This window comes from Platichthys flesus, chromosome 14 (genome assembly GCF_949316205.1).
Source record: "Platichthys flesus chromosome 14, fPlaFle2.1, whole genome shotgun sequence".
Lineage (NCBI taxonomy): Eukaryota > Metazoa > Chordata > Actinopteri > Pleuronectiformes > Pleuronectidae > Platichthys > Platichthys flesus.
The window spans coordinates 2283792-2355880 of NC_084958.1; the positions used below are offsets into that span (position 1 = coordinate 2283792).

The following is a 72089-nucleotide window of genomic DNA, read 5'->3' on the forward strand; positions in this document are numbered from 1 at the left end:
ACTCACACTGGCTGACAGATCTATCTGACCTCCCTAACTTATGGGTTAGGGTTAGGGTTTCTTTATTTGACCAACAAACACATGGATTGAAGTCTCACAGAGAGGATGTGCTGATGATCTCTGATCTTCTTCTAAGACATTTCATTTAAAAATGAATGAATCAGGGTGATACTCATTGTGCATGGATAACACAACAATTACATTATCTTACATCATTCTCTTCCAAATGAATTTCCTCACAAGCTGCTGTTACTCTGTTAAGGTCGGCCGCGGCTTTTCATGCAGCTGTGTCGCAGGACTCTTTGTCATTCATGCTTCCCCAAGCGTTGTGCGTCTTACAAAGCAAATCCCCGCCAGAACACTAGGGGGAGTAATGTTTTTGTCGTAGACGACCTTAGAGACGCCTGCTTCGATTATTTATTTACATGGCCACTGCGGCTCCTCGTAGCCTTTTTCTGGCGGACAAATCCGCCAGTCAGTGACGGGTTATACAAGTGATCATACTTTCGGATCTCTTCTGCCAAACACTCTTCTATTTGGTCCATATTCGTTCTTCTAAATCTACCGTTGTTTCTGCCGGTATTATGTGGCATGAATCCGGAAATGCGACTCCGGAAAGGATGTAGTTAGCGGACCTATCACAGCCTTGCGGGCTGCGTAAGGCTTGCGGAGCTTTGCCGTATAGTTAGAAAAATGGGGCGACGCACGTAAGCACGTAAGAAGAGATACATAAGCACGTAAGTGGCCCGGAAGGTCTCTTGAGCCTGCAGGCCCGTGAAAACGCAAAAGCATGCTTCGGCCTTTAAAGGCTGAATTATAGTCCTGCGACTGCAACCGTGGAAGGCCACGCAGTTGCATCTACGGATTGTTTTGGTTTACGCTTCTTGAACATGTGGCGCGTGTTGCAACGCAATTCACCAATCACAACCCTTAGGGCTGTGTGAGGCTCAAGGCCGAATTATAGTTGTCCGAGTCCGTTGCGGACGAACGCACAGACGGATCGGACGGACACTATTTGATATATAGTTCTACGAGCCTTTTTGTTCTGAAAACATTTCACCGCCAGAACAGTAGTTCTGGCGGCAACGGAAGTCGAGCTTAGAGAAGCCTACCTCATGAGTCCGTGCTGACTGTGTGTGGAAGCTGGGGGGAAAGACAGCTTCCTCTGTGTAGCTTCAAGCTGTTGCAGCTGTTGAATAAGCAACGCAGTTTGGAAACAAGACCGGGGTACCGCTGCGCTAAGACACGATAACATAAGCATTATGACCTGCTGGGTGTCGATTTATTTCAGCAAAAACTGTCGCGTCATCAACAGCCTTTTTCTGTTAGTTGTCATCGTTGACTGTGTGTGAGGAGCTGGGGGGACGTTAATAAACCAGCGTGGATTTCTTCTATATACCTCATGAGGTAGGCTTCTCTAAGCTCGACTTCCGTTGCGCCAACTACTGTTCTGGCGGTGAATTGTTTTCGGAACTAAAAGGCTCGTAGAACTATAAATCAAATAGTGTCCGTCCGATCCGTCCGTGCGTACCTCCGCAACGGACTCGGAGAAGCATACAGAGGTCTTTAGAAAAATCAGAGCTCTCAGAGGAGCCCCAGAGTGGGCGTTCCACGGCAAAGAAGGCGGTCCGATCTGTCCGTGTCCGTCAAAACGGAGAAGCATACATTGGCCTTCACTATACGACAAAGCGACGTGAGCCTCACGCAGCCCGCAAGGCTTGTGATTGGTCTGCTTACTACATCCCGTCCGGAGTCTAGTTTCCGGTTTCATGCCCCACAATACGCGGAAATCATGTAAGATTTAGAAGAACGAATATGGAACAAATAGATGAGCACTTGGCAGAAGAGATCCGAAAGTATGACCACTTGTATAACCCGTCACTGACTGGCCGATTTGTCCGCCAGAAATAGGCTATGAGGAGCCGGAGTGGCGATGTAAATAAACAGTCGACGAAGAAAAAACTTTGAAAAAATGTTTTACTCCGCCTAGTGTTCTGGCGGTGAATTGCGTTGCAACACGCGCAGCACGTTAGAGAAGTATAAACCAAAACGAGTCCGTCGATGCAACTGCGTGGCCTTCCGCGGTTGCAGTCGCAGGACTATAATTCAGCCTTTAGTCCTCTCGAATGGGAAAATGACACGCACCCTGAATCCAATCCTAAAACAAACACGTTATATAAATTAATTTAATCTTTTAATATAATAAAGAAAAGGATCATTAAGGGAGATATATAGTCCTGCATTTTAATCGTGCCTGGGCCTGTCCAAGAAGACAGTTTCAAAGAAAACTGGCCTATATGATTAAACCTGTTCCTCCTTTTCACTCACATAAAAATCGTATGTTCAAAAATTCCAGATGTCACCCAATAGATGATGTATCCACAGACATGACATGCAGCGCACAAGTGTCAGCCACTTTTCTTGTCCATCACACAGTCCCCTCGCGGAGATGACTTCCCAGCCACATTCATTCTGCCGCAGGACAATGAGCCCAAACACAGAGCCAGAGTCATAAAGAAGATGGAGCCGTGCAGCAGATGGTCTGGTCCCCACAGAGCCCTGATCTCAACATCAAGGAGTCCGTCTGCGATCACATTAAGAGACAGAGGCACTCTGTAACCCTGCTTTTTGAAAAATTTGTACTTGCTTATTTAGTTAGTACCTGGTGTAAACTGGGCCATATGGTCTATTATTCAGGATATCACGGTTCTTTGTGACCCCTCTGCAGCAGCCTGCTTTGACCGTGATGTGTCCCAGTCCTCCTGGACTAAATCTTTCCTTCTTCTTCCTCCTACTCATTCCTGGCCCACTGTCCCAGTGAAAAGGTCAAAAGTTATAAATCCCTATTGGTTTCTGTTGTAATCCTCCAACTTTAATTTTTTTTTTCGATTGGAGGCTGACAATACAGACATGTCCCAGTGTTACTTGGTTTTTAGAGGATCTGACTCCCCAGGTGTGTGTTGTGCCTTGAGGTGGAGTGAAGCCCAGTCCTGCAGTCCACACACATGGCTCAACATCCCAGTGAACAAGCTCGGCCCTGTATTCACTCCCAGCCTCAAGAATGAATGGTCGCATTTTTGTGAAAATCTGTATGGGGTATATGAAAAAGAGAGCGAGAGAGAGAGAGAGAGAGAGAGAGAGAGAGAGAGAGTACTCTTCTTGCAGGGTTAGTGAGTTTGACAGTCACTTTCTATCTCCTTGCATGACATTCCCATCAAAGATTAAGATTGAGAAAATGTATGAAGCACTAATGGAGGCCCGCTTGTGTACTCATGGCATGGTAAAGTTACAGCTGTCATCACTAACGCTTGCCACTGGGTAACCACCCACGCAGGCACACAGTCACACACAAACACACACACACACACACACACACACACACACACACACACACTAACGCACACACAGGCTCTCCTCTCAGTCTACTGTCCATTGGCTGAATACAGACGGTACACAGTGAGTAGAACAGGGATAAAGGTTTAAAATCTGGCCATTGAAAAAAAAGTTGACATCATTTATATTATGTATATAAATTCAAATTGACCCCGACCTCAACCACCTAGCCCCATGTCTTGTCAAACCTCTTGGCAGTTTCACGACATGTATTTTTTTTCAGAATAAAAATTGTGAATTTGATTCTGTTTTATCCAACCATGTTGGTTATTTATTAATCTCTCAGTTTCATTTACTGAGAAAAACATGCTCATGTGGAGTTTTGTATGTATTTTTAAGAATGTAAGTACTAAGTCTTGTCTTTAAAGGTGATACCGTTAGAAGAAAAATATATGAAACAACACTGTCCAAGCAGCTCACTATCAGACTGATTCATTTCAGATTTAAACTGTTGCTATGTTTTCACCTGGTGTCCACTCTTCTCAGGTTTTCCATCTGCTAACAGGAAGACCTTCAGAAACCCTGCTGCCTCTGTTTTGCTTTCAATTCTATTTGAGTTGAATTCTGTTTGAGTCTGGATGAACAGAAACAGTGACAACATCTACTTTCTGTTTAAACCAGACTATACTTGCTCAGTATAGTCAAAGGATATGGGTTTCCAGGTGTGTTGGGTTAACAGAGATTGTAGCTGTGTCCTATTTCAGGGGCCCAGCCTTCAGATGCTGCATTTGACGACCAATTGCGTCACAGGGGGATTACTAGGCCCAAGTACAATGTGGCAGAAAAAATTGTGTTGTTCTGTTTTAAATGATCCAATGTGTGGATCCTCCTCGAGCCGATCTATCTCAGGATAAACTGCGTGGAGGCAACGGAGCAAAAAAGTTAGCAATGCATCCGGCTGAGCTGCAGGAAGTGGAGCTGGTTAAAGTAGGTAACTCTGCAACAATAAGGACGTGGTTAAAGAAATATAAAAGACTTGTATGTAGACCAGGCCGTCTACAAAGTCATTCTGGCATTATTGTGAGAGTGTTGTCCGAGGTTGTCTGAGGTGAGAGCCCACAAGGTCCTTTGATGGAATGATAAATATCCAGCGGAATAAAAGTGGCGCAGTTGGACATGGCTGTAGGTTTGAACTGGATGCGGCGATGACTGCCTCTACCTGATTGTCAGATGGGGGAGGGGGGGGGGGTAGAAGCCACAAGAGTATATGACAGCACTAATTAATTAAGCACGAGTCTTGTGGAACTCCTTTAGTTAGGCTGCATGGCTACTTCTCATGTCACAGAGTCAGAGAGACTTGTCAGGTGGGATGCAAACAGAGAGAGACTGAGACAGTCATTCCTCTGAGGGTGGAGAGGAAGATCTGGTTCACTGTGTCACAGACAGCTTGAGGAGTGTTTGGACTGAGGAGAGAGAGTTTCCTCCAGGAGCATGAGGTAAAAAAAACAACAGAACATTCTAGTGTCTTGGAAAAAATTGATGAAGAGATACAAGTATGTGCACAAATCACTCAGTGGACAAAATAAGCTGCTAAAGTTGCTAATAAACTATTTCCAATCTGTTTCCACTGCTCTCTGTGAGTTGTGTATGTAATCTCTCACAAATGGCCTAACTGGATAAAATTGAGCCAAGGGACACAGGAAACATTGAGTTCCACCTGGTGGAAACCAGAAATTCTCTTCCAGTTTTCCTGGCCATTACATAGTGCACTTTAAAGCGTTAAGAAGATGCATGGGCAATCTTACATAAAGCTTCAGAGCAGTTTGCTTCTGTTGCTGGATGTGGAAGAAATAACTGGAATGGCAGCAGAAAGGGATATTTTTTCTTCTCAGTGGAGATTTAATTTCTCTTTTTATAAACAGACTATTTTAATGAGCAAGGTGAGCAGGAGACAGATGTAAGAAGGATGAAAATGGTTTCCAGCGGCTGTTACTCATCCCCCCAAAAAATCTAACATTTTAACTGTAAAAGTTTATTTTGATAAAATTAAACAACTTGATAATACATCATCATATACAGACAGTAGACTGCCTACAGCAAGTTTTACACCTCCAAAATACATGAAAAAACAGTGAAGCTGAAGGTTGTTTCGATTTTTTCCCTTCAGGAATGTCATTATTGTGTCCTATAAATATTTGGTACAAAAAAGAATGAATTACAATAAAAGAAAAATATGTGGACATTTTTGTATTAAGCCTTCAGAGCAGACCACAGTCACAAAACACAACTGGAGCAAACTGCAGCTTTTACTGGAACAGCCAAAACACAATACAAACGCCTGCTATGACATGAAATGATCCTGACTACATGGTTTCATCCCTCAATGGGAAACTAATGTTTTTCTTAACATGGCACTGAGGTTGACTGTTGTGAATTTTAACCTTTTTCTTCAATAGCAACAAAGCAAATGATGACTGCCTTACAGTGTTGGTTAATTACAACATTACAACAAAACCCCACAAGTATGGAATGAGACACAAGGTTGGGCTGAATGAAGCTAACAAAACAAAACAAAAACAAAATAATAAGGTAAGCAAAGTTTCTTTTCTCTTTTCTCAAACAAGAGCAGCGAATGAAATCTGTGCCAGAATACCCCTGGGAACAAACATTTGAATCACATCCTCAAACTGCGGGCGCGTGCCAGAAAAACAGGTGTGGGCAGGAAATAATACGAGCTGAAAATGAGGTTACCAGTGACTGAAAGACATTCAAGATGCAGCTGTGAAGTAGGTCTGTCACTTTTCAGTAAGTCAACTTTGAACCAATACGGAAAGGGGATTGATTAGCGTCTGTCTGTGGGCTGTCTGTTGTGTTTGTTTATTTATTTCATTCATCTGAACACAACCAACACATTCTAGTCCCAGAGTGATGTTACCCTGTAACACTGATACTGGTCTGATCGTCTGCAGTGTCTCATCACAAACAGACTACATCCAAAAATATACAAGTACTGATTGAACACTGACATAAGATTATTATGTTATTGTTGTTGTGCCTAACGTGGCTTATGTTGTTGCAGATAGGGGGCAACAGTAACATCCAATTGGGGTTAAGTGTGTGCATCCCATGAATGCATTAAGTGTCACTCTGTTTTTAGCTCTGGTTTGGTCTCCACTTACTCTTAAGAGGTGGTCACTAGTTGTGTCTGCCTGCTGTTTGGTGCTGGAGAGGTCAGGTACACTGAGTTTGATAGAAAACTGCTGCCTGCTGCTGGAGATAAGCCTGATAAGAGTTGATTAAGCTAAACCAGAACAGAGCAATCGTTGGCATGAAAACCAAACAATGAGCTAAAAGACCCAAAAACTTGAGATAGGAAGAGTTGGTGTTCATCGCCCCGCTTCATATTACCTGTAATCTTTTGATCTATTGTTGTATACAAATAATGATTAGTGCAGCTTTATATTTGTGCAGCCTGAAAAATCGCTAGATTCCCTGGTCATTGTTGAGAAGTCATGCTCAAACAGTCATCTGAATTTTCTAAATAAAAGTGAGAGCCTTACTGTGAAGACAAGGTTTCTCTGTGTCCTTCATTTAAATGTGAAGCATTTTCCCAATTGACATGTTTTTACCCGTATTGAGCATCTGTCTGTATGACAACTGGATTGAATTCTTGTTTTACCTCCAGTAAAATCACAGATAAAAAAACTTTGTTTTCTTCCAGTATGATGAGGTTCAACCACAGTTCTGACACAATATACACTTAATCAAGAAGCAAAAAATCTAGGAATGATGTTGTTAACATATATCTTCTTTTTGTGTGCAACACAAAGAAAAACAAATCTAAAAACCTGCGTTTACATAAAGAAATCAGTGCATTTATTCATACGAGTTGTCTTTTACTCTGTGTCCCGAAGAAGGCGACTTTCAAGGAGCGAGGATTCCTTCAGAAAAGCTCCTCTGGAATGGTCATTTTGTACAAGACAGCAAAAAAAAAAGCAATCATGTAAAAGTTGTTGCAGCCCCCTCCAGTGTCAGCCAGCGTACAGGCGTTTATAGTTCAGCTCGAAGGGCAGCAGAAAGGGCACTTAGTCAGAAAGAAAAAAAAAGTGTCTTCCCCACACTCTTCACTTCATATCTGCAGCGGTGAGTGTGGTCCAGTCCTGAAATAACTACATTTATATATGTTTTTTTTGAGCGACCTGGTTCCGCACACTCGATTCAGTCCATCTTCAATCCTGCATTAAAAGCCACAAGAAACACTCTGTAGAACAGTTATTCAGTAATCCAGGAGATATTAAAGCAAAAGCTTAATTTCCAATTCTCTGTACAAAATACTGTGCCATTTTGATTTTCAACTCCATTCAGGCCTGAAATGAATCACTGAAGAGGTCCACTCTGGTGAAATTGAAGATCTTTGGATCCACCCCTGCACTGGTTGATTTACCTCACAGTTCCAAAATATAGATATTTAGGGACTTTTGTCTCCTTTGGAAAATGACTTGGTGAGTTCCATGTGCAGTGAAGTCAGGTCAGAGATCAGGTGTGGCTCTGGATTACCGTATTCCATTAAATGGAATAAACATCTGCCAGCACATCAGTTGTTTTTTTCATGTTTTTGTATTTTCATGAGTAACAGTTACAATCTCTTTTACTGAGTTTCTAGTGAGACACAGCTGTCCTCAGGCCTGCACTGATCAAAATGTTACTGAAACTGTATGTGTGTGTGTGTGTGTTTATGTGTGTGTGTGTATGTGAGAGAGAGAGTGTGTGTGGTTCCATGGTATCTTCGTTAGGAGAAGTCACTGTCCTCGGCCCCATACAGGTCAGCTAGTTTCCTGAACCTAGGCCCCCAGTCACTAAGGTAGTGGTAGTCCTGCTCAGCCTCAGAGGACAAAGAGCCCAGTGAGCTCAGCGACTCAGCCACCGAGCCGGCGCCCTCGTAGGCGTAGGTGGCCAGCGAGTCGTACGGTGGTGCTGTTGGGTTGCAGTCGTTCTCCAGAACTCTCTGGTTGATGAACTCGCGTACGTCCCCGTTGTCCTGTGACGCCGAGCTGACCGGTGGCATGATGAGGCCAGGAGCAGCGGGAGCGTGTCGGCGGTGTGGTGGGTAGAGCAGGGTGTCAGTGGGGATGATGTCACGCCTCTGCTTGGCAGCCTCCTCTAAGGCAGCGGCAGCATCTGGGTGTCGCAGTGCTCCGATATCAAAAGCTTGGGTGTCCTCCTCGCCACCGCCTTCATCATTATAGCTCACCACGTTGTCCCGGACATCCTCCTTGGAGATGATGAGGGGTTCCTGCTTTCTTTGGCGTTTTAAGGCTGTGAATAGAACCACGATCACTGCAAGAGACAACAGATAGGCAGATAGGTCCAGGATTAGAGAAGTTCACAGGAAACTGATCCTATAGCAGAATCTACAGCCACACCAAATTATTTCGGCAGCTTCTTTTTTATTGGATATGAAAACATGTACTCAACAAGTTAATTGCTGAGGAACAATGAGCTGCAGTGATGTCAGGTCGTGAAGCAGACAACTGAAAATGAGCCAACATTCTATTAAAAACCCTTAATTGCATCAGTGGCACTGCTGGGTGGAGTGAATGATGTTGTGGCCAACAAACCAAACAGGCAGCTGAATACACAGAAGCATGACAGAGGTATTAGAAAATATAAGTAGATACCTAACTATGCAAGCTCTTCAAACGGACAAGTCTTGGTATTTCTTAATCCTTGCGTCTGGTCTGACTGCCTCTTGCCTTTCACAAATTTGAGCCCTGTTTGTTTCCAGGTATTTTTTATACTCTCCTGTTGCAAGTACACAACTAAATGGTTATTTTCCTAAACCTGAGGGGTTTTGTGATTGTAGAATATGCACAAATGTGATATTTGATGGTAGCAGCAAGTTTAGCACACCAGGGAGCGTGGAGTGACGATAATAAGACTTATAGCCTACAGGTGAATGCTGGGGTGGAGATGGAGCTTTGAAATGCTACACGAGCAGAACTGACAGCTTGAGAACATTAAAAGGGTGCGTTGGATTTATGCCATGGGAGCAGCAGCACACTGGAGTTGGCTGCCTGGAGGAGCTCAGCAGCCTCGCATCACTTTGTAATAAACCGTAACAATCTTTTAATCTCAAACTAGTCACAGGAAACACAATAGTGTAAAGATGATAAAATAAAAGAGTAGGGTTTAGTGGGAAGATGTGTATCATAGCTAATCTGGATACAGACCAACACGTGGGTCTCTAAACAAGGTGCAGACACATAAAGCCCTAAAATGAAAAACACCAGGGCTGCTAAGGCCTGCTACAGGCAGACACAAAGGACAGCAGCCTTTGATTTCAGAGAGGGCTCAGCCATAAATAATCATGCAGAACATTTGAATGGCTAAGCTGTGAATCAAGTGCGAGCAAGAGTGGCAACAAGAAAGTGCAGAGGCGTAGCTAAGGTCAGGGAAGAGAAGTAAGCAACAATGCATACAGAGCAGCACCACAAATCAATGCATGGACCATCTACAAAGGAGTAGACAGGCTGTGATTTGTGTGAGCGTATTAAGAGAATTAACAAGAAGTAAACACAGAACAAGAAAGATTTGTATGGATAAAGAAGGTTTTACAGTACATGATGTACAGGGGGGGGGGGATATGATGGCTGAGGTGATGATCAATACACTATTAAAGTACTCCAGCTTAAGGCTATGTTTTGACTAACATGTTAAATATAATTTCACTTCTCACACTATGTGATTTCTCTGAGGAACTGGACTGAAGTGAATTATTTGCTCTGGTATCAACACCTGACTTCTGCACAAGTTTGAGCAACATGTCCTGTCACATGTTCTCAGAGGAGGACGATTAGGTGTAGAGCTGATGTACTTGTGTCCACACACTGAGTGTTATAGCTCTGCACTCTGCTGTAATGTCTCTTCAGACCAGATGAGATAACTAAAAGGGCCGTCACTGAATGAAAGTACCAATTCTTCAATCATGTAGTTGGCCCTCAACTCTCCATGGAACTGTTGGCTATTATTCTACGTCCACATTTGTGTCCTTATATGAAAACTTTGTTTTATGGGACACTTGTGTGAATTATGTTGTTATAAGCAGTTCTGGCAGACGTGTAGTGTCAGGGAGGTGATTTATTGTCACCTCATTTTGGTTGGTACTGTACTTTTTTGTTTCTAGCGAGCTACAGCTGAGTTGAGGTGATGTCTTAAAATGTGACTCTATTGTATTGTTCTGCATGATATTGTATGGCATTGATGTTTTATCATGATTTATCATTCAGTGTCATATCATAATGTATTCCTTTATGCAATAGTGTTGTATCATATTGACTTGTTTGCTGTGGTACCATTGTTACACTCTATTATATGTTCTTTATGGTAGTATCATTTAACATTGTACAGTTTGTATAATTGTAGGGTATACTGATGCATGTTGTAAATATTATTTTGTTGATGTGCTCTATACACAAATTTATTGCACTTCTGTCCATCCTGGGAGAGGGATCCATCTAGTTGAGTGTTAACCTTGTACAGATTGTTAAATGAGGTAAATAGTGATTTAAGAATTTGGGCTATAAAAATACAATTTGATTGATTAACTGATTGATTTGTAGTGCAGTACTGTGTTGTATCATTTTTATTGTGTCCTGAAGTGTTGTATAGTGTTGTATCCCATGGTGTCATATTGTATCATTATCTCTCAATTTACAGGTGAATTCCGGGAACCCTCATACTCATTATAACATCGCTTATTCTGCTGACGAATATTTGTTTGACTAAAATAACCATTTAGTATTGCCTTAGCCAGGTTGCCATGAGTGTGTTGAAGTGGGACAGTGGAGCCAGTTGATGGCCGGCTGCTCTCATCTCTCTGCACTCATGTAAGGGGAGTGTGGACACTGCATTTCAGCACTGCCTACCTCCCTTGTCTGTGTGTCTTCATACATCCCTGTGCTGTGTGTGTGTGTGTGTGTTTATGAGCAGTCATTGTAAGTCTGCAATGACTGCACCTTCAGAGGCATAAATATGTATTCATTTTCCCAGCAGCCCACTGGACCGTGACCACTGCATGAATAAGAGGATAAGTGGGGATGTGGTGGCAGATGAGATGCACTCATTTCCATAGAAGGTTTGATTGTGACGAACAGCAGCCGCCTGCAGCTCGAAACTGACATTGTTTTCCATTACAGCAAATGAGAAAGGCTTCAATGCTCGTTTCAACAATGCTATACAAATGGAACCACTGCACTGGGCTGGTGCGAGCATGATCAAACATGTTGCACGCTGTGTGTGCACGTTTCATTTCATATCTGTCATTCAAGTTTTTTCTGCTATTTGCTAGTTGTGCAGAAAAATATTTTCCTTTTCTTTTAAATTTCCTGGCATTTACATTTTGTTTTAATCAATGTTTGAAAAGAAGCCATTTTGGCTTTACATTTCATTCTTTCTGTTAACAATTGCACCTGAAAATGGAGGACATTTTGGCCACATTGAGATTTGAATTAGTTTTGTAGAATTGTGTGAGTACCATTGTTGGGAACTCAGGTGTACAAACAAATTCTATTGCCAGTCTGATTTGTGTGGCTCAATAGAAAATAACTGAGGGTCCAGGAGGTCTGGTTTCCACAACACACTGTATGCTAACCTGTATTGTCTATCTCCGTGTTTATATTTCCTGACTTTGCCAGTTTAAGAAGGACATCTTGCAAACTAAATAACAGCAAGTTGGGGCAGATACTGAATCTGGAGAGGATGTCCTCAAGAATCTGGAAACAGGTGGCAACCATTCATTTTACATTTGCAATGGAATGACATGCTGAGATGAGCTGTTCAGATTGGAGGACTCTAATAGGACTCAGGAAGAAGGGGCGATGGCAGAGAAACCTTCAGCGTCTTTTATTTTGTAAGTGTATGACTATATGTCACTGACATGAGGTTGTCTATAAGGGAAACAATACTTTTATTTTTGAGTTACATTCATATTTTGTGTAATACTGACCTGTCGTGCACGATAAAGACTTTCCTTTATTTTTTACTTAAAAAATTACAGAATAGCTGAATCATATCTTGTCTTTCTGAGATAGATAGGTGCAATGCTGACCTTATTTGGGCAAATCAGTTATTGGCTGATCCACATTAATAGCAGTTTCTCTGCCAATGTGGTTCTGCTGCTGTATCACTTACATTTATTCTGTCACAGTGGGCAGCCAACTCTCTTGCCTTGTTACTTTACTTTCTGCATATTTTAACTTTACTTACACAAATACAGTCCATCTTTTATAGTTCAATCATTTCAACAAAGATGTATTTGCTGAAGTGAACACAGTGGGAGACAAGGACGAACACAAACATACACACACACACATTTTCCCATACTCACTCAGCAGTATGATGGCACACAGGAGGATGGCGATGAGTGCACCAGTGCTGAGGCCTGGAGAGCTGCTGAGAGCCTCAGGATTACACAGCTCCATGTTGCCATCGCGGTCGCAGGTGCACACCCTCACAGTGAGGGTCCCGGTGCTGCTCTGCATGGGGTACTCGCCGTCAGTGATCACCACAGGAACCAGGTAGATGCTCTGGTGAAGGCGGCTATAACTGGCTCGACGTGTCAGGATGCTGGCAGTGTTATCTGAGCAAGAAAAAGTCCTGTTAGAAGATCACTCCAGCACACCTGCTGCGCACAGTGTGTTAGACACTGTCACACAACAGAGGTTTGAATAAAAATCACTTTATTACCATGTTGCAAAGGGAAATGTGTAACAAGGCATAAGTGAAAGAATCAGGAGAAATCTGTTGTGTGAGTTGGGAGAAAGGAGTGACCGCAACAATATATTAATTTATCTCAGTACAAATAAAAAGGCTCACAATAAAAAATCATATATCATAAATATATATTTGGCTAAACACCAAAAGCTAATCACATAACAGAAAAAAAGCTGTCTTAAAGATACTGTAATAAAGAGCAACTTTGTGTAACTATGCTTCTCTGTTGCCAGAGACAGTATGTCATTCTGGGATTTCCAGTATCTTTGATGATCAGCAAGAATTTACTCTCCCCAGCGTTGAGCGTTAATTGAGAAAAACTAAACGCTATTCCATGGCTGAAGATGTTGATATTTAGTAAATTCCCTTGTATCATGTCCTCTTCTTCTGTAAAATGTGTAATTTGATCTATTGCAGTAATAAGGTGTGACCTACCTCCATTGTCTCGAACAGTGAAGTTGCTGCGGTGCATCACCTCAGGAGCCAAACTGAAGAAAAACTTGTGTCCTGTCAACGGCTCGTCAGCATCCACCGCGCTCACCGTCTGGATCCGCTGTAGGAGACAACAACATACATTGACATGAACACCCCGGTGGAGTTAAGTGAATTAAGAGCAGTCAATGAGTGAAAAAGACTGGCGGGATAGAGATTCCTTTCACAGTGCCAGTAAACACTGCTGTGATGTAAAGCTGCAAACAGAGAAGCTGGGATCTTATCAGCATCACATGTCTGTGCCAAATCAACCATGAATATCTCTGTCATCAGCTCAGCTCATAAAAAGATATATTACACTGATATAGAATTAAAAGATTGCATATTGTGACAGATGTCGTAAATGACAACAACCAATTCAACTAAGTCAATGTTCAGTTTAATATTCATAAAGATCTTCTCATTCTTCTAAATTAGATGCTCTCCAAAATAATTTCCTTTAGTTAAAATGGGACTAAACACCTTGGCAGTGGGTTATGCTAATGCAGTAGGGAAGTGTTAACGTGTCACCAGTGGGACCAATTGTAGATGACTAAATTCCAGCTGAGCACAGCTGCTGTTCTCTGTGAAGAAGTATGCTACAAGCTTTGAACAGCTACACAGGGTGAGAGTGTCATACTCCAAAGGTAAGTTTTGTATAAGCCTTCATTTCGAGGCAACAATCCTGACAGCAGTGAAATCCTCAGTGGATTTCTGGGTGTTGCTGGATTCAAATTTAGAAAGCATGGGTACATGGGTAAAATGAGCTTCAATTATGAAATTAACACTAGGGCTTTCAACTATATTTTTTATGCCTCCTCATAGATGCTGAATTCACTAATTGTAAGTCACTTTCGATAAAAGATGTGATTGATGGCTTTAAAGGTCTTCAACAAACTAGAACAGTTTGTCAAACTCTAAATTTAAATCCAAAGACAAGCAAAGAATGGTTTCAATCTATAACCGGAGTTCAGTATATACAATAAATAATCGTAATATTTGACTAACTACTCAACTACTTGATTTTATACTAGTGCATTTCCATACTGCCTGTTCAGAATTAACTGGAGGTGGATCAGCGAGGGGAAGAACAGCTACAGCAGGAAGATGGAGGAGCAGCTGCAGCAGAACAACATCTGCGGTGTCTGGAGAGGCCTCAGAACCATCTCTGGCCACAAGAAAGATGAGTCCCAGTCTGCAGGGGACCGGAAGTGCCAACCCAGCTGCCACCCCCCTCGTCTGCTCCCCCAGTACACTAAACCACCTCCTCTTCCAAACCCCTTCCCACAGCACTCAGCTCTAAGTCGCCCATCACCAGCATCCCAGCCCCCCCTGACACAGTCCATCCAGCACCCCACCTCTTCTCCAGTCTGTCTCTCACAACAAACCAGGTGAGAAAAGAGCTCAGGGAGATGAAGATAAGAAATGTGGCAGGTCCCAACGGCATCGGCTCCTCAAATCCTGCGCTGACCAGCTGTGTGGGATTATGGAGAGGGTCTTCAACTTGGGCCTGGTGCTGGGGAGAATACCACAGTTATCGAGGACCTCCTTCATGGTGCTGGTGCCATAGACCCTAGCGTCGGGGTGGATGACGCCTTCATCTACCCAGAACACAGAGCTCTTTCTCATCTGGAGAAGCCTGGGAGCACTGTGAGGATCTTGTTCTTTGATTTCTTCAGCGCTTTCAACACCATTCAACCAGCATCCCTGAGGGACAAACTGGAGCATGCTGGAGTGGACCTGCACCTCACATCTGCATATTGGACTAACTGACCAACAGACCCCAGTATGTGAGGACGTGAGACTGTGCGTCGGTCACCGCTGTCAGCAGTACGCCCACATATTCCTCACAATTAAGTATTGCATGTTACTTATTAATTGCTGTGAACATAGTGGAGTATTTAGCACCTAAAGAGCTGGGTATTTTTCAGGTGGACACAGACAGGATTGCAAGGTCACAATGCTGATGCTGCTTATTGTCGGCTGGATGTGTAACCAGGCTACTGATAAAACTTCCATCATAGCGACTTTAGAAGACATATACTGGACACTACAGTGCTGCATATTTCTGTCACTTATCAGCTGATGATCATATATGTTTTTTAATACTCGTTTAACTAGTCTTATTTAATTGAAAATGATAAACTAGGCTTTAAGAAAGATCTTTGCCAATAACACACATGCGCACATACACTGAACAAATCCGTAAACAGAGGGAAGCTGCAGAGAATATTTAGCGAACAAATACTGATGATTCACATTGATGGACAGATGAAAGGGCAGAGGAATTAAAGGATGAACGGATGGCAGGATGACAGGGATGTGCGGAGATTAGTGGCAACAAGCCACCATAGTGAAGAACATCAAGATGATGTTGGGCGTGCGCATGTGTGGTAATCAGCTGTGTAGTTGCACCTAATTGTGTTTTGTCGTCTAATATTTAACATGTTGTTTGTTTTGTTTTAGTTTTTTTTTTTTTTAATTGTCTGATGTATTTGTTTGTCGTGTGTATGCTTTATGCATGTGTGCGCATGTGTCCGTTTGAATGTTTGGTATTAAACAATATAGTGGGGACCTACACACCTACACATAATGTACACAGTCCCATTATTGGGACTGATATTCTCATAACATGAGAGTGAAGACATATTTTAAGGTTCATGGTTACACAAGCTGTAGTTATGGTTATTGTTGGAGTCCTTTAGAAATGAATGGAAGTCAGTTTAGTGTCCTATGTCTCGACTATGATAGAGTTTGTGCGTGTGTGTGTTTGTGTGTTTGTGTGTTTGTGTGTCTGTGTGTGTGTGTAAACCCTACCTACAATACTAGATGTATTAAAGCTCCCACCATGACAAAGTAGCTCATCAGCAAACAAAAGAGAAGAACCACTACCAATCAGCTTCTCAGCTGCAGATGTATTTGTTTTAGAGTACTGTGTATGTGTTGAAATGTGAAAAATGTATAAGCTTCAGCACTTTAATCACATAAGTTGAAATAATTCAAATTCAAATATCTTATGGATACAATATTTGATGCTTTCAGTGCTACAGAGGTCTGACAAAGTAATTTCCTCTTAGACTGTAAAGTCAGTCCATTATTAAGGTGCAGGGGAATTAAAATTATCTACTGTATGTCAACACTGAGATTTGTAACAAAAAAGCATATCAAAAAGTCTAAAACTCTTGATATAAAGAGTAATAAAACCAGGAGACATGTTGGCCTACATTTGTAGAACCCAGTACAAGGGTCAGTGTGGTAGTATGATGATTCTACGCAAATGCTATGTTTCCCTGTTTGTAAAAGGGGATTATCAGCTCAGTTTAGCCTCTTGGACTTGGCATGTCCCATAAGTGATTCATAAAAGCATCAGTGCACAATAACTACAGTACCACCTGCTGTGTGAAGGCTGTAGACCCAGTTTCCCCTCTGTGCTGGAGGTCATTCAAGTTTAGTTTTCCGAGCTGATAAAATATCAGAGAATGCAACTAATAGGAATTAATGAAAATCAGCAGTTCAACACAATATATTTGCCATTCTGTGTTAAGGAAGAGTACACAGAAATAAATGTTTCTTAATGTTACATTTCACAACATCTTACCACTGAGGTCAGGAAGTGCATTTTCTATTCAATTGTCTGCATAATTCTGCAAAAAGGACTAGAACATAATGAGTATTTTATGAGCCAGGTCAAAACATTTGACTCTTTTTATGCCAATTAAATACCCAGATTAAGTATTGTACGTTTTATTTAGACATCCGGTGTCATTGGCTGCTTCAGGTTACAGCGGCCTCCTGGTTAGTCTGCCTGTAGTCCTGTTTCCTTGCTCTGCTGATCTGATCATCGATGAACCTGTATCAGTTCGTAACCTGGTTACCATTCTCAGCCAGTAACCGAATAGCCAAATGTCTAAATGAGCCCACGAGAGAAACAGCGGGAGATTCTCAGCAGGATTCACCATGAGCAAGTGGGCATGTCGATGAAGTATGACAAGCAAAAAACAATACAAATATCTCATGAAGTCAAAAGATATTTAGGTGCAAAGGACTTGTGCTGATGTGCTGTAAACACAAACACATGATCTCTGCGGCAGAATCAATATGTTTCATCCCACTTCCTTCATACTGCACCACCCCTCACCTGAATGCTCCACAGATCTCTGTGGTAATGTGAACGCGACTGAGGGGAGGATCTCTATCTCATTCGCTTGTTCTGTCTCAGCAGTGACCTTGGTGAATGGAATGTTATGACAACTGATAGAAATCAAAACAGAAAACATTCAATTAACTTCAATTACTCAAAATTTGATAACACATCAAATCTCCTCTCAACACCACATGCACCTCTCGTTAGGATTGTAAATTGAAAGAGCCACACTCAACCTCGACCTAAAGCTCCTGTATTTCTTACAGAGTCTTACATAACAACAGCAGTTTGTGTATATAAGTCTAATTTCAAATCTGTCTCTGAATCTGAATCCATTTGAACTCATAACCTACAAATCATTGTACTGTTCTTGTCCACACTGACTCTATCATTCAGGCTTGGGACATCACAAGTCCCGTCAATGAAAGCAGACTGGGGGTGTGTGTTAGAGCTAAGTCTATAATGGTAGGTGTCACCACCATCCTGGCAACATCCCTGGGCAGTTCTTCAGGACCTACAAGACCAGGCTCTTATCTAAATGAGTTGGGATGGGGCCACAACTGCACTTTCAATGATCACAGGGAAATTACCTGTGTTTAAAAAACCCAGTTACTGTTTGCCACAAGAAGCACAGACAAAAGACAGTGAGGCTGTTATTGGACTGCAATCTATTTTGGTATAACACTTGGATATGCTATGCTGCAGGGATAAGCATTTTTTAATGAACCTTTTTTTCCTTCCTAATTTGAAAAGCGAAATATACAAAACTCTCGGGTAACAGAATTCTCAGAAGCTCTGACTGTAACAAGTAACACATGTAGCTGGTGGCATGACGCTACTAATTTATGTTAATTCTGAGAGAAACTTAATGAAAGCAAAACCTGGCTGTTTGGTTAATGTGCTCTCTGTAAGCCAGTGTCTGCACTCAGGAAAAAACTGTGCAAGGCAAAGCAGCACAAGTCCCTAATACGACTCTGTGGAGCCGTCCACACTTCTATGTTTTTGTGTAACAGCAGGCAAATTGCCCACTCTGCAGATGGTTGATCAGTTACAGGAAACAAATACTATCAACGAGAAGCAATGGTGAAAGAGAGATCAGAGATTTCTTCTCTTTGGCTGATGACAAGGTGGACCTGTTACTGAATAGGTTTAAATTCACAGCTGATAGATGAGTCTGACTGATAAAAGCCAAATAGGAAGAGAACGTGGGTGTCACCAGAGTTTCCCAATTAGCAGTGGTTCCAAAGGCCTCCATATTAGGGTCAGGAACACTCTGGTAGAATGGATGTCAGATGCAAATGTAGCAAAAGTGATCGTTTTTCAAAGTGAAACCTGGTACTGTGAATGTAGCCTGTGGTTGTAAGCATCCTGTATGATTTTACAAAGACGGACAGGATGGTGAGCTTTCTCTGGTTAAAACCCTGCAGCTGATTGGTTCATGCCATCTGCAGGAGTCAGAATCTGCCATCATGCGTCATATTTTGTACATCCTGAAAAAAAAGACGTGCTGGAGTTCCAGCTGTTGTACATTACAATACATTTCATCTGGCTTACAATAAGTGCAATCAACCATGAGGGTACAGAGCCAGAACAGCAAGAATCAAGTAAGTACAATTTGCTCTAAAAAAGCCAAACTACCAAGTGCTGCATGTAAGTGCAGCATTGTTTCAGTGTGTCAGATTAATATCTATTCAACGCTGTCCTCTTTAATTCAGGTGTAGCTGGGTGTGAAGATTGATGAGGTCACAATGCAAAAGGGACCAGTGTCCATCTTTTCAGCCAGCACCAAGTTCAAAATATTCGAGAAGGTTAACCCCAGGCTTTAGCTGGTTAGAAAGACAACCAATCTGGATGCCACCCGGGCCGGATGTAGTTGGTTTAATAAACCATACATTTCCCTTGTCTAAAATGATACAGTATGTTTTTTTTTTTCATATATGTGAAGTGATAAGACTTTTACCTGAGCAGCCTTGGTTCTCTCACAGACGAAGGTTTCATAAACAGTGGCGAAGGTGGGAGCGTTGTCATTGATGTCCATCAGGCGGATGTAGACGGGAACATGGCTGCTCTGACGGGGATTATCTGAAGGCAAACAGAGAAACGGCTTTATGCTGAGGAAACGCATTCACACTAGGAGCTCCCCAGTATCACCTCAGCTGGTTTGTGTTTTTGTCTGCTGGTCAACCCCATATGATGGATGAAGTTACAGAGTTAAGGCTGTTCATGCTCCCGTGCCAAAGCTACGGCGTAGGTACGCACTTAGCCTAGGCACAAGGCTGACTGTGAGTCGTGATGCAATTACACCACCCAAATGATAGGGGTGGTAGATTTTCTATGCTTGTGTGGAGTGTCTTCCATTTTGTGGTCCGCTTATTTAAAAGCCCTCTGGCATCTCTGTTTAGCTCAGAACAATGGCAAGTGTTACTTATCGGATCGTGTTGGAGTTGGAGCTGATAGATGTTGAAGATAATTACCTTTTCTTAAAGCAATGGAATGAAGAAAAGAATGACGTTTGTTCCGTGTTTGTTCCTTTAATTCAATACAAACATGGCGGTGTTTCTGCCAGATATGCGATGTTACCAAGCGGACCAATCATTCTTCTGCGTAGCCTTGACGTGTAGTTCAATGTTACAGGATATGCACGACAGGGTACGGTGTAGGGCTCTGTGTAGGCTACACGTCAACACTCAGGCTATATTACTTTACATTTTTTCTTTGACATTTTCACTGCTCTCCCTCCCGCTCACATGTTGTCTCAGTAACTTCAGTTATGTGAACATAAAAGATGGAAAATTTAAACATGAAAGAGGGGAAAAAAAGGTTTCAAGATCAAATTCAGAAAATGGCCATATTTCTTCAGCCAATGTCTGAGCCAATGGTTTCTAGCGTCCTGTAATTTTCACAGCGTGTCTCAGTTGAAGCAAGGAAACCAATCAGGCTTCCATTTCACACTTGTGTCTGAGTGAAATTGTTTGCGGAAGCTGAGGTATTTGATGTTAATGAAACCTGAAACTGGTAAAAAAAAAAAGAAAAGAAACAAAAGGCTTCCTGTCATTATTTACTTTGTTATAGGCTTTCTCATTGATTACCACAAATTCATCAGTGTCCAACAGTGACTTAATACAGCACAGCGTGACTGAAAACAACAGGGCTTCTTCTGTTTCAACACATGTTCTCTCTCTTCATATTGGCTGTGGAGGGATAATCAGGAGCAAGCAGTGTAAGTGACAGTGTGTCAAGGTCCCTCAGAGGTGTGACTGACTGATTATTCCTTCGTATGCTCACCAGATATAAATAATACTTGCTGTTATGAACAGGAATGAGGAAATAATGAATCCCTCCTCATGGTGTCAGGAAAAGTAAGTGGGGCTCCTCACACCATTGAAAACTGACACTTTTCAATGATTTCCTAAATAATTATTTCTGTAGAAATGACTCGTTACATTACATTATTACATGTCATTTAGCTGACGCTTTTGTCTAAAGCAACTAACTTTTTTTAGTACACTCAACATTCATGAGGGGCCATTTTTTAGGGGTTCAGTATCTTGCCAAGGACACTTAGGCATGCAGATGGGAAAGAGTGGGATTCGAACCGGCAACCTTCTTGTTGCAGAACACACTCTCTTTACCCTAGGCCATGCCGCCCCCTCGTCCACAGGTCTGTGGATTATCCAATGCGACCAGGATATTGTTTTTTGTATTATACTTTTTTTCAGTTTGTCTGAGGAGCTTCAATGAAATTCCATTACTTCCATTTTATTGGAGTGGTAGCAGGAATCCCAGATGAGATCTAAAAAACCCAACGTTTTTTAGATAGCTAAATGAGATTTTGTTATAGAGATGAACAGATGCATTCCCATTTTCCCACTCAGCCAGTCCTGGATGCTGTAATTAGTGTTACAGCCCTTGTCGCTGTGTTCCCTCGGTGATGAATGTTTCTGGCTTCATTCATTTATACTCCACATCAACAAATCACATGATATCTACAACTCATCCTGCACATGCCGCACTTACTGAACTCAGTGGCAATGACTGAGATGTTATGCCAGGCAGTCTCCTCCCTGTCCAGGCGTTTGAGCAGGAACACAGACCCATTCCCCGGATGGACGTTGAACAGGCGGTCCATGTCGGTGCGACGATCGATGGAGTACCTGTAACAAATGAGAGAGAGGGTAGGAAGGGGCTAAGTTAAGCCAGTTGGTGGGATGAACCGCAGTAACCTTTGTTTCGGTGGAGCCCTACCAGGTGGTAACTGCAGGAAGGAGGATAATTTATTTCTCTCAATCTATGATGGAGGCACGCACATGACGATATAGGCAAAGCGACAGAGATTTTCTGGGCTTTGAAGTTGCTGTAGATAAGGCTGAGCCTGTAAAGCTGTTTAAAACCATTTTCAGACATGACTTCGGGAGAAATGGGATCAGACTTTGTCCACAAGTTTGCTTTCACACATGAACAGCGCAGCCGGACATTCTTCACTCAGATGCGTTCACAACAGGAACAAGTTCTACGGTGGATTCAGGTGAGGGGGGTGCAGCAGACAGGGCAGGATGGAAAGTATTAATTCCGCTGGGGAGATCACTTGTTTTGGACTAGTGGCAGAAAGTTGGACTATGGGCAGAGAATCCAACAGTGGTCTCCAGTTCGACTCCACGGAGTGACAACACAAAAACATACCTGGACGGACAACACCTGGATCTGTTCCCCACTGTCTAAGTGCCTACCCCACCCCAATGTCTAAGTGCTCCTGAGCAAGGCACCTTACTCCCCCATCACCTGCTCCCCGGGCGCTGTGCATGGCTGCCCACTGCTCTGTGTGTCCTCCTGTGTTCACCAGATGGGTCATAGCAGAGAACAAATGTCCCCCCATTTGCATTTCGTCTTTGAGTGCATGTGTGTGGGACCAATAAATGTATCTTCTTCTTTTTCTTCTTCTTTTAGTTTAAAGCACATTGACATCAGCATCGGCCATTATTACGAAGAGCTCTCTTGAAATCTTTGTTTGTGTATGGCTCTGCTTTTTCACAAGGAGATATTTGTTTTGCCTTAGTTGATCCCTGGGGAACTGTTAGGTTTCCCCCTTAAATATGATAAGGTCTCTGTCTTGCTCTGCGATATACCCTTTAGGTAAAATTGAAATGAATTAAACTGATATGAATCTCTATTAATTAGAGTTTACATGGAAGCTCTAATCCAACTATTTCTTAAATAACAACAGAGGAGGTTTTAAAACTTTCATTAACATGGCCAAATTGCCAGAGAAGCCAAAGAAGAACACATTACATTTTGGTAAAGATCCACTAAAAAGGGGGTTTTACCCTTGACTTTTTGTAGTTTTTCAGGAAATAATGTTTCAGAAATGTATAGTGTTGAGATCTATGAGTTTGTACAATGTGGTGCAGATGATCAGATTACTTGCTTATTTTTTCCTTTATAAGATTTTAACTCTTCTATAGGTGACACAAATTGAGCTGAAGTTGTGTTTTGAGAAAGTTGTAATTTTATCATCAAAGAGTGAAAGACCCAAACTTGCCCTTAGGAGGAAAATGGAGGAGTAGAAGACAGGGAGACCCTGGAGGGAAATTACTGCAAGTTCTCTCAAAGTTTAGAAAAAAGTCAGAGCACAATGTGGTATCGGGTACAATTTGCAAAGGCACATTTATGGTTAATATATTTAACCAATTAAATAATTGTCACAGTGATAACTTTACAGAACTGTAAAATACTTCGTCATAATACTACAGAGAGCTGAGCAGTGTTTAGTTTCTGTTAAAACTTCTAAATCAGGGATTTGTTTCCCACAGCAGACTCGCCGGTCTAGAATAGCACCTAGGAAAAAAAAAACCTGCATCCCCTTTTAATCTGAAAGAGGCTGGAATTTCTGTACTGAAAAAATCTAAAATACGTAAGTTCGGTCAAGAAAAAATTCCTCCGAGCTTGATGTTCTAACAACTGGAATCAAATAACTGTTTCGCTGTGAGTCGCAGCATTCCATCCTCCCCCCTCTTATTTAATCTAACTATAGCCTGTTCAAAACATCACAGCTACTTGAAAATCCCTGCCACTGACTGTGGACTGCTCTCAGAGCGTTCTCTTTTTTTGAACTAGTTGCTGAATGCAGCTATTCACAGCTTCACAGCACTCCATAGATAATAGAACTGAGATGCCTTTGCCTCTGTCTTTTTCCGCCTGCCTGTCAACGTGGTGGCAAACTGCTCTGTGAACAGGAACCTCACATTGTACTCCATGTGAACATCGTCAGTGCCTGGATCAAGGCTAGTTTCACAATCCACTCAAAAACATATCATCAAACAGCTATCAGCAGCTAATTGTGTACCATTCAATCTTAATTATTGTTTCCCATATAAGAAAGAAAACATTGTCTGACTACATCCACGCTTGGTCATAATTAGGAAGCACTTAGCAGTAAAATAACAGTTCACTGACACAGTGTGAATAGATGATGTAGTCACATACGCAAATGCACAACACAGACATAATTGGAATTGGGTTTAAGTGTGTGTCTGTATGTGTGTGTGTGTGTGTGTGTGTCCTCTTGTGACACATCATTTTAAGAGCACTCCATTGTCCCATGCTTGTTTTAATTGGAATATGTTCCTCATCACTTCCCCTGCTTTGAATGTCAAGAAATAAAGATGGAGTTCCAGCTGGCAGCTTCCACTTTATTCTGCTGACATACCTATATCATGATTACTTCCTTTTGTTACTCAGTCTGTGCCACACCACACCACACTACACTTCAATACACTACACTACACGCTATAGGGCTGAAACAATTACTCAAGACTCGTTTACAAATAATCCTCAATTCAGATTTTGTGCATTATACAACTATGTAGGCTACTGCTCAGTGGTCACTGTGTTTCTCAGGACGACCTACTGTGGGCAGCCTCACTCCCAGACTCACAAGTGCTTCAAGTTGTGTCACATTAATTATTTAAAACGTGGTGGCCTCATTCAAATTTATCGAGATTAAGTTTCATACTAATCAGAAATAGTTTAAGACTTCTCATATATGATCTAAGTAGGCATTTGTTGTTTGTTGTGTGCAGTGGACACTGTGCTGTGTCCACTCTCGCTAGCTCGTTTTCTTCCAAAGACATGAACTTCTTTGTCTGTGTCCCTGTTGTCGTCATTGTGTTGCCCATGTCGGCTAGTTTACAACATCTACAGCCTTTAAATGCCTTTTGACACCAAATCCTCCATGTTATGTCTGTCAACTGTCGTAGATACTTTACTACTCTACTCTGCTGCTGCATGGACACTTTCATTTCACACAGCAACAGTTTAGTTATGAACTAACTTATGGTGTCCAACAAAATAGTGAAGACATCATCTATGTATGTCGCTATATATCCCCTTCTTTTGCTACTGGCACAGTGAATTTTGATCACAGAAAGATAATAAAGATAGGCCCTGGTTGGAATCAGTGGAGTCTGGGCTTTTATATAATAGCTTGTGTTGTTAGCATTGAGTAGCATGATGTTACTGACAAGTCAAGTTTTTTCCACATGCTGATTTAGTTGCCTGGTGTTTGAATTGTGTGCACTATCCAACTCTATGATTATTTAATCCTCATCCCCTCTTTATTTACACTGCTCCATTTTCTTTTGGCAACAGCACAAATTGCCTAGAGAGATCAGGAAAGTTTCAACTTATCTTAACAGTCTTGTAACTCCTGATCAATACCCGCAGCAGCAGAGCAAATTACTGAGGGCCTTGGGCTTTTTATTTTGTAAACATCAGAAAATTCCCAGGATGCACTGATGCCATTTGAGAAATGGACAATTACTAACAGGAGAGCCACAGAGCTCAAACTACCCTAATGCCAAGCATCAATAATGAACAGAGCTACAGTGAGGCAGCTGCGTTTGAATACAGCCTGTAGGTGCAGGTCTCTGTTGTGTATATACTCTGCAGTTATTACACACAGCTGTATATTCCACAGACAGCTTGGTTTATGATCTTAACAGTGATCACTGTACCTCCTATCTTTTAGCCTACTCCACAGTTCTCCTCTGTTTACACAGTTTTCACACTCTTATCAGAACCCTTGTAGGCCTTTAGAGAATCGAAGTCCATTTGAAGTCAAACTTTATCCAACTCAAGTGTCGTTGAGCTGAGATTTCAAAAAAATAACAGCAAAAAGCACAGATATGTAAACTTTCAAAAATTATAGCCCTGCGCTCCAGAAATGGTCTTCCACGTTTCAATGGTACACGGTCTTATCTGAGACGCAGTGATGTTCAGATGTACTCCTGCTTATTTCTCTTACTGAGATGGATCGTGACAATGAGGTTTGGAGGAAAAGTTTGAATTCGTCTTTTGTCACATAGCTCAAATATGTTAGTTACACAACTTCTCCTGCCTTCCCTCTATCCCTATTCTCTCCCCTCTTTTCAACCCACCCCTCCTCTGACTCTCCCCCTTTTTTTATCCGCTCGCCCCAACTCTGCTTCTTACAGAGGCTCTTCCTGTTAAAAGAAAGTTTTCTCATTTTGGGAATTGTTGGCAATTTGAAGTGGATATTCTCTCAGGTATCTGAGTGGGTTCTACTGGCGGCTGCAGTGGCTGGCTGAGACCCGGTAGAGCCAGGACTGACCAAACATACAAACCTGACTTTCTAACTGTTTGTCGCCTACCAGCTATTGGCAGATAAAATGGAGGCTCCTCTGTTCAAATGTGTAGCTCTTGTGTTTGATTTTCTGCTGTTGTTGGAAAGTGTGACCATGATCTTTGACGATATAGCTTTAAGCAAATACACTTGATTTTATTGGATCTTCAAATGGATAAATACACCCCAATTCATCTGAGTGGTTAAAACAGAAACATCCCATCCGGACTAAGTAACACTTCATGGATTCACCTCATCTGTCCAGATTTCTCTACCTCCTGATGTTGATAGCAAGTCAATCCCAGGACAGTGAAAGCATAACCCGCCTTACTCTGCCTAGTTATGAACAGAATATCAGAGTAAGCCAATCAGAGGCGGAGTATTATGGATCATATCTGTTTTTTGTCTTCCAGGTAAAAAATATCACCTGCCCTTTACCTAAACTCGTGATTAACCAAACGCATTAAAAAACAAAAAAAAAAATTCATACTCTAAAGAAATTCCAACATGCGAGCTACAACAAAAAAATTCAGCAGATTTTTCATAACGTTCTGCGTCCTCTGTGCTGATTCTCCCTCTTGTACAACAATTTAAATTGAAGAATCAACCTCGGTGAGTACTTTTTAAAGGCAGAACCTTGTTAATTATGATAATAACCTGAAGTGAACTATGTATTTTGTCATATTTGCAAACTGTAGAATTTATACGATAATTTTTCCAAACTGCCCCACGATAAATAATGTTAATTTCTGTAATGGTGGCCCACTCTGGTCTGCTACAAATCAACTGATCCTTGGGAGAGTTTATAAAAGAAACTACTGGCCCATAGACAACTGACTTGACTCAAAATGCATCATCAGATAACTGCATCACCATGGAGTCTGTGAGCCAGTATTGATGCAAAATCTGCATCTGCATCAGAAATTAAGTAACAATTTGCCCATTTCTAGGTGAACTAAATATGCAAGTATACATGTCTCTGTTTATATTATTTGTTGGAAGGGCTGATTCAAAAAAGAAGAAAAAAAGGACAAGACCCAATTCGCCAGGCACCGCTACACCACCGCACTCGGTCAAAACAAAACCAGCAATGCCTTATAATGGGACCAACCTGCTGAGGGCTACATCTTATCTGCAGTCAAGGGAATGTGCAGTGAGACTGCAAATGTCTCTAAAAAATCCAAAGGACAGCACATCAAAAAGTCAATGAGGCTTGAAAAGAAATGGCTAAAACTAAAATAGAGTTCAGTGAGGATGGCCTTACTTGACCATGCTGCGAGCTCCATCAGGGTCCATGGCGCTGACCAGGCCCACGGCCACGCCCACCTCAGCATCTTCCTTCAGCTCCATTAGATAGCTGGCCTTGTCGAACAGTGGAGGCTCGTCCACGTCCTCCACGCCAATTCGAACCGTGGCCATGTCTTTGGAACCTGCGGACATGAAGCGAGGGTCCACCTGGGTGTTCTGGACCTGGATCTCTACAGTGTATGATGGCTTCTTCTCAAAGTCCAGAGGCTGCAGAGGCAAAGAGAGGAACACCGTAAACACAGGAGGGTTGTAAGAGGACTGTTTACAGTAATAGGAAGTAACAGGAACATCAACACTGAACGGCAAAGTTGAATCTGAACCTCCTGTCTATATATTATAGACAGGCTTGAGTGCCAAGAGCTGCCACAAATGATTCTGAATAGAAGAATGAAAATAATAATAACTGGCCACAGAAACCTGCTGGACACTTGGGGCCAGCCGAACAATTTGAACATAAAACATTGACATATTCCTTTTGTGATAAGCACTGTGCTAACATGCTGATGACGATACAGAGCTGTGCCTGATTCTCTGTGGGCTCATTATGTGCTTGTTATGTTTGTAGCCGTTCTGGACCTGTTTTAATGAGTGTGATATCATAATAAAATGTCAAATGTCAAATAATGAAACAGAATGGACGGTAAAAGACTGAATTATTATTATATCATCTTCTGCTTATATAGGATCTGATTCAATATATGATCTAAATTGATATCTGAAAATTGAGCATCAGAGGCAGGGTTTATGGAATGTAAGAGCACATCTGGGGGCTAAAGTCTGTCTGAATGATAACAAAATGAGAACAGCACATGTGGTTAGAGTGGAAAATGTAACATTAATAAAATTGTGACAAAAGCAGTCGGCTGATTCTATCTGATGACAAATTGAAATAGTTTTTCAAAAGTGCAAATTATGTTGGTGAAATCTGCTCCTTGACATCGACTGTGGCAACGCTGCATGGTTGTTGTTTCAAACAAGAACAAAGCTTCAGATTGACTTGAACAGCTCGACATGCACTGCCTCTGCTTCCTTGAAGAAATCCTGGATATTGTTCTCATCTCACATCCTGCTGACAGAACATCATTACTTCTTGTTAAAGCCTGCAGAATTTTCTGAGGTTGTGTCAGCAAGAGGAACAAAAGAATTTCTAAATATCAATTGTGAGTGAACATCGGTAAACACACTCTTGGTGAGGACACTGTGAATCATTTTCAAAACTCAGCAGCATAACAAGCTCTAGTCCAGTGCATTAGTGCCTGCTGCACAGGGTTGGGAAGGTAAAGATGAAGAAGTTTAATTTGGTTTCTTTCATCTGTCAAGCATGCAGGGGCTTTGCATATTTAACAGTACATGTAAAACAGACTACGTGGGCAGGATCCGTATGAGTAGAAAGTGTGGGAACTGCTGAATCACTACTTTAGAATTAATTTGATTCAACCAATGCTGTGAAAAAGATATCAAGATAATTAAAAGACGCCTTATTTGAGCATGAGGATCAGAAAAGCAGCAGATTTATCTATAATCAACAATTGATGCACACTCGTGAGATTTCATTCTGCTCCATTCCATGTGCAGCTAATGAAGTTTATTCAGCTTTTTATTTTGTTGGTTTTACAAAGCTCTAACACAACAGGGGTCCCAAACTTTTCAGCCCCCAACCGAAATACGAAAAGAGGAAAAGAGCCATGCAAACATTTGATCAATTTATTATTTATACTGATTTAATATAGGACTGTGTGTATGTGTGCATGTGTGTGTATGCTTCAATGCTTCTTTTTGTTGAAATGCTATATTAATGTTTTTTTCTATTATAATCAAAATATGCACATACTACATAAATGCAGGCCGTGAAATAACAAACGCAAATAACATAAATTATTATTAGTTGTTCCCTGAATGAGACGTTTTTAATCTTAGTGACAGCTTTATGGCTTTCCGTTTCCATCTAAAGGTAACAGCAATGACACTAGGACACTGATGTGACAGACTCTGCCACATCTGCCAAAGGTAACTGGGATATGATGGTGTTATTCATTCACAATTAATTTTCTGTTGCCCCGCCCCCGCTTAATCAGCTGACTGTGGAATGTTTATGGTAATCCAATGGAATTCGTTTTTCAATAGACTTTCATGAGCATGACAATGCATTTTGTTCATCTTCAATTGGTCTCACCTGATTGAAATGTCTTTTGTGTCTTACACGCAAAAGTAATTTAAAAACCTGGTTTTCAGATAAGTGCTACAAATGCGATTAGTGGTCTGGGACCACATTTTGGTCATGCTCCCGCTCACCTTGCTGACAGTGATCACTCCTTCCTGGGTGATTTTGTCAGTAGATATCTCAAACATGTCCATGCCGTCTCCACTGACGATGGTGAAATACATCTCTGCGTTTTTCCCGGTGTCTCTGTCAGTGGCTTGAATTCTCCCAACTGGGACCCCAGATTTCGATGACTCGGCAACTCTGAATTGGTAAATACCTGAAAACACAGAAAACATCCCTGACGGTCAGCTTTATGGTGTCTGCACCGTCATGTACATCCATGTGAGGAGACTAAGGTTCACTTCAATCCTTAAGTCAGTGACATTTCACAGTTTAAATACATTTTTTGTCTAATGTTGACCTGTTATTGTGTGTGAGTTATGACTGTAATAACTGTAATTCACATCAACGTCAAGTGTTTTTTTATGTGTGGGTTGAAATGTCAATCAATCAATGCATTAACAGTAAGTATTTTCCTTGATTTATTACTCCCATATTAATGTAAGTACTTAAGTATTATGGCCGCAGAACCATTAGCCCGCTGGGTAATTTAATGCGTTGTCACTGTATGCTTTAGCAATTGTTCTCATTAAATGTGCAGAACTGCATTTAGACATTTAAAAGTGTGTGTTTTGGGTCTAAAAACAAAATTGAAAACTGCAGAGAGTCTTTCTTTTACCATCCTGCAACAAAGTCTGTGTGACAGTGTGGATCACATACAATTCTTTAAAGGCCCCATGAAATTTTCACTTTGTTTCCAATGATAAAGATTTCTCTAATTTTGTATTCCCTCCTTGTGACTATAAATTCTGCCAGTTAGCGGCCAGTGCACAAGGACCTACGCTGTCCAATTCATTTGTTAAATCTGCAGGCATTGGCAAAGTCAGTGGTGAGAAGTCGTCGACAACAAAGAGCAGGCTGTCGTCATGACTTTTTCCTCTTGAGCTGCAAGTTACTGTGAACTCTGCTGCAGGGCCATGATGCACATTCACTGTAAACACCAATCAAACACCTCCTCACCTGATGGGTGTCCTCTATAGCATCAATACCCCAAAACCAGAAACTCAGTGGTTTGATCCCCAGCAAGAAAAGTATATAAATTAACAGAGAAGCAAAATCACTCTGGGCGGGTCACCTCTCAGATTATAATACACTTATGGTCTGAGTTCACTATCTACCAGTCAGAGGTATCCTCAATTTATAAGACACTATGTTAGTGGACACATTGTTTGTATCTGTAAATTTATGAACAATTAAAAGCTTGAAAGTGTATAGTGAAGAATTGTCCATCATGACACCAATGACTGACAGAGCTGGTCCACAAACATGCTGTTGAATAGCAAACTGTCAGTATAATCTGTAAAATGTGATTCTGTTAGTACACTCATACACTTCATGTATAAAGGTAGGGGAAGCGGAACTATATACACTACCCATTGAGCCATATCAGATAGATTGGAAATATTTAATATATAAATTCAAAATGCTACTTTACAGCTGCTGCTCCTGAGCAGGATGTGCTCAGAATACACATTTCATCAGGGGAAAGGGAAAAACACTGCCAAATCTGCAGCTGCCTGCATCCTGAATCTCTGTCTAAGGTCGTTTCATAGCCTTCATAACACGTGCATGTGAACTTCTAAATCGGGCTGGCCGTCCAGTTGAATGTCCACGGTGGGAAACTAATGTACTGTAATATGGACTCATGAAAACTGTGTTTGAAATCAGTCACTGTATTTATGGGCACAACATTTTGGTCTGTGCCCCTACTATGCTTCATATATATGGCTAATGGAAGTGAATATTCTACTATATTCGTTTTATTGCGAAGGGAGCCATTTGAGATATTATTTTTGTGAAAAGACTTTCACCGCTGTTGGACTTGCTCGACCATGCAAACAAGGCCACGCTATTTCATTCCTTCAACCACCTTACTGAAAAGGATAGTTGTGTTATTTGTGCATATCCATAAACCTGTTGGTACCATTTTGTTGTTGGTTTGTGTACAGCACACAGAGCTGACTGTGAACAACCCGCAGGCCACAAACTGCCATAAAAAACAACAACTGGGACACATATTCTGACGGCAATGCATACGAGCCCACAGAATGCTCCTAAAACCTGAAAAATACAGGAATTACCCACAAAAATGTTACAAAAATTCAAAAAGAGAAAACAAGTTACCAATCACTGACTAACAAATCAAACTCAAGACCAAATCCAACTACATCACACAAACAACAAAGGAGATTGTAGAGGTGTAATCCATGACACCGTTTTATCACTGTTGGATGTGGTTGCGGGAGAAAGAGACTCAAACAGTCTGCCATACTTTTATAAAGTCTATCTGGATGATGACATGACATACATGCAGTGACAAGAGTCGGGCTCTCTATGTGCTGTGGACAGCTGTTTTCATCGAGCTTCATCATAAACTGTGTTTCCACCGCAGGAACCTTCTCAAGGAACTTTAGGAACCTTCTCAAGGAACTTTAGGAACCTCTGCAGGAACTAAACGTTTTGCAGAGACCAGGGTACAAGTTCAGGGAAGTCCCCCTAAAAGTCTTTAGTACTTAACGAGGATTGCATTTTATCAAATTGAAATTACAGGAAGCTTTAGGGTGGGCCTCTCTCTCTTTATCTGACACTGCTCGTGTTGGCGGCCTGTAAAAACACCCATAAAAGCTTTTCCATTGTCTGCAAGCAGGCAGAATTTGGCTCAACATTAGTAGATGGTGCTTTTACTGTGCATTTAATACAAGCATACAGTTTCCAGCTCTCACTGTAGCAGAGAGCTACCACCAGTTTGAATTCTGTCACACTGGCGATAGCTCATCTTTGTAAAGTCTTATGCATTACCTTTGCCTAACTACCTTATTTCTTCTGATAGGAGTAAACGGTCCTGGTTAAAAGTATGAGTATAGAATTTGTTCCTGTTTTGAAACCCTGGTTCTTACCTTTGCTGGTTTCAGATCTGTGCTGTTTTGTGACATTACACAATTAACCCATACCTTGTCATTTGCTTATTTCAACCTTTTAACACTGGAATAGGGCATGTCCCATGTAATCCCTCTCAAGTTTACCCAGATTTTTCTCATTAGCTTTTTTTTTAGGGGGGGTTTCACCGTCCACTTAAGCTGGTGTTTGTGTCTTGTCTATTGTGGCCCCATGAGGCCTTCTCATACTGTTACTGGCGAGCTGCACAAACAAACCTGACTTCACATACAGTCACAACATCACCACCTAAGCCATTAAGTAGACGACATGTATTGATCAAGAACCCTGTTAATCCACCCTTTCATAAGGGTGAGTCAGAGTGACAGACAGATTATGAAATAGATCACATATTCTCAAACAAAGACAATGAGAAAGTGTATCTTTTAAAAAAAAAAAACATATCAGAGCGTAAATGCTGAACAGAAAAACTCTGTCTTTGTTGTTAGTTGGGTAGACTGCAAGAACAAAAGAAGCCCCAAAAAAGACTCAACAATACTGTAACTGATGATTGAAGCCAGGTGCAGGAATAATGTCTCTCTGCCAAACTGCTGACAATCATAAAAAAAAGCATGTCAATGTATTTTGTGTGAGCATGATGTTTCCTTTTGTTCTCTGCAGTAAGTGCTAACACTGTATTTTGCTCTCAGTTTGTTGCTGAGGAGAGCTGGCTGTTTTATCTTAAAGGGGACATATAATGCCCATTTTACCACAGTTGATATGGCTCCTTTGGGTCTTAATGAAATGTCTGTAACGTATTTTGATCAAAATACCACAAGGATAATTTAAAACAGCACCTTTTTTACCCTGTCTAAAACAGCCCTCCTTAGATTGACCTATTTTGAGTACCCCTCACCCCCGATGAGCCTGGCTGCGAGAGCCCAAGCTCCCCAGCGCAGTCCCGCAGTGGGAGCAGTGGGAGCAGTGGGAGCCTGAGCTGGCGCTTCAGCAGCATCCTTCCACACTGTTGAGTCAACGTTTAGAGGTGATCCGGGGGTCCCTTGTTTATGTCGCCACTTAAATGTCTGATGGGTAGCAGCAGCGAGCTAAAGCCTGAAACATGCTTCTGCGTTTTCACGGGCCCGTAAGCGCAGAAGCCCTTCCGGGTCCCTTACGTGCTTATGTATCCCTCCTTACGTGCTGACGGGTGTCGACCCCCTTTTCTAAAATTTACGGCAAAGCTCCGCAAGCTCACTCAGCCCGCAAAGGCTATGATTGGTCTGCTCTACATCCCTTCTGGAGCTGCATTTCCGGTTTCATGCCCCCATAATACCGGCAGAAATCACGGAAGATTTAGAAGAACGAATATGGACCAAATAGAAGAGCACTTGGCAGAAGATATCCGATAGTATGATCACTTGTATAACCTGTCACTGACTGGCGGATTTGTCCGTCAGAAAAAGGCTACAAGGAGCCGCAGTGGCTATGTAAATAAACAATCGACGAAGAAGAAAGAAGGCGTCTCTAAGGTCGTCTCGACAAAAAGCATTACTCCGCCTAGTGTGCTGGCGCGGAATTGCTTTGTAAGACGCGCAACGGTTGGGGAAGCATGAATGAAAACGAGTCTTGCGCCACAGCGGCGTGAAAAGACGCAGACGCAGTCGCAGAAGCATGTTTCAGGCTTAAAGGCCAAATTATACTCGTGTTGCACGGACGCACGCATGCACGCAAGACACGCAACACGCCCCTTTCGAGCCCTCTGGCGGCTTGCGTGCGTCCGCCAATTTTTCTAACTATACGACAAAACGACGCGAGCCTCACGCAGCCCGCAAGGCTTGTGATTGGTCGGGTTACTACATCCTGTCCGGAGTCTAGTTTCCGGTTTCATGCCCCACAATACGCGGAAATCACGGAAGATTTAGAAGAACGAATATGGACCAAATAGAAGAGCACTTGGCAGAAGATATCCGATAGTATGATCACTTGTATAACCTGTCACTGACTGGCGGATTTGTCCGTCAGAAAAAGGCTACAAGGAGCCGCAGTGGCTATGTAAATAAACAATCGACGAAGAAGAAAGAAGGCGTCTCTAAGGTCGTCTCGACAAAAAGCATTACTCCGCCTAGTGTGCTGGCGCGGAATTGCTTTGTAAGACGCGCAACGGTTGGGGAAGCATGAATGAAAACGAGTCTTGCGCCACAGCGGCGTGAAAAGACGCAGACGCAGTCGCAGAAGCATGTTTCAGGCTTAAGGCTCCACCGTCCCGGTTAGCTCGTGAGCTAACGCTAACTGACGCTAACTGACTCAACAGTTTGGAAGGATCATGCTGCTGCACCAGCTCCACCTCCCTCTGCTCCCACTGAGGGGCTGCACTGGGGTGCTGGGGCTGTCGCAGGCAGGCTCTGGATCACCTGACTCTGGTTCAAAACGATGGGGGGGGCTAACGCTAGCTCGTAATCCCATTCGACGCCATCAAGCGTATCGTTTCGGACATAGAGGAACCACAACAAATCGCAAAAGTTGTTTTTTTCCAGGGTTTTTGGGATGGTAGACATGCCAGACACCCAAATTAACGTGTAGAGGCCCTACAGAAGTGACATTTTCATAATATGTCCCCTTTAAGATCAAAATGCCATGTAACACAAGACAGTACAGAACCCATCCAACAGTGTCTTATGTTACTGTCTCTGATGTGATTGGTGCTCTGTGGCTGCTGTACTTAAAACCTACGAATACATATATCCATACTGACAGAATATAACCACAAAAGCAATTTTACTTGTGCAACTGCAGTACCTGTGGTAGTCAATCGGTTTATTTCTGTGTTAACAGAAATCTAAGACAAACAATTGGGGGCCTGGTGAAACCCCAAAGAGCCAGAAGTAAAGAGAGCAGAATTCATCTCCACTCAGCTTTCTTTCCGGCTGATTGGAGATTGTGTTTCCTCTCGGCTCCGACTCCGACAACACTGATTGGAGTCACGGTATGAAGTGAAATGAATTGACATGTGTGTGTATGAGTGTGTTAGAGTTCTACCTTTGAGAGAACCAGTTTCTGACCTTGGGGTTTCCAGACAGTAAACAGACAGTATCATATATAGTAATGAATCACCGCTCCTCATTTTGTGTGTGTGTGTGTGTGTGTGTGTGTGTGTGTGTGTGTGTGTGTGCGTGGGTTGACTTAAACAAAATGATAACGCGACATGCAGTCTGTTCGACATATCCTGGGTGATCTCAGCAATGGGTGACTAGGCAGTAGTGTTGACAGGAGGAAGGAGGCACTGATGCTCTGATACAGTGACCGTGATTGACCGCGGCTGAGATTGAGAGGACGCCATTGAATGAAGACAGAAAGTCCAAGATCCAGAGAACCAAGGGCAGGATGTTCCGCCTTTGTGTCAATTCACTGGGATTGGAGCGCGAACAATCTGATCGAGGCAAACACAACTATTTACCCATTTCTTTTACACAACTGCAGGCACTGAAACACTGCCTGGACACACACACACATATCCACTCATACACACACACCCACACCCACACACACACACACACACACACACACACACACACACACACACACAAGCACTGCTTTGTCAATGTCGGATTAAAAAGATGAGTTCTCAATCACATCATCATCCTTTTGAGATGATTAAGCATGAATCTTTTTGTGGCTGCTTCAGAATATGTATTGCTTATATACTGTGAGGTTATAAGTATAAATTAGGGATGGGCGTTCGATTAAATAATCTTCATCAATCGTCGGGAGAATTAATGACGAATTTTCGATTGATCATTTATATTTTCTAACTCAAAAATTCACTATTTATAGGCTATATTAAAATGAAGTGAAAAAACAAAGTGTGTTTCCTCATTGAGATCTTTATTACAAGATGAACAAAATATGCGCTGCCGTAATCTTAAGCAGCGGAGCCGACAGCTAGAAGCCGGTTCTACCAAACACAACTGACCCTCGTTTTTTTTTCTCCAAAATAGTATAATAATAATAACAATATAAAAAACATCATGTTAAACAACAACTTAACCACATCTATATAATACTTAGGTCTGACAGGTTTTGCCAGATGTAACTCAAAACTATCAAACAAGGCACAGAGTCGAGAAAGCTTCATAAAAATAACCAGTAACTCACATACAACCTCAGCGCCAGCCTACGGGTTTGTGTTGTGAAAGATCAGCATGTTAACATTCCCCCGGGTCAGACACGAACACAGCCTGTAGACCGTCAGTCCAGCCGCCGAAAAAACTCTCTGAGGGGACTGACGTGCCCGTGATACACAGGTAGCTCCGTGCTAACTTCTCTAGCCTGGCGCGGCTCCAATGTTTTCGCTCCCCTCGTCCGTGTCAGACAACGCAGGCTCCTCGTCTCCCCCAGTCTCGGGGATGGCTTCGAATTATTGGCATTGAACCAAGTCATTTTTTAACTCAAAATGTGTAATTAGTGAATTTCTCGACGAAAAAATTATTTCCTCGACGAAATTCTTAATGATCAATTAATCGATCGTCGATTAATTATGCCCATCCCTAGTATAAGTATATGCAATTTAATTATTGCATGAGAATAATGTTATTTTTAATGGAGCATATGAACTGAATTACCTCCAATCAAAACACAAAAGTATGAAAACTAAGGATACCCTTAACATTATTAAAAATGGAGAACCCACCCAAAGGCCATTGTCGCTTCAGGACATACTGTGCTTTCGTGGAGGATAATGCCAAATGTTCAACACAGGGATCCTTCGGGACCCCAGAGGGCTTGATGCCCTTGGGGGCAGCTGCCTGCTTTGCCATGATCCTGTCTTGACACGCAGCAGCGAACAATGACATTTACAAAATTCAGCAGTAATATATATTTTTGGCCAGAGACAGTGCTTTTGTTGCACATTGTTGCACATTGTTTGTACAGCCAAATGTAATTTCACTGACACCTGTTACTGTGAGATAAATGCACGAGTATATTTTGAAATACAGGTACATTAAATGAAAAACCATGTTTTTGCAATTTAGCTGAAAAACCCTTCAACATTATTGTAATGTTGGACAGGTTAATCTGCGCTCGCTCTCAACACCAGCTGTAATTAATGGACTATTCTACATCCATAAATGTATTTATCTCTGCAAGTGCTGACCACAGTGGATCTGTTGCCATGGGAATCCTTGCCAGAATTAGTAGGCCTATTCAAATATCATTTTTTCTCTGAAGGAGAGATCGCACGTTTAATGGACACATGTCCAGTTCTACACAAATCAGTACATAATTGCCACTTTCATTGTTGTCTTCCAAAGGCATCCATTTAACCATGACAACCTAAACAGGATAATTTGCCAAATCCAATCTGCTTTATAATGTGTGGTGTGGCTGTGGAGGGATGACACCTTCATGGTTGTCTCTGCTGATTGTAAAGAGACAGTCTGCATTGGATTTACTAGGTACACTGATGAAAGATATTAGGTGCTTATTATAAATGTTGCAGTGCTTTTAGGGACTGTAATCAGGATTAAAATTCATTTACTGCACCCTTTCTTTTTGATATACGTCAGAGAACCCATTGAAGGGCACAGTATTAGTGACGTGGAAAGGCTGCCTCAATGGGTCTTCTATTGTCAAACTTTGATTTGTATGGTAAATGGTCCATGTTTCTATAGAGAAAGAGCTTTACAGTACGGTTTTGCCACCCACAAATTCACACACATGATCATACAGAATATCTATTTGCAGCATTTTTTCTTATTCATACTCCCACCACACACTAGCCGCCTAGCCGTCAAGGGTAATTTGGTATCTTATACACAGAATGGAGGAGACTGGGATCGAAGACCCGCTTTACCGCCTGCGCCCCAGCCTCCAACCTGGCAAATGTGAAGGGTTGCTGCTTTTCTCTGTTTTCTATGACTATACATTGAATATTTTTAACTTCTGAACGGATTGTCAGACAAAACAGGTAATCTGAATAAAGTAATTTAGAATAAAAAGATTGACTGATTGTTCTATAAACAAAATCTGCAGAACATACTATTACTTAGCAAAAATGCCTGTGTGAGCAGCCACCAGTGTGGCTGTGAAAATTATATGTATGTAAATTATATTAATAATATGCAGTGCCTGTCTCAAACTAACACAGCACAGGTCTTTGGAGAGTTTGGTACGAAGCCCACACGTTTACAGTGAGACTGTTTCTGTGATTAAGGATGAATTAGGTTAAATTAATTATGAAGGCTTTCAGGACGAATTAGTGTTACTTGGATGAATTCCCCTGGAAAGACACACATATCCAGAGAAATCATTTCACAGAGAAAGGCTGTCTGATTTCTCCAGCAGAAATGGGTGAGTAAATCAGCAAGTTGGGAGATAATGGTGCTCCTGCTGTGATGGACAGGACTTAAAGTGTTGGTTATAAGCACCATTAGGTCGACTGGTATGTCTGTAGTTCAGTAATTCCAGGCCTCTGGCATGTGAGCTGAGCACAATGATTTATCGATCCGTAACAACGCTGAGCAGACATTTTCAGTTCATGCTGAATGCAGCATTGACAGTGTGTTTTATTTTGAGTGAGTGGGTTGTGATCCATGATTTGAAGCAGCTCAACAGTGAACTAGTAAGGAATCCTCTGTAACTTACTGATCCTTACTCCTTGACCTTCTCACTGCTGGTCGCCTCTGGATCTCCTTTACCAACTGGATGTCCTGACCCCAATCATCCTCATCGCAACAGATCACCTACCTCTTTCACCATTGTTTTGTTTTCTATCATGAACTCGGAACATACTTGTACCTTTGGATCTTGGACTCTCCCTCTGCACTTTAATCCGTAGACCAGTGGTACATGCTCAAAATCAAAACCATAAACTTCAACTGGGTGCCACTGTTGCTCTGTGTCCCAATGCAGGAGCCACATGCTTCAGAGGCTGCATTTGAAGATTTATGCTCTGTGTCCCATTTCAAAGGCTCCTTCAACTGCATCCAATCCCGGGCAACAAGGGATCCAACCGGTGGAACCCTTTTCAGGATAGCCTATCCCAGGAGACATTACTCGCCAAAGATGAAGCTGAAGAGATAGCTAAGCAGGAGTCCTTGCTGCAGTCAGTGCAGCGGCTCAAAGTAGCTGATGATGCAACGGTAAGAGCGGGACAAACTGGTGACGCAAATAGGAAAAAGACCACAGAAATAGGACCTAAACCAAACTTTCTAATGTTAGATCTGTCAACAAAGGTCTTCATAGACCTCAGCCCTTGAAGCGGGACACAGCCTGTGTAAGTCTCATTTCATATTTCTGACGACACCTCGCAGTTTGGGGCTCCTCCTGGCCGGAGGACGTGGTGACGTTTGATTGACAGTTATCATCCGGTGTGTTGCCTTTGAATCATTATTCCGGACTGCCTGGTCTATCTGACATAGCCCTGACACTGCTTACAGACGCAGAGGGGTTGTATTTTTAATTGGAGGCAGCCGCTCCTGCCTACCCCTGATACTCTGAACCATACACGACATGTTGCCGCTATCTACAGCACCTAAAACGGTCTCATTGTCTAGTTAAAAAAATCATTATTTATTGGCAAACAGCAGCTGCATTCTCTCTCCTGACTTCGGCTATTGCTGACAGACAACTGCTCACAAGATCCTAACCCTTACCCCTGCAGGTCTACAAAGCCAATACGCTTGTCTGCTTACACTGCATAACTTAACTCAGTTCTCAGTAATTACTTCAGAGATGGTGGGCTTTTGGGGGGCGGCATAGGGCAACTTTCCTTGCTCAACCTCAGCATCCCTGCTGCACTTTGCAGCAGACTGTTGCTGTGTTTGTTTTGAGGAGCTTGAAAGCGAAGCAGCTTGTTCCATTTCAACACGATCTTTAACACTCTGCAGCTGTCAGAATCTGCAAAGTTCTGAATCAATAATATCAGAGAAGCTCCCTCATGCACCATTATCTTAACACCGTTTGCTCCACTAAGTAGTGGGTACTGTGTGTGATTAAAAGCATCTGTCACTCCACACACACTGGCCAAGATTTTCATTTCCATTAGTGTCTGCACATTGTGCTGCCCTTGTAAAATCCATAAAATTTTCTCAGGAAATGGTAGGATATCGAATATTCTTAGCAACAGCCTTTTTATGGGTATTTTTTTGTGACTATGCTTCTAGAGCTCATTTTTTATATTATGTAGCTTGTGCTGCCATTTGAATGCGACACAGCTTATTGATTCCTGGGGGGAAACTTGATTTGTGGATATAAACTCTGTAACATTTCTGCCATCCTGTGACTGGTGTTCCCACAGCTTGTTCTCTTCACAGCCGAGTTAAGTGTTGATCAATTGAACGTTAACAGCAGATGAAGGTTTACTGAAACGTTGCTTGATTCCTGTGGGAAAGTTGTTCATATCCAACAAGGTATGAAAAAAACAGCAGTTATAATGCCCCCTTTTCTGCCTCAGAACTCCATAATTAATGTGTGTGCATGTGTGACTCAGTGTTTCATCATTTGTCCTCCTTCAGTGCTGTTAACTTACTCTGAGTGAAGCGGGGCGGGTTGTCGTTGACATCAGTGAGTGTGATGTTAACCACTGTGGTCCCTGTGAGCCCTCCTCTCTGCCCGGCCATGTCTTTGGCTTCGATCACCACCTGGTAGTGCTCCCTCTGCTCGCGGTCCATGTCACCGGGACCCAAGGCTGTCCGGATCACACCTGAGCAAAACACATCACACAAACTTTAGCTTTGCTCTTCCCATCGCCTTCATCTTCAACACCCTATGAGTAAGCTTCTCAGGAAATAAATAAACTGTTAACGGTGCACCCTTTCATTTTACACACACAGGATATTAAAAGGAAATACAATATAGATTATGCATTCATGTAGCACAGTGTAATTTCACTCAATTTAATGTTGCTGCTTAATGTTGCAAATATTTAATTCACAAAACACAGGCTGCCTTTTATTGTGGAGAAGCCACAGGAAAAGGACTGTATTTGTTATTGCAGTAAATGTTCATGTTCCTCATCTGCCTCGATACTTTTGTTCTATCTCTACTTTCTTCTTTCTGCATCAGAGACCATGGTCCATCATTGCTCTGTAATCCACAGCCAGCAGTAATCTGACCATGGCCCTGACTCCTTTATTTGTTTGAAACAGATGAGCAGACAGAGGGAGATTACTGTGCTGATTGTCTGAATGGACGGCTGACTTTTTTATTTACAGAGAAGGCATATAAGATCAGTAAAGGGCTGACCTTTTTTCAGTTTAGTGTTAACATTAACATGCAGGGTAAAGGTGCCCTGTGTATTTCCTTTTTTTCTGATAGCTTTTCCTGCAGACGGAAAACAGATGTACTGTCTTACACTGAGATACAGAACTGCAACAAAGAGGAGCCTCCTACTCATGCTACTTCTCTCACATTCACACACTTGAATTCTGGGTATTTTCTGCTCTGAGTACAGACAGTGGTGGAAAAGGATCTGATTAATTGAATCCAATAAAATAAATATGGAGGAGTGAGACTCAAAAGTGCCACTTATGAGGGAGAGATTTAAAGTCAGCAATCCAACGGAAAATGAGATGCAGTATTTGAGTGTGGGCAGTTCACCTATTATTTATTCTGCTTTGTCAAGCTAGCAGAGTGGTGCTAAACACTGTTGGAGGAAGACTCCCCTTCAAATGTTAATATCTCAACCAGAGTCAGATGGAATGGCTGATCTTAGGTTTCATATCTGTGTGTCTCGGTTGCTGTTCCTTCACATTAAAATGTTTCAATGGCTAAACAACTTCAAGCTTTAAATTTGAGTTTGATTCTTTCTTTTTCTTTTCAGTATTACACATTTGACAGTCACTTAAGCACCAGTGCAGAAACTTGTATTGTTTTGGATCCAGTGATGTAGAAACTAAAACCTTTAACTAAATATGGACAATATTTTGTATTGGTTGATTCAATTCCAATGATTCGGGTATGAATGAAACAAAAGCAGATACATTAAGGGGGCATAAGAGCGGAAGGAAACTTGCAACAACCTATAACTACAGTGTTAGAGGCGGGGCTCAGTATTTATTTTATTTTATATTTATTTGTTCTTCGGTAAATAAGCTTTTTAAAAGAACAAACACTGTAAGAACATTTAACTGGTTCACGATAAGGATTCCATCATTATTACCTGTGTTTGGGTCCACGGAAAAGTATGGGTGTCCCTGGCTGATGCTGTAGACCAGTTTGGCACTGTTCCCATACATGCTGTCATCAGCATCTGTAGCTGTCACCTGCATGACAGATGTACCTGAGGGATACACATCCACATGGTTATTATAGACAAATAGTACACAATCCGGGTTATCCCTATTTAGAAATTTGCACATTATTTCAAAAATAGAGGAACACCAAGTAAAAAGAGTGCTATTCCTTTTGAGAGCCCGTACCTATGAGAGACCGTTCAGGTACGCTGCCGGTGTAAACCTCTTCGCTGAAGTAAGGCTCATTATCGTTGATGTCGTGGAGTTTGACGATGAACTCGGTCTCTGGCTCCAGCTTCAGACCTGTGTGCTTGTTGACCACTGTGGCTTTGAGGATATAAAAAGCCTTTTCCTCCCGATCCAGGCGGCGGGTGGCGTGCAGGTCGCCATTATTCTCGTCGATGACAAAGAGGGCGCCGGCCCCCTCACCAGACAGAACATATTTGACTAAGCCGTTGCCGTTGTCCTGGTCTGACTGGAGCTGCACAGAGACACACACACATATTTAAGCTACATAACTGAACATAATTCAAAGTAAATATAAGATACAAAGACATTTCTGCAAACTGTGCACATCTAAATGTATCCTACTGGACACCTATCTTCAAATGCATCTACTAATGACTGGAAACAATATTGTGGCCATGTAGACTGAACTTGATCCAAGCAGCATGACATTGTTATTTATTGGCTGAACAAAAAGTGTGGTTTGGTTTAATGTTTCTTTCTGTAAGTTGAAGCGGGTTACTCAGCCAACCACAGATGATAAGTCTGTTGATATTCAACAAGTTAACTGTCCTGCTCACAAAAGCAAGTGTGGATTAATCTACTACTGAAAATAGTTCCCAGCCAATGCACTACATCCTGCTGTTTGCTATATTTGTTTGGCAAAAATCAGAGTGGCCAGCTTTTTTAGGACTTAAATGAGCCGTAAAAAAAATAAAACTACATATTTAGGAGGCTTTTTAAAGATGAATGTCCTCAGTAGGATCAAGTGGGACTGAGACTGAGTGCTACAGACAGGTTAGAGGAGTCAGACAGACACACATTGTTGCATTCTGTGTTTGCATGGGGTTTGATGCCAGTTATATTCTGGAATATTAGCAGCTGTATCATCTTGCTAAAAGCACTATCATTTTGGAAAGCACTCTGATAAGTTGGCGCGGAGGGTACTTATTTAATTTAGTTTGAGAGACTTTGAAAGGAGACATATAGTTTGTTCAGTCTTTCTTGCCTCTGTGTTATACTCAACTTTTGTGTATGTGAAAGTTCTGCAAAGTTTAAAAGCCAGTGGATGATGGTGACAGGTTTATATAAGATCAAGCAAAGAAGAGCAAAGACAAACACATGAATAAAGACCAAGAGTCAGCTTCAGAATCAACACAAGAATCTTCTGAAGGGGGGAAACGTGGTCGAAAACGAAGAGCAGGCAGCAGAAAGACAGTTTTCGTGTTGTGCCTGAAGGAGTAAACATCTATCGGATCTGCTGTGAGATCTATTGCTTTTACTCTCATACCTGCAGCAGTAACCTCTCTCTCTCTCTCTCTCTCTCTCTCTCTCTCTCTCTCGTCTTTGTCTGTATCTGCCGACCTCAAGGGGATCACTGTTCACCTTTCATCCCTTCTACGCTGCTTTACTGCTTTAGGTCAGGTGTGAGGCTGAAGCCTTTGATCCCGTGTGAACACGTGTGTGTGTGTGTGTGTGTGTGTGTGTGTGTGTGTGTGTGTAAGACCGAGCTATTATATCATTACATATCGCATTATTATATCATTATAGGAAACAATAAAATACACTATTACTCACTCATTCGTATTATTCCTGTTCCACACAACCTTAGTTGCAGACATCGTTGCAAGAATACCAGACCCACTTTGCCATTGTCTTTGCATGTTAAGGAACTGCAGCTCATTATGTGGGACTTAAAAATAGAAATAAGCAAGCTCGTCTCTTCCTCCCCAGCAACCAAGAACTCATTGACAGGTTCACTCTTTGAGCTTTCTGGCCTTCACTTCAAAAACTCACTTCACCGCCCATACCAATGAACCTTGATGGGAAACAAGAGTGCTGACTCACAGCCTCTTCTTCTTCCTCCTAAGAAAAATCTAAATCTGCAGACATGGCCTGTTGGAGTTTTGCTTGTTTGTCAATGAGAGGATGTTTCTTTCAACTTAGTATCTCTGTCCCTACAGAAGTCCTGTGCCTCAGAAGCAAAAAAAAAAATTCAAGGTCTGCAGAGGCTATTGATGTTATAACAATGCAGAAACCCTCTGAAATGTGCCTGAATTCAGATCTCTGTAGAACTGTCTGTTCCCAACACATTATTATTATTTTTTTAAACAAATATATGTTATAATAATAATAATATATTTATTATACTGTGTTCTAACACACTGAAGGTCTTGCCCTCATTCATTTTTCTGGCCATTGGATGTTTATGCTGCCCTGCCTGTTCTTTGGCTGACACTTGATTTAATTGATTTATGCTAAAGTGCCCAACAGACGGGTCACAAATAACAAGGGAAAGCAACAGAATGTCTGAGATGTTGAGAAACACATGTTTCAATACAATAAAATAAATAATACCTTTTCAAGGCTTCATTGCAGTACTGTCGGCTCAGTGTGCTCTCAACAGGACAATACAACAATACCTGCATTATACCTAATAAGAAATAAAAACAGATAATCCTGCTCCATGAAACATTAAAAACAGCTGCAGATGTTGTATATAATACAAAATTAAAGTAGAATGCCAGGTGTTTTAGTAGTAATTACTGCTTTGTCCACCGTCAAGTGGTGATGAAGAATTGGGAGCAATTTAATAACGTGCTGGTTCTGTAGTAAGTACTGGTGAGGAGAAGACGTGTCTCAGTTTTGATGCCCCCAAGTCTTTTCCCTGAGGGGAGACTTATTAAGAGCGGGTTGTCAGGGTGCATGCAGTCATGTAGTATTTTTAGACCTCTGCGCCAGATGCGGATCTTTATGATGTCAGGGATAGGGGTGAGTTTGCAGCTGATGATTTTTGAGGCAGAGCAAACGTTTCCGTACAGCTGCAGTCTGTGCTGTCGAGTTGCCGTACCACACAGATGTAGAAAAGGTGCTTTCTGCACACCCCGACTTTTTGAGATAGTACGAAAAAAGGGTCTTCTGTAGGCTTTTTTGATAAAACAGACGGAGATGTCATCAACGATCACTGTTTCATGAAACCCAAAGCTGAAGGCCACCTCCAGTCTACTGAGTGGTGTTCATCTGTCGAAAATTTACACAAGCTCTTCAGCTCAGAAGAATGACCTTATTTATGTAAAATGTTGTGTCGTCAGCTAATAGGAACATTTGAACAAAGTCTCATCGAGTTGGTATATGATAAATATTGCAGGGGTGACAGAATGCAACCCAATGGGGCACCAGTGCCGATGGAACAAATAACTTGTGCATTAGTGGCAAGAGCTTCATCATGCTGCCGGATGGAATGGAGACAAAGGGAAAAAGCATCCTGTACTTAGTAGTTTCCTTAAAGACTTTTGTTATTGCAGGTGCTTGAGCTATAATCATTAAACTTACTGATGTTGGACATCTTGGGCAGAGCGATCATGACAACTTCTATAAAACATGCTGGAGATTTGAATTCCAACACAGACCCGTTAAAGATATGAGTGAAGATAGTATCAAGTTCATCGGCCTAAACTTTAATCGAGACAGGATACAAGATGAGGGCCGGCTGCTTTCCTGCTTTTCTGGCTTCACAGCAGTTTGCTCACCTCAGACTCCTCTATGACAAGGAAGGGAGTTGGGGGAGTGGCTACTATTGCTGTCTCATGAGGCTTTGATTGTTATCAAAGTGACGAGAAGTCATTTAGACTGTCAGGCAGCTTTGGGTCATCACCAACCACTGCCACATTGGTTTTATAGTTAGTGCTTTGTTCAAGGCCTTGCCATACACCCTTGCTGTCATAAGTTTGATTTCTAACCTTCTAAAAATAATTCGCCAGCTCTCTCAAAATCAGATTTGTCTGCCTTGTACAGCTCCCTTTCTTTTTCCTTAAAGGCATAGTGCTTATTTTTTTCCATTAATGGTTTATCTCTCTATTGAACCATGACTTGCTGTATATAATTACATTTTCAGAGAAGTCACTGTGGGATGATCCCACATCAGTATATTCATCAAGTCTGAAAAAAGACAAATCAGTATTGTGATTTTTGTCAACACAGTAGGACCACTGCTTTACTACTTTAACCATTGGTGAAACATATAGCCACTGCTGGTTGTACACAGGGATGAGAAGGATCAGATTTGGGCCAGGGGTAAAGCATGATAGGCGTTAGACTGTGGCTCAGGGGGTAAAGCCGGTAGTCCTCTTACCAGACAGTCATCTGTTCAATGCTAGTCTTCTCCCATTCCCCACGACGTTCTGATAGAAAAGGTGCTGCCCATACATAAAATTCAAATCTATTTTATTTGTAAAGTGCAAAATCATAATTTACATTATCTCAAGGAACTTTAAATAGAAGGTCAATACCCTAAAAATTATAGTAAATATATACGAATATACGATGCAGTGTATGAATGTGTGAATGGCAAAAAACTTTCTCTGAGAGGTTATCTACACTAGAAAAGCGGTATATAAATACAGAGCATTTACCATTAGCAGTTTTGCTGTAGCATTGACCCAATACTTTATCATACCTGGTGAGCACATGGCCATGTCCTTGATTCTGAGAAGCTACCCGCATGTCAAATCTTTTTAGATGTGTATATATATATATATCTATATAAACATTAACTTATTCTGGTGTTTAACAGCTCTTTTATGTGAACATCTCACACTCAATGTTCCACTGGAACATTGAGTTAGGAAATCTAGCAGTTCAATAAAGCATTATGAATTATTGTCGCAGTTACACTGTTGTTCAGCTGCAGTTACATAGTCTCACTTTCATTTGTCACCTGTCTATATAAGCATCATCAAAACCCTATCTGAATGCAGTGCCGCAGTGTGAAGAAATGAGAAAAATACTGCATCTCTCCACTAAACTGAATTAAAATGATTTAGCTAGTGGAGAATAATGGTTTTAATAAAACTTAAGTCTGGGGTTAGAGTGGACATGCTGTTTTGGTGGCTGATGTGTGACTCTGGGAACAGCCAGAACGCTCTGAAAACACATTTGCAAGAGTCTGATGCGACTGAGGGGATAATTAGACTCCTCTACACTTGCACTACTTTTCAAAGACAGCAAAAAAGCAATTTTTCCCTCAGGTTCTTCCTGCCTCACTGCTGATAACTCCCTCGCCATCCCCACCCCCCACATAACCACACACACACAGACACATGCGCACGCACATGCCTCAGACAACGCTGCAAATCAACAGTGTGGAGGGATGGGTCACACTTCATCTGCCTGGTTCTGATGCATGAACAGGAAAAAATGTGTCACTGAGTTAAACGCATAGATAATGTTCTGTGTCTTCACAAGCCAGTGATTTGCAATGACAACATTTAGAGCAGCTACACCTCAAATGGGGCCAAAGCCAGAGAGACGGCGAAAGAAAAATGATCATGAAAATAGAGACAGGCAGCAACAACTAATAGAGTTTGTAGCCTGAATAGGACAATGGCAGAAAAGTGGGTTGAAATGCGAAAAAGAAAAAATCTAAACAAAACCTGGCTCGGACGGATTAATTAAATGGTAACTCTGTCTGATTTTGTATTCAGAGCCACTGGATCTTTACATTGAGATGAGCGCAAACGGTTATTTGGTGTAGGACCTCCCCACTGAAAGTCAGGCGTTCAAATTTGATTGTATTTTCTAGCTGCTCATGTCCTTATTTCTCTCCACCTCTGACTGGGATTGTTTTGGAAATTGAGTTGTTATGTCCTATCCTGAATTCGGGAGCTGAGGGAATTGTTGAGCGCATGATTGCTGAGCAGATGCAGCGAGTGCTGTATATACCATGCCATTTTAACACCACCAACAGCAATCAGGACAATGGTAATAATGTGACTGATCTCGATTATCGATCTTATGCCTATTTCTTCTTGCTGTTTCTCTAGTGGGAGATACACAACCATCCAACTTCAGGTGGAATCCCAGGGCAGCATAGGTGAGAGATAGTCATATGCATGACATGACATTTGACAGTATCATTAGAATCCTGAACACATGATTCTAATGATACTGTCGGATGTGTGCAGAGGTGCAGGTGTGTCTCTGTCTCCTGCAAACCCAGCACATCTCAGGTCATCTCAGATCAGTGTCATTTGTTTACCAACTGCTCACTGCTGAGTGGACTCAGCAGCAAGGGACGAACTCAGTCTATCCTCTGGCTGTGGGGACTCTGCTGGGTTGAGCCTCTCCATCTTATAACCAGTAATGGAAGAGCAGTGTGACAGTAATAGTGTTGTTGGGACTTTTCTACCTTTACTTGACAGGAGTCAAGGGACAGTCGATAGAAAATGGGGCCACCACCACCCGTATCCCAGTTTATACTGAAGGCCTCCATGCTGCTTTCTCTGGTCTCTTAAAACTGGGACATGTTCATCCAGGTGTTTGAAACAAAGATTTGAGGGTTCACTGCCACAATACTAGAGTTGTACTCAATGTTTTTCTCAGCCAACAGAATGCAAAATAATCATATTGTCACAATACCACAAGGATTTGAATAATAATAACAATTATGGGGTCAATTTCACCTCTGACTTGTGGGTTCTATAAAAAAAATTGGCTAGGGTTGTGTAGTTAGATGATGATATTGGTGATGAGGATGGTCAGTTATAAAGATAAGTAAAATGTGTGTAACGTTTTATGTCTCTCCATCTCTTATAACCAACACTCCGACTGCGCTGTTTGTGTGTAGGGGCCCCGCTGAGAGGGAGGCAGAGTGGAGGAAAATCACTCTCTCTCTCTCTCTTGATAGTGGTCTTGATAGCAGAGAGAGAGAGAGTGTTAAGTTACGCCATCACAATAGAAAGAAACTACTTTACAGGTGTTGGATTGTTTACACAATACTATCACATGTTTACTATTAACAACATACCAATACACCATTTTTTACACAATTAAATCAGATGGAATCAGATGGATATCACGACACCATAAGGGTATTCAGTTCAGGTTTCATAGAGATGACTTCACATGTAGAAAACAGCCTCTCTTAAGGTTCACATTGTGTTCTTCCTCTGTGGATTATCACAAGGAGCAAGGAGAGTTTTGGGAAAAAGATGTTGCCTGTGAATTTGTTAAATGTCACGTTTTTAAAGCTGTTCAAAATTTCCTGAGGAACCACCACATAATCAACACTGTCAGCATCCCAAGCCACTGTACCTATATACTGTATACTGTACATCCACCCATATTACCACTATACGTAATAATGGTCCATTTAGCACCATGTAAACAACAATAAATATCTACACTCTTAGAGCGGGGCTACAGAAAAAAACAGAAAATTGAATGTATATGCTGCCCACTCTTGTATCATCTGGATGAAAGTTGAGTGGTTATGTGACAACATTGTCACATAACCACTCAACTTTCTATAGTAGTGCACAGCTCACACAGCACATCAGTCCAAGCCTATTGCATCACCATGTAGCGCCTGAATCATCCAACAACCTCAGTATTTACTTTATAACAGTGATGTGAGGAGGAGCATGGTTCCAGCAGTGAGCTCCTGTCATGTGTTCCTCTAATCGACCTGCAGTGCTCCATCTTTTTCTCTCTGCACTTCTGTTTCCTTTCTCTTCCTGCTGCCCCTCCTCCTCTCTTTGTAGCTGACTTTTTGTTGTCTTGTTTCTTTGCTGTTCTTTTGTTCTACCTGTCCTCATCGTCTTGAAGTTTCCTTTAACTACACCATTTTATTGAATATTTTCCACGTTACAAAACCCCAATTTCCTCTGTTTCTTCCTTTCTTTCCTCGTTCCCTTTGCTTCCCTCTCCCTTCCACTCTCCCCCCTCACTCTCTGACTGTCTTCCCCTTCCTGCCTGCCTCTCTCCTTTTGATCCTTGCTGCCTGTTCTCTCCAGCAGTGTTCAGTCTGATTTGATCTGTCAGTCTGCAGGGCTGCAACACCTCCATGCTTTTACCTAACACGAGCTGACGAAGCCTGCGGACATTTCAACACAGCACAATTTTGGAGAAGAGCATGCTTTCCGGAGTCCTTATGTGTCCCAGATCACTGTCTCTGCTACCAAGCCTGCACCATACTGCCGTCTCTTGGGATTCTCACAATCATATTCATGCAGACAATGGCACCTCATTTATTTGGTAGACTGCTCATTGCTGTTCCTGACTTTACTGTGCAGCAGTGGGTGGTAGAAGACACACATTACTGTGTGCGGCTGTTGTGTAATCATTGTGTGTATACTTTTTCCACAGTGGGTAATACTCTTCTAAAGGAGTTAATGATCACAAACAAAAATAATAATAACAATAATATCTATACACACATGTAAATCATGCATCATCAAATCCATATCCAAACACCTCAGGGACAATGCTTTTCTGAGGGTTGTAGTGTTTACACATACATTCACACAAATACGACCGTTATACTATTCAGTTAAACACTTTTGATTTGATCCTAAAACAAATGACACTGTCTTACACATACTTGTCACCCCCCGTCGGAGCCTACAGGTGGATGCTGGGTGAGGGGCTGAAGCAACTGGTAGCAATACTGCAGCAGCAGTGCGAGCAAAGGGGATGATGGGAAATTTCCCTCTGCTTAAATAGACCACCTGATGAGGTGGCGGTGTATTAGCGATGGTTGTGGAGAGTGAGGTATGTCACATGATGTATGTCACATGATTGGAGAAGCACAGCTGGAGTTGGCTGCCTCAACTACCTTGCAGCCGTCGCTCCATATATCAGTGGTGTTTGAGCTTATGGGGGGATTCATTCACAAAGATTATATTTGTGTCAACTACTGATGCATCTCCAAACTTCTAAATCCTCCACAATGTTTCTGTCAGTCTGTCAATGTTTCAACTGTGTGACGATAGCTCTCTAAATTACACATAAGCTATGATCACTTATTTTAGTTTGTTTGTTTATTTTACAGGTTTGATTTTCAGTTGTGATAATTTTGGGAAACCAGGCAGAAGACAATTCTGGTTTGTATCAACTTATGTCTTAGTTGCATCACTCTGGTGATTTGATTTATAACACAAATTTCACTTGTGACATCTGTGAACCAAAGTCCAACAGGTCAAGAATGATAAGTATCAGATGATCTGTTAACCCTGGTTATCTTAATAACTTTGTCTGGAGGTAAAACTGAGAGTGAGCAGAACCTAAAGGGCAGTAGAAGTCCCACTGGAGAATTGCCCGTCCAGAGTTAAGGTAACTACAATAGGTCAAAGTTGAAGCAGGCTGTGGGTCAGTAAACTGTGATGGATTTTAGTGTGGCTAACCTGTGACCTTGTGTTCTGACCCCCAGTTATTAACTGGATGAGTGCAACATAATCAATAACATACAACTGCACCACATCACAACAAACTCTTTTGGGCTTCCTGTTCTGAATCCTGGGGTTTGGCTACAAGGCACGCAGATGGATTTAGACTGTGATGAAGACAGCTTAGTCCACAGCAGGCAGGTAGTATCTAAAGGTAAAGGTAAATTGCTGTTTGGCTGTGTCCCTGAATATTAACAATATGGATCAGGATTGCATAAATATTGTGTATTTTATGATTCTTGAATGGTATCAGGGGTAAAACATGTTAATATTTGCCTTGCCATATTGTTGCCTCTGCAGAACAGTCTCTAGTCCCTGCTAATCTGTGTCTGTCGTCACTAAAGCATATCTGAGCCACCAGGCAGAACCCTTGCAGTGAAGGCAACACCCCAGCACGAACGGAGAGTTTGCTGACTCTGTCGCTTCTTTCTGTGTTCACCTCAATCGCAGCAAACTCTTGTTTGTTTCAAAGCTTACTTTGTTTTTGTGCTGTCAGACAGCGGGCTTCATACAGAGCCGCACAACACCTCCCGGCATCTGGCTTCTGATCAAACAGAGCGGCAGCAACAATCATCACTATGTTCTAACTTCACTAATGGGCCCACTATCTCCTCTAGATATTAAACACAGCAGCCAGTTAGATGGAAAAATCCATACGTAGCCCTTCTATCTCTGCACAAGGTAAGTGAACATTATACACCTCATTACAAGTGCAATAAACCATCATCAAACAGCATGTTTCATGCACAGCCTCACTCAGTGCGTTACTTATGAATGAAGGAATGAAACACTTCTTGGGCCAGAGATCTTGAGAAAGTCGGGTTTTAGAGATATGTTTTTCACTCCATATGGTTTCAGTATGACGTTCTGCATGTGTATTGTACTCTGTAAATCACTGCAGTGTTTCTCACTACTCAATCTACGGCGATAACAGAAACACACATAGGTCGCTCAAGTTAACTAATGGTAAACACTGCATGTGAAGTTGGTATATACCAAGCTTTCTTCATGATAGTCATTAATTCACATCATGACACTGCCGAAGAAACTTCACATTAAACAAAGCGGAACACCCACATCCAGAATATGAGAAACTCGTCTGGAAGCAGCAGCTTTGATCAATTATGGGATCTGCAAAGTATATGCAAAAAGTATTTTTCTCAATTGACTTATAATTTCATCTTTATTTTTCTTTAAACTTAGTTATCTAATTAAAAAAATAAAATGAAAACTACAACAAAGTCTCTCATTTATTGTAGCCCTTTTGGTCACTGTGAAGAACACGTGCCCAGCCCACAGACGCTGGAGCTGCATGAACTGATTCACTTTTAGCCCTTTTCCACTTCACTAACTTAATAAACCATGAACATAAGGTGCGTCACATAAACTAAGGAGAAAAAGTGTAACACTATCATCTGTATATCTTCTTCCTCTTTTGCATTTCAAATTATTTGAATGTCCAATGTGGTGTTGGAGGAATTTTTTAAGCTTTTCTCTTTCCATCAACATTTTTTATAGCATCAATATATTCTATGTATGCTATGATTTTGGCACCATAAAAGTAAACTGGAAATAAAATATGTCTCAAGGCATTTTGTTGTTTTGTTTATTTAGAATGTTTGTGTTAACACTAAAACATCACAAGCTGACACTAGGATACTGTTGTGTCAGACCCCAATTCATTTCAAGAGTACATACAAAGTGCCCAGCAAAGGGCGACCACACAAGAGATGGTGGTGGAACCCAAGCCCAACAGGAACTCTTAAAGGGGACCATATTTGCCTGCGCACCCACTGGGAAGGCATGGCACAAAATGTTTGGATGCAGTCAGCTAGTCTTAGCACTTGCTCCTGGGAAGAAGGAATGACCACAGCTCCTGATCAATCTGAAAGACGCAACTGGTAGGAAAGAACAGCTTTGATGTGGATGGTGCAGTAAGATCATGCTTCTCCACGACTGTTGTTAATTATTATTATTAATATACATTTATTTATACATATAATTATTATTATTAAATTACAGTTATAAGTTGAATAACCTTAGCATGATAATTTGAACTTTGTTGAAAACTTTAGATGGGGTTAATTAATTATGATGATACTTTATGTAACTCAGAGTCTAGGTTAATTGGAATTGTTTGTTAATTCTGAACTTGTTTAAGAACTAAGGAACTGGGGTCATTTTGACAGGAAAATGTTTACTGGTTTATTAATTTATTTGAGACTAATGCATGTCTTTTTCTGTTTTTCAAAGGTTATCAACCTACTCATTCTATTTGATTCCTTGATTTACTTATGTCCACTGAAAGAATCAAACATCAAGAAAATAAAAATGGAAGAATAAGAAGAATTGAGTTGTCCTTTGCACCCTTCTATGGTTGATCAAGCAGTTTTTCAAGTTTGGGCAGAGATGTGGTCACGGAAACACACAGAACTTGACAGATACAAATATGATGGGGCCATTTCTTAGACTCTCAGAATGTTTGCCATTAACAGGATGGCACACAGACATTTCTCTGCATCTTATGAGAAAACCCCTTCCTGATATATTCACTCCAACCTGCTCATCCTGTCTTTTTGCCTATCCTCCCATTTTCTCCCTGTCAGCCTTCCCCACCTCTCTGTATTCAGTGTGTACTGCAAAGTGCAGCCGCTGAGCAAACATCAACACAAGTCTTTACAGTTTCGATGAGCAGAAATATCACAGTGTGAGAATCTTAGAGCGCTGTGAAAGCCTCTCGCAGTGACAGTCAAGAGGAAAAGAGCTACAGCAGCCGTGTTCTCACTGCTCTGCACAGCAACTACACAAGTCTGTGCCGAGAACATTTGTGTATCAGCAGGTCCCTCTGTGTACAACACAGGGTTCAGGTTCCGGGTTTTGGAATCCTGTTTAATTTCAGCATTTGCAGAGTGCGAACCACCATACTAGGCGATGTAAACAGAGTGATTACTTGGTGCATCCATGTTACTGGACAAATTAACGTAGTATTACACAAATGTGTCTTTTGTTTACCTCAGGTCATGTTCTTGCAAGAAAAGTATTCATGAATCTGGTTTTTTTTGTATTACATTTTTTTTCCAATGAAGCTACCTTGTACTTGCTAGAAATGTATCTCTATCAGGCTGACAGCAGCACTGAGACTCGACTCAAAAGTAAAGCTGCAGGCCATGAAACCAAGACAACAGAGTACCTTCTGAAAAAGCTGACCTGTGCTTGTCACGTCAAGCAGTGCTTCATAGCAAGTGTCTGTATAAAAATGTGAATTACAGCTGTGTCAAACCAAGGAAATGTTATTTTTGTTAGAAATAAGCGAGTTTGCTAAAGTGCTAAAAGGTAATGCTATAACATGGGGTACCAGTAGTATGAGAATTGAAGAATTACCAAGCAGACTGACTCTGTATTATCAATCAGAAATAACTATCTAAGGTATGCTCATCATAGCTTATACGCAATGCATCATTATAGACAAAAGCTATGAGACTGATGAAACAAGTAAGGGTATTATAAGTTGTATTGCTTACAGACTGTGTTTTTTCTTCTTTCAAAAGTAACTAAAAATGTGTGTTACTGTAATGATTCAAAAACGAAGGCTGAAACCATAAAACAAATATCCACAATACTCCACGTGAATATTTTGGTCCAATCATGATCGAGTGATGATCCTGCAGTGAAAGTTGAACTGGCTTAATTTGTTACAGATTGAAAATAAGTCAAAAATCAAGGTATGAAAAGTAATTGTACCCAATCAAAATCTAAACTTTTAATGGTGAAACATGACTCAAGAATACATATGAATATATATTTTGTATGTTTTTTATGTGTTATTGTTGTTAGCGTATGTTTGTCAGTGCATGTCTGTATCTTCTTTGTTCTTCTCTAAACCAAATTGCCTTCAAGATTTATAAAGTGTCATTGTATTGAATGCCTTAACAATTATATAATTCAAAGGATCCCCGTTGACGTTCTGCAATACATCAATCAATACTTAAGGATCATAATACTTATGTGCACCCAGTTATCATTTTAGTATCAAATCCAGACATGTGCAATTTGTCAGAGTACTGATTTTTTTATGTACTCAAATGTACAGAACCCAAACCAAGCAGTTTATTTTTTTATGTAATTTTTAACATGAAAACTATATCAAGTAGCACATGTTGCACCAGCTTATAACACTCCGGTCATGATCATCAAGCACGTTCATGCAAGTCATGAGCAAAATGTGCAGAGTAATCACTTTGAACAAGAATACAAACAAACAAATCCAGCAGTTAATTGAAACAGAACAACCATGACTAATGGATCTCTTTCCAACAAATCAAGGGAATTTCATATAACGGCATACGGGACCATGTCAACATTCGTGTGTAACCACAAACACGGGGGCAGTGGCACAGCTCTTACCTTGCCAATGTACTGATAATCACTGCCAGTGTACTCTTCCTGCAGGAAAAACTGGTTCCACATCCAGCCTCGTCTCACTCTCCTAAGTGGCCTCTCTCCTCTGATTACTGCCTGAGTTCCATCTCCATCAACTGCGTCCGTCTTCCGTCCACTCAAAGACAACGCATCTAGCGACAGGCAAAGACAGAGCCATGTGAGGCCCACTACGATAGTCCTCATTTTCCAGGAGGAAGTGTACGATCTACAGGTCACCACTGCTCTATCTGCCCAGCTGGATCACCTTGAGTGGGCAGCTGCAGGTACCAGTCATATTCCTTCAGGTTTTGACTGACTGGAGAAAGAAGCTGTAAGAGAAAGAGAGGAACAGACATGAAGTCATCATTTCATAGAAGGCAGTGTCAGGACAGTATATGATGGAATCATTCAGACCTGATTTGAAAATATATGCAAATCAACTTGCTGAAAAAAAACACTACAGAAAAAAGACCCAATAAGTCCAACAACCTAAACCCTGTGATGTGACCCACAGTGGCGGGACACAGCCCCCATACAGCAGCAGGAGCTATGCCACAGATATAGTGGAAAAGACAAATAAAGTAAATAGTAATTACTCATTTGGGTTGAGGTAAAGGCACAATTTGGTTTGGTTTGGGAAAGATCCTGGTTTGGGGTAACACTGTTGATAGAAAACATGATGATTAACATCATAAACAATTGGTTACAATTCTAGAACAATCATGGCTATGTTTCTGTACCAGGCCAATGAAAGATACAGATGATTGCTTGACTTTAGTAAAACAATCGCAATGTTCTTTCAGATGCTTCCTTTAAGGTTGTTGAATGCAATGAAGTTTATTATCTCAAAATCATAGGTATACTTTAAATAACATTTATCTAGTGCATGTGCATCATTAATTAATTAATTGTCTTTGAGGAGGTTCAGGTTTTTTCACTGATTATTTTCTCATAAAAGTGCCTGTGATTTAAATTTTTGGAAGTTGGTTAAAATGTTTTCTATTTAAGATTTATTTCTGAAAATCATACTATTTGAAAAAGAATTAGCCTAGAAAGTATAGCACGGACTAGCAGAAATGTAAGTTTAATGATTCAACCTGATTTTGAACTTAATGGGGGTAGTATTCATTTTGTACTTGTCCTCATTGGACACTTCCCAGTTTAAGTGTCAACTGTTTAATTTAGTGTCTTGCCCAAGGACACTTCTACCTCCATAGCCACAGTCACCCATATGCATGGATATAAATGGTTTTATTACAGAGCATAAAGTGGAAAGAGATAAGAGGGGTGATTTAGGAAATGTGTTATTACATAGTTTGCCCTGAAAGAATATACGCCAACATCAGAATTTTGATATCCTAAAATATCTAAGTCATCCAGTCTTGGGCAGGCTTTACCCGATACTGTTGTGAAGAGGTGGTAGCTGTGAGGATAACGGAAACCAGTAGTTTAGATTCAGTATGTCAATATTCAACAGCACAGCTTCCTCACTATTTACAAATGTGCCTCTCTCTGCTGCTGCATCATTTCAGCGACAAAGGTTCTTGGATTAAAAAACACATTTTCTTCACAAATCAAATTGAACACTGACTCAATCGCTGTAGCATCCAAAAAAACATCATCCAAAACGGGCTGTGTGGACTAAAATACTGCACTGGATCAATAAGACGGATATGGAGGAAACTCTTACACAGCAATTACAACACTGAAAGGAAATGTGCTTTTATCTTCCCACACAGGGCTCTGTAAATGTCTTGCTGCAACAAGCAAAAATAATTTTCTTTTTTTATCTGTGCCTCTTTTGATACAAATATGACCCGTTTCAATCTCTTGACACTGCCCGGCAACACTTTGTTCACAGCAGATCAATTCATACTTTCAGGATTCTGAGAGAACGCAGGACAATGCAGAGTGAGGATGCATTTCTTTAAAGCTGCTCATCAAGGAAAAACAAACACAATCTCGAGTGCACTTATTAAAACAAACAATAAATATATAAATATAAAAATATAAAAAGTGGTGACACAAACTTATTGTTTACTGAATGCACCATATCAGTTCATCTTCCCAGCACTAGGTTGCAGCCCTGACATGCAACAATGGTTTTCAACCAGCAGTCATCTCAACGTGACTGCGGGGATACATTCCAAAGCATGGCAAAAGGAGTGCCAGTCCTATGTTCCAACACAACCACCTTCTTCCAGTCAACTGCTGCACCAACATGACTCTTATGTTCAAATTATAAAGACATTTTGTTCAACATGATCAAACAGTAGTCAGTCATTGCTGCTCTTTAACCTTTAGCTGATGAATGGCAAAGCATTGATGCTCATTCTTTCCCTTGCTTCTTTGTGCTCGGCTCCATCTTGCTCTGTGTCTGTACTGCATTAGTCCCATTAAGGCAGTGCTTTATAGAAAGGCTTTAATTGAATCCGATGAAGAGCACACAGGAGACTAATTGATTCTGCCTTCACTCTGTTTTTAACGAGCCTCACCGCTTCCATTATCAATCAGGGAAAGAGGCCGGAGCCTTCTACTTTTCCGGTTCAAAGGGAACCCCCCCATCCATCGCCTTGTTATTCTAGTGTGTGTTGATTTTGTGGAGAGTCCACAAAATGCTCTTTAAAGAATCACGGATGTACTGCCTAGGTCCAGAATCACCACAAATTACATCTCACCTCTGCAGATAATTATTTTTCAATAAAAATATGTAAGAGATTTATTGACTTCCGAATCAATCAATCAATCAAATTTTATTTGTATAGCCCATATTCACAAATTACAATTCATCTCATAGGGCTTTAACAGGGTGTGACATAAACAATCACCTACAATATTCTTCTAATTTCAATAGATTGGTTTGGTACGTATCGTATAGCAGTCAAAAAGCCTCAGACATCAAAGCCTTGATGTAGAGTTTCTGTGAAATGCTTGATATTTTTCTCCACAGAACCGTTTGAAGTCTTCGAGCTAAAATAATACCTCAGACGGTCGACTATGGAAAAGAACTACAGTTACTCACATAGGGCATACCACAGTCTGAATATATCCCTCTCTTACGGTAACCAATGATATGCATCCAATAATTTCAAAAGATTTTATCTTTCTAGAACTATTAGAAGGTAAATAATGACGAATGTTTTCTAAGGTTATCAGTGTGGTGATATGGCTCAGTGTAACCTGAAGCGGCTCCAGAAATACTCATGCTTCTATATAGTGGGAAGCAGTAATTGACACAAGTGTAGTCTGTGGGCTGAAGCGCAGCTACATCAAAGATCTGATTACGTCCTGCAGCCCTGCTCATTCCCCAGCAGGCTAATTGGGTGTGATCATCACACTGGTTAGTAGATTGGAAAGTTTCCAAATAATCTGCCACGCTTCCTCTTCAGGCTAGAGGAGCTTTCGAACTTGTTGACAGGGTGTCGCTGAACAAATATCTGTAGAACTCTCAGCAGTAGTTTCATTCAATCAGAAGCTGATCTTGAGCGCCATCTGCTCAAATGGCTTAGCTGTACAAATGAGGCCATTGCAGGAACTGAATTTAAACAAATCACGAGGATACAATGATCAGTGGTGCTAAGATTACAGAAGAAAAGGCGGTGTGGAGGGATGTTTAGGCTTCTCCCTGACTGTGGATATGAGGTAACTGTATCTACAAATGGGGGATAGAGAAGGAATAAGTGTCTTTTCCATGTCCTGTCATGATTCTGAAAGTGACTTATAGTCATTGAGATTGAGCAAATAAAGAACTACTCTTAGACTCAGTCCATAGAACCCTGTTGCCGCACCCACAAACCACAGCTGCTCCACAAAGATATGTTCACCTGTTTATTCAGTCTTAACCGAAGCTTGACTCAGTGCGCAGAACTCCGAATCAGTTGTTGTTGCTGTTGTTGTCATGCACATGTTCATTATCACAAATGCACTTCACTGATGATGATGTGTCTCGGGCTGCTGCTACAAAGTGCTGCTTATCTCTTTATTCAACGGTTAATATTGAAAGTATCATGTGTCCAAATTTCACCAAACTCAACACTGCTCTTCCTCGGGCCCTTAATAATGTCAAGTGTGAAGCAGAAAAGATAAACAGTTCAACAAACAGACACACAGACAAATAGAGATTCCTGGAAATCTTTGATGGATGAATATTGATTCAAGAGTAATAACGATTTATAGTGTATATAATTAATATGTCATATTATTAACATTTGTAATTTTGTGATTTATTACAATACAATTGACCATAATTACTAAGTGCAATTAATGGAGAATGTCTGCTCAACCTTATAAGGACCATACTGAGCAAAGCATATTGCTTAATGACTAATGTGTGTACAACATCCTATGAGGGAATGTAGGCCTACTTACTGGTTTAGTGGTCGGAGAATATGTTCATCCAGAATATATATATGTTTTTTATGATTATTAATAAAGAGCCAATAAATGCTTGTAACGAACTTTGTATGGAATATTAGTTTACATAAATATAAAGTGGTACTAAAGTGCCATATTTTTCCAGCAGGGGAAACATGTTTAATCTGTTGTAGGAAGCATTACCCCGAAACGTCTGACTAGAAGTGAAAACAATGTTGATGGTAATTTCATGCCTACTTTAAATGGCACATGTCCAAAGCACTTGCCTAATAAACCAACAAATACAGTCCATGTAGTGAAATGACTTCCAACATGTGCACAGAAATAACATCAGACTCACAGTCAGCGCGTCCACCAGAGAGCTCCACACGTCCAATGCAAGGCTCCATAGGCTGCAGCCAAAACAAAACTGCCAGAACCCCATGGCCTTTTCAAATAAACAGGAATATAACTCAGCAGTATGCGTGTTGATATGCCCACAACCACGGTGAGACTGTTATTAAAGCAGCCGGGATTCATACAAGGGTCTCACTGAGTTTGGAGCAGCAGCCGAGGCCAGCATGATGCTTCCTCTCTAATCTCCCCACCCTTCAAATTTACAAACAGTGATAAATGTTCATGACCTTCAGGTGACTATCACAGCGCCGCTGCTCCGCTGCTACCTCCATCTACTTCTCCTGATGCGGGGCTCTGTTGGCGGGGGCATGTGTGTGTGTGTGTGTGTGTGTGTGTGTGAACGCTTGTGTGTTGTCACCTTGCAGACAGCCCATGAGACCTGTGACAACTCCCAGAGGACCAATTAGAGGTGAAAAAAGGAGAATGTCAGCCACGAAGCAGCTTGTGTGTGTGAGTGTGTGTGTGCGTGTGACAAGTACAAACCCAGCCCCCCCCCTTTCCATCCGAATGGACTAACCATCTGAAAGCAACCAACAGCGTCCACACTGCCTGAGAGACAGCAGACAGACAGACAGAAAACGGCAAACACACACTCACTGAGCCATCAGATAGTCCGGTCACTAGTAGATGTGGGTGTGAAGTCTCATTATGAATAAACCATAAAAGAGGTGCAGGGGCTGCGGCTGACTGTAGACACCTGAAACTTTTTCTGCAACTTTTTTGTGATCCACCTGACATCGCCATGAATCATTCTGTTTAATACAGAACAGACGTTGGGAGCACAGAGACACGGTGTCAATTAGCTGCTCCGTCAGTCAGCTGCTCAGTTAGCCAGTAACAATCGGTACATATGTCTTCCCGATCCACTTTGCAGTCATTCAGTCAGTCATCTTGATTATTCAGTGTGAAGGGAAATACAGAGACAGTCAGTAACCAGGTTTTTGGCTTGGTCTATGTAAACACCATAACTGGGTAATGATTATGAGAAACCCAGAAAACTCGTTCAATTACACATTGGCATGGAAGCATCTTCCTGCTTTTGCTTCCTGCATCCTGATTTACAACTGCTGTTACTGCTGGCAAAAAATGAGTAGTTGTCCTGTAAAGACCAGGAATGGACAATGGGGATGGATTTATTATTATAGTGAACAGTAAGTAATTGAATAAAGAATTTTTGATATACTGCATACCATGATAAAATAGTCCGATAAATGGAAATTAAATTCAAGAATTATCTTATAACTAATCCACAATTATTTTCCAATCCCGAAGTTTTTTGTCAACATCACTAAAGTCACCATGAATAGCCTCCTGTCTGAAAGGGGCAAGATTTGAAATCAGAAAGATGTGAAATCAACATCTTTCTTGAAAACATTCATGGTGTTGGGCTGTTTGCAGGGCTGTGGAGAAAAAGTCAGTGCTCCTTCCTCTCCCTTCTATTTCAACCATAGCAGAGCTGCTATTTTAATAGTGTGGCACGATTTGCCCCTCATCAACCATTCAGTTACTGGAAGAAAGGTTTCCTTTGTTGCACTCGCACTAGGGTTGCACAGGGATGGTGTTTTTGTTCCCTCGTAAGGAGTTTATCTTGATATTGCGGACACTTAAGGTCATCCTAGCGTTGGAGGAAAATTACTTGTTTGTGGAAAACTCTCCACCGCGTCTCCTGCATTGCCCCCTGACAAACAGTGGATTTTGCGTCGCCAAAAGATTTACAGCTCTTCACGAGAACAATCTGACATTGTTATGAACCGTGGAATATTTTTACAAAGAGAGTCCTTCAGAGGTCAGCTTTTGTGAAGGGTATTTTAAAACTCTTGCCAGACAAGTATAAAGCACTTAGACAAAGACAAGAACCCAAAATACGTTAGTTTATCTCCTTCACATTCTGACTGCCCTACCCAGTCAGTGGCACTCAGTCCTGAGGCCACTGGATCCTACTGAAAGCAGAAATCCTTCACACAGATTTTGGAAAGTCTTGCTCAGACATGAGGAATTTTGGATCAATACACATTAAGTGGAATATACAAATTCATGGCATGAGGAGATAAGGACTGTAAAGGTAAAGCAGAGATGCTAGATGCTATTTACTGATTATTTCTTGGAAATACTGACTGGTATTGATGGTTGATTTTCTTTTTCATCCTGCTGATGACCGGTTTTGGACATAGGAAATAGGACAATATCACTCATAAATATAAACTGAGCTGTATGTGACTGACTGTGTGTCAGTGTTGTCTGAGACATAGCACCCACTTGACTCGTACATTTCATATAAACACTGACAAGCTGTGATTGATTCTCGAATGCTTGTTGTTGGGATACCAGCCATTTCTATCCCTGTGGACATTCAAATGAAAAGCAGCTTCGGGTGAAAACTGCTGTTTAAAATGAAAAGCTTCGGTAATGCTGACTCTGATGAATAAACATTAAGGAGGCATACACTGCCCAGCCACTGCAACAGCCCCATCAGCTATGCAGCATTACTATGTCCAGGTAGACAGCTCATAACCCACCCAGAAAGGCTTAACAGTCCTCTCCCTACAAAGCCAGATCAATAAGGGAGGGGTGGTCTAGTGGCAGAAACTTGGACTATGGGCAGAGAAGGTCTCTGGTTCGTCTCAGGTTCAACTCCACGGAGAGACAACAAAAAACGAACCTGGATTGATCTGTCCAAAAATCCAAGAGTCTCCCTACCCTGTCTAGTGCCCCTGAGCAAGGCACCTTACTCCCCCAACATCTGCTCCCCGAGCGCCGTACATGGTCACTCACTGCTCTGTGTGTCCTGCACACAGATGGGTTAAATGCAGAGGTTGAAGTTGCCTGCCATTGCATGGGTGTGTTGTGCATGTGTTTTGTATGAATAAACATATCTTAATCTTAATACCAACACATCAATACAAATACATATGAAACACACACACACACACACACACACTGATCTATGTGTGTGAAGTACAGCTGGAGTGTAGACAGTGTGTCTCATAGCACCCCTTTTCTGTTCTCAACACTCCTGCTGTGATCAAGACATCAGTTCTTTCATTAAAAAAAACACACGGTTTTATGAACCATGGAGGGCAGTGTAAAAGTCCATACCGCAAAGCACTGCAACTCTCATAAGTCCACATTACTCTGAGTAGCTAGGTCCCATGGTGTTAGGAGGGAGAACAAAGAGGTTACGAATGAACATGGCATAGTGGGTCACTGAAATTCCTAAATGTGTCTCCTTCAAACTGTTTTTCCGAAAAGGTAGAGCAGGACACGGTCTAATAAGGAAATGCAAGTGGGTCTCTCTCTGAGATGATAAAATGTCACTGTTGCGTAGTACACATCTGTAGTCTGGAGACTTAGGCTAACACTTTCAACTGCTTATGTTGAACTAAACATGGATCTCCTCCTTAACCATGGGCCGAAACATGCAGGTTATTATCCAGGGTTATTTTTAGTACTAAATGTCCTGTTTGTGTTGCCAGAGAAAGTGTTTTCCTGATGAGCCAGACGTTGGCAGTAAACCTGTAAAGATACTTGATCTGGCTCTCTCGATTGTAGAAGCCTCACATCAACTTTGGCTGAACATCAGACATTTTTGCACAGGACTGTGAGTTTTGTGTTTTATCTTAGATTACCTTGGTTGTGTAACCCAGAACTGAGGCAAGGTTTTGTCTCCCCAAAACATAACTATCCTTTCCTTTTCTTCCAAAGATCTTACCATTAGCTCAAGCTTTTATATTTCAAACACAGGTCAAATCTATTTTGGTGTGAAGTAATTTGATCTTCACCAACATTTTTTTATTTGAATAAACTGAAGATGTTTGTTGTTTCTCCACTTGTGACTATCTGCAGATCAAGTGTCTATTGCTGTTTTCAGACATGAACTCCATATGTCCATAAAATGAAGTCCAGACTTTGACCAGGTTTTGCAAAAATGAAGAAAGCAGCAGAATATTTTCAGGTCAGACGTGTTCACAACAACATAGGAATCTTTGGACTGTTCAGGCGAGGGGTAGTGTGGTGTTTTGTTTACAACATATTGACACCGGCCTTTATCACCAGGAGCTCTTGTATTTGCCATCTTTCCAAGCTGACAGCATCTTCATTTTGTGTTAACTCTTGGATAATCTTCTGCTTTGTTTTGACATGGGCTCATTCAGACATTATCACATCCGGGCCCCACAGCCTGCATGAGCAGCGTGTGATGGCATCGCCACGGATCTGCTGCCTGTAGTGGTCATCTGTTCTTTACACAGGCGTGTCTGCTGTATGTCTGCAGAAGAACTGCAATGTGAGGTTCCTGGTTTGACTTCTGTATTTCCTGGAACAAAAGAAGGTCTCTACACTTTATGCCAGTACTTTATGGTATGAAGTCATGCATCATCTGGTCTTGCAGTAACAATCAAAACCCCTTATAACAAACGAATGGATTCAGTCAACAGAAACCTTGCGATGCTTTCACTTTGGATCAAGTGTTGAAAATATTTAGGTTTTTCACATAATCAACAGATACAGATATCTAAACTGTGGTGAAAGATCATTTTCACAGTTTTTTTTCTGTGAAACCACACAAGGTAAGCTGAGAAAATAGGCAAGACGCCGAATCTCGAGAAGAGCAGCATGTGCCTGGGTGGTGCTGATCACGCAAGCAGTGTGGGTGCTCTAATCTGATAGCATGGATATCGAACTGAACAGCAAGACATTCTGTGATGTACACGCGCCGCTCACACAGCCAGTGACAGAGTATTGGCTCGCAGGAAAAGCTCTGGAGATCGTCCAGACTCTGTTAGACGTTTGTGTTCTCATATACCTCCCCACCAGATGATTTCAGGAGATTATCTGGAGTTCATGTCTGAAAGTATCTTATGTTGGGTCGCAGTCTTCTGATATTTCAGTCAAATATATTTTCAAGGCTTAAATCCGTTAACCATTCTGTTCAGAGAAGATGGCCGTTTACATTGTGAATTGAAAATGTGTGATGTGCTGTCTTTGGACACAAGATAAATACATCTTTAACATTTACAACCCTATAAAGAGATAATTGGACATAGTTCTATATGTTTGCTAAGTGTTAAACATCATATGATTCAGTGGAGCCTATACTGCCAGCCCGCAAGTAAAAACCACAGATAATTTCCAAGTGAGCCAATGTCAAAATACAGCAGGATATTTACCACAAACTAGTGGGCATGCTGATGATGTTTCAAATATGCGACAGACGCAAAACTGAAAAATACAAAAAGAAAACAAATATCTCAGGATGTCAAAGATGTGTAATAAATAGAATAAATTGACAGTTTCTCCACTGCAGTTGCTGGTTTTGAACCTGAAAGCTCCGGATACACAAAGGGGTCTGGAGATGGTTATTTAAGAAATGTAGGTGTTCTGGTGCTCCATGTGACATTTGGTGAAAACACACTTTTTTTCTCAGCTCAGACACGTCTGAGTTATGAGACTAGGAGGCGCTGTTCTAACAGTTGAGGCCCTAGAAACTCAGCCATCGGCTGCAAACCGACAAAGGACTGAGAACCATAAAACTTGCCCTGCAGTGAATCAGCATGCTTCTCTTCCCTTACCAAGTTTGCACTCACTGTAAAAGTGGTGGTCACAGAGACAAATCTTCTGAATGTCCTTATTGAAACACAATTATAACTTTATCTATCATACATATGTGATTATGTAACTAAACAATCTATGAATGCGAAACACTGTAAACCCACAGAAAGCATGACTATACTTTACAATTAATAGTTTTGAGTTGGAAAAAAGCAGCTGCTCTTTTTCTACCTCTAATCATATAATCCTATAATCTAATCTGATATCTTCTTCAGGAATATGGATTTGAGAAAAAACCATAAGTGCATCATTAAGAATCTCTGCTACATCAGACCATGCAAAGGCAGCTGTGGCTGAGGGATAGAGCTGTTGTCCTCCAACCAGAAGGTCAGTTGCTCGATCCCGGTCTTCCCCTTCTGAATGCCAAAGTGTCCTTGGGCAAGATACTTAACCCCGAATGGCCCGTCATACAAAGAAGTGCTGTACATATATTTGTTTCTGTGAGTGGGTGAATGGCAAAACTGTACTGTAGTGCTAGGTGATCATCAAGACTAGAAAAGCTATATAAATACAGACCATTTAAACATTAACACAGAAAAACACCTTTACAATGAATAAACACAAAGTATTATCAAGGTGTAGAAGTCTCATTTGTGTTTCACTGTTGTTCTTTACCTTAAGGTATTTAGTCTACAGTACTAACACAGGTTTGATGTACGCACCTCAGGAATGGATACTGTGGCTTCAATTATCTAGAGGTATTGGGGTTTTATATGTGAGGAAAAGGAGATTATAACTTATGTAAGTGACAATAAAATGTCACTTTAAAAAAGTGACAAAGCATCGTGTTAAAAACTGGCTTTATCTGTATGTTGCTGCTGCCAACAGAGAAAGACTAAACTGCTTCATTGTTTTTAGCACTGAATGTTCAATCAAACCATTATGACAATAAAGTACCATAGCAGAGAGCAGCGGCAGTCCCAGTCATTTATACTCACTCACTCTTTATGGTAGGATTCTGCTCTGACGAGTGCCACTGAGGCTACGCTACAATATCTATTCAATTAAATGAGATCATTTTGTATAAGTGGATATTCTGCACCCAATCTGGATCCTCTCCATCCCTATGTTCAAATCGATGGGGATGCTGGCATTTACAGGCTCAGGTGCATTGTTTTACACAGAATATCAGAATGACACTTTGTTCTATAATCATTTTCATTTTACTGAATGCACGCTCGCACCTTATTTTATCTGCACACTGTTGTACTAAACAAAACTGATTATGCATTTAACACATTCAGCTCTCAGTACACACACAAGTTTACATCTGGATGCTCACAATGTTGAAACAATACGTTCAACAACACTCTATTATGTGAGTAATATAAGCTATGTTTGAGCTCTTTGAATGCTTTTTATGTGCCGTAAAAAAAATCATTGTGCTCATGAATTACACTTTATAGTTGAAATTGGCGGAAATCAAACTTTGAACAAAGATTGAAGTCTTGGAAAAGGATGTGAATGTTTGAGCATTTTCCTCCATTTAAAACCTGCTGTTGAGTCTTGGGAATATTGCCCCTACAACGTTTGAGTGCACAGCTCATTCTGAACTACTGAGGCAACTGGAAAGAGAGTAAAATACTTCAGCCTTTTCTCGAACAGACCACAGGGCTCCACTGAGCCGAAAGAGCTCTGTGGTCACCACAGGGATTATCAGGAGCAGTAGAAAGGTGGTGAACGCCTCACTAAGGGGAGAAGTGAACGTGGAAGTCCCAGCTGAAGGAGGCACCATCACTGTTTAAGCATAAAGGCTTTAGCAAGACCCAGCTAGACCTGTTGGTCAAGCAACATGGCACATCAAATCGACAGTTTCTCCGCTGCAGTTGCTGGTTTTGAGGTTGAAAACGCACTCATGTAACGAATAAAATCCGCCCAGCATTTTGTAAGGTCGCCATAGTGATCCTCCTATTGCAGCAGTTAAATAACAAAGCTTAACATCAACAATATAACCCTTTTACAAATTAGTCAGCCTCACAAACATCAATTTAGTGCGTGTTGAATAACAGCACACCACCATTGTGGGTAAAGCCAGAGTTTTGGGGTCAATCAATGTTTTAGGAAATCAATGAACTTGTTGATGCAGCCATACACAATGTGACAGCGGGTTAGTGACTGGAATCAGTCAACTGGCACTCACACCTCTTTTCAAGGCCGCTACTGGGACGAGCGTGAAAATGTGTTTGAATGTGTTTTTTATCGAGCACTGTTTGTAATTAGGGTCTCTACCAATAGCACACATCAGGGCAGAGATAGCTTCAACTCGAAATGCTGCAGAGCTCACACCTCCTCCCGGTCCCCTCTGGTGAAAAATGCTAACTGTTGTATGGGGGGTGGGGCTGTGCATGACAGAAGCTCTCAACCGTATTTGTGTGTCCAAAATGACCTACATACATGTAGTTTAGTGTGGCCCTCTGGACAATATAGTGAATGGATGAGAGTTTTATTGCATGCAATCCAAATTACATCCACGGTTTGAAGGGAACGGGACATAAACATTTGATCTTAAGCTAGCTTTTAGTGGAGTGTCATGGTTCACAGGAACTGACAAAGCACACTACAGGACGTGCACATTGTGGGTCATGTAATCCCTGCTGCCAATGCTTGACCCCAACACACACACACATACACACAAATGCACTCACTGTGTGACCCTTTCCCAGCAATTACAAAGTCCCAACCAGCCTAATCCCCCATGCAACCTGAGCTGCTTTAATCTTAACAAAGGGGAGATAATAGAAGTTGAAATGTGTGTGTGTGTGTGGGGGGGTTGAATGGTTTTGCTATCCATCAAAGACCTTGTCCCCGTAATACACCTTTGCAGAAAGTAAGTGTGTTCATTATGTCTCAGTCTGTGCTTTGGGTTGAGCAGCAAAGCCTTCCCTGTGTTTGAGTGAGTGTCTGTGTGTGTGTCTGTATTAGTGTGTGTTTCCTGAGAGCTCTGATGACTGCTGCCATGTGCATCAACAACAATTAGTGATGGATAGTGTTGTTGGTACCAGATGGTACTTTAGGATTTACAGTATTACGTAACCCCAGAGCAGGCTCGGGGAGAAGGGGTGAAGGGTCAGCCGGATAGACGAGGATGGGAGACCTGACTCGTAGTGAGCATCTTCTATCACACCCAAGCAGACCCCGAAACACTTCAGTGGGGAAATCGCTGATCTGAAATCCTTCTAAATGACATCACTGTGTGTCCCCCTATGGGTGTGGACCAGAGCAGGGTCTTCATATGTTTTTTTTTAATTATTAATTATTGTGCTCGTTATTTCTCCCATTAATCAATCAATAATGAAAAAAACCTTCTTTGGCAAAAAGGTCAAATTTACATTTGTTAAGGACATAACTTTTGTGTCTTCAAAGATTTCTACTGCTGCTTCGTTTTAACAGTGTAAATAGGGCAGGGAGGACTTTAAATCAATTTCATGATCCGAAGAGACTCTGCTCCTCTGCTCTTTTCACTCACACTCAGAGCTGATCTTCATAAAAACCTGCTGAATTCATATTTATGGTCCTGGATAAACAAGGTGTTGCTTCTTCTGCAACAATGAAGTTTAAACACTGCGTTGCGTCATAATCTGAAGGACGAACTTCTCTCCTGTCTGCAGGAGTGTGTGTATGTGTGTGGGCTCGTCTCTCTTGCTCTTCACACATATTTAGTTATTACATGATTGTGTCGTTCCGGTCCCTTTAACCTTGATGTCCTGGCTGTGTGCGTTACGTCTCTTGTGGTGTGTAGCAGCTGAAATTTATGCCCACAAAATGTCGCCCTTATCTTTCAATGAGTTCAAATACGTGTCCCGGAAAATCTTGAGAGAATCAGTAAACAGAAATGAACGTTCACGGACTGTACATGTCCTTGTGATTAGTGTTGGCAGAAACCCGACAGTTTGTGAATGCACGCGGTGGGGGAAGTATTACCCAAATTAACTGAAATGAGCATTGGTTAAGTCGGTTAAAGGTTATAAATATCAGTTTCAATACATTTTCGGTTAATTGGCCAGCCCTTAGTGTAAATATTCTCAAACCAGTTTGATTTTAAGATACATTTTACCACTAGGTGTCGCACTTAACTCAGCACACATTTTCAGACATATTTCGTTTCTTCAGTCTCCCTTTGGTCTTTTTCCCTTGCAGTCAATTTTTTTCAAAAAGAAACCTTTGTCAACACATCTGTAAATGTCCATAAGGAAGCAAATGCGATTGACTACTAAATGTCTCAACCTGGAAAGCCTTATTTATACTCACACATTGGCGCAGGCCTTTGGGGATCGCAGAATCTACAAGCATGCAGAGAGGCATTTATGGTCAAGACATTAGGGCTGAACGATTTGGGGAAATAATCTAATTGCGATTTGTTCCCCCAAAATTGCGATTGCGATTTAATATGCGATTTTTTTCTCCCAAAAAAAAACATAATGAATGATTTAAATATGACCAACACAATATTAGATACATTTACTCTACAATATTCTTTCCCACATTTTTATTTAACTGCTCATTACAGCAACAAGAAAAACAAATCAGTGTGCATTTAAGTAATTTAATCATAGTCATTGTAAGTATAAACACAAGGCATGCACTTTTTTTTTTTATTGTAGGTGTCTTACTGCTCCCAAGTCAGTAACATTTCCAGTGTTGGGAAGGATACTTTCAAAACGTATTCCGTTACAGAATACATGCCCAAACAATTTGAGTAACGTATTCTGAATACTTGGATTACTTCCACATTAATTTTTATAAGTGTTGG

General features: G+C 41.4%; 1 protein-coding gene across 1 annotated transcript; it reads right to left on the reverse strand.

Annotated features, from left to right (window-relative positions):
* Positions 1-5363: 5363 nt before the first annotated feature.
* On the reverse strand, positions 5364-43563 carry LOC133968931 (cadherin-6-like). The gene is made up of 10 exons (XM_062405189.1): positions 43281-43563; positions 43022-43141; positions 41390-41563; positions 29958-30145; positions 27622-27872; positions 21737-21873; positions 19680-19801; positions 13540-13657; positions 12719-12970; positions 5364-8670 (listed from the first exon to the last, which is right to left on the reverse strand). Exons 2-10 carry the CDS (start codon positions 43128-43130, stop codon positions 8123-8125), a joined length of 1899 nt encoding a protein of 632 aa, XP_062261173.1. The 5' UTR covers positions 43131-43141; positions 43281-43563; the 3' UTR covers positions 5364-8122.
* Between the last annotated feature and the right edge of the window lie 28526 nt (positions 43564-72089).

Coding starts and splice junctions, on each gene's coding strand:
- LOC133968931 (XM_062405189.1), bottom strand. CDS start 43,130: ATGCAGGTGACAGCTACAGATGCTGATGACAGCATGTATGGGAACAGT. Junction 19,802..21,736: donor AGTCATTGCCACTGAGTTCA/GTAAGTGCGGCA, acceptor GTTTGCCTTCAG/ATAATCCCCGTCAGAGCAGC. Junction 8,671..12,718: donor GTGTGCCATCATACTGCTGA/GTGAGTATGGGA, acceptor TGTCTCTTGCAG/TGATCGTGGTTCTATTCACA.